Source organism: Colius striatus, chromosome 1 (assembly GCF_028858725.1).
Source record: "Colius striatus isolate bColStr4 chromosome 1, bColStr4.1.hap1, whole genome shotgun sequence".
Lineage (NCBI taxonomy): Eukaryota > Metazoa > Chordata > Aves > Coliiformes > Coliidae > Colius > Colius striatus.
In genome coordinates, this window is record NC_084759.1 from 16,459,753 (window position 1) to 16,518,996 (window position 59,244).

General features: G+C 42.4%; 2 protein-coding genes across 2 annotated transcripts; both read right to left on the bottom strand.

Annotated features, from left to right (window-relative positions):
* Positions 1–4,992: 4,992 nt before the first annotated feature.
* Positions 4,993–19,133, bottom strand: POGLUT3 (protein O-glucosyltransferase 3). Its single transcript, XM_062020405.1, has 8 exons — positions 18,923–19,133; positions 13,646–13,843; positions 11,958–12,244; positions 11,329–11,545; positions 9,618–9,814; positions 8,179–8,373; positions 6,590–6,694; positions 4,993–5,756 (listed from the first exon to the last, which is right to left on the bottom strand). Exons 1-8 carry the CDS (start codon positions 19,131–19,133, stop codon positions 5,631–5,633), a joined length of 1,536 nt encoding a protein of 511 aa, XP_061876389.1. The 3' UTR covers positions 4,993–5,630.
* A 3,993-nt stretch (positions 19,134–23,126) lies between these two features.
* Positions 23,127–57,908, bottom strand: EXPH5 (exophilin 5). Its single transcript, XM_061992113.1, has 6 exons — positions 57,619–57,908; positions 41,213–41,370; positions 38,587–38,731; positions 34,377–34,425; positions 32,704–32,827; positions 23,127–30,815 (listed from the first exon to the last, which is right to left on the bottom strand). The coding sequence occupies exons 1-6, from the start codon at positions 57,735–57,737 to the stop codon at positions 25,522–25,524; spliced, it is 5,889 nt and encodes a 1,962-aa protein (XP_061848097.1). The 5' UTR covers positions 57,738–57,908; the 3' UTR covers positions 23,127–25,521.
* Positions 57,909–59,244: the final 1,336 nt, after the last annotated feature.

Sequence of the window (59,244 nt, forward strand, 5' to 3'; positions counted from 1 at the left end):
AGAAAAAATTGATTCTGTGGGTTTTCAGCAGGAAGGTAACCATATGGAGATCTGTCCTGTTTCAGGTATTCTCTCTTGAGTATCTTTATGCTACATTGCACATTTGTGGTACAGATGGATCCTGACTGGTTTTTTTTAGTGTTGGGAGTGGGAAGGGAACACATCATCCTTGCTCACCAGTGATCTCCAGAGTATGGTGGTGTTCAAGTGTATGTATAGCCTAGAAAGTACATTAATATTCTGCTAATTCTATATATGAATACATTAGTACTCTGCTGAAAATTAATTACTTTGACGGTTCATAACTGTACTAAAAATCTTTCATGATTCTCATACATGCAAAGTGTATATTCAGCTTCTGTGAAAGAGTGGGTCTTGAACTTTCAATCAGTCCAGCTGTGTAACACCAAATCACTGTTAGGTTGATTTCTGTTGAACGCTCTGTGTACTGCCTGACTATGGTACATTGTGATAAAATATAGTAGTAATACACAATATATATGATTGTATAGCCTCATAAGCCAACATTAAAGTGCCTGCAAAACGGTATTGTCAAGGGAGACATAAACATGAATAGTGTCAAAAGTGTCAGCACAGAAAGGCTGCATAGCCTCTTGGAGACACTCAAGAGCTGGATGTGTTATCCTCCTGCTATGTGACTAGATAAATGCTTGGTGTATGACTGAAATGTGTTTCACAGAATAATGAACATCTGGAGGTTATGTAGGCCAAACTTCATCTCCTTGGGGATACCAGTGTGAAGATTATTTTTCCCTTATCTAATTCAAATTTCCCATGTTGTGTCTTGTGTCTGCTGTTTGTAGGCCTTCTGCTGTGTGCCTCTGAGAAGTCTGGTTTCATCTTTTCTACACCTTCCCTTTAGAGTTTAGCAAGGTAATCATCCCCTGCCATCCTTTTTTAAGTCTGATCTAACCCTTCTTCTCATAGTTCATGTGCCCCCACCCTTTTACTGCCTCAGTGCTCCTTGACTGGATCTGCACTGCTATGTCAATGTATTCCTTGTGTAGGGCAGTCCAAAATTGAATACAGTGCTCCTGTATTCAGTTGTGTGTATCCTACAGCTGTAGCCTCACAGCAGCCAAACAGAAGCAAAGAAACATCTCCCTTGCCCTACTGGCCACACTCTTGCTAACACACCTCTTGCATATCACCACTCACATGGTGGGACTCAAACAAGATATGTGCTACAGATGTCTCAGATATCTTCAAACAGATATCTTTCTCTTATTCTTACAGTGAAATATGAAACTGGTGCCATTACTCACTACCGTGTAGATTTTCTTACGTTATTAACAACTCAAAACAAAAGCTGAGCATTAGCAAAAGTATTTGTCACGGTTTTGTGTGGAGCCGTTTCTGGTGATGGGGAAGGGGCTGCAAAGATGGATCCTGTAAGAAGTTGCTCAAAACTCTCCCCGGCTCTGTCAGAGCCACTTCTGGGGCTGAGCCAATTGGGCACCTCCACAATCACTTTTTAAGAAGAAGGTGGAAGAGGAGAGTTCTTCCTGTTCCTTCTTGCTTTTTCTTCTTTTCTGGCTGGTGGTGGAGCACGGAGTTGGAGGAGAGAGAGCAGACAGTATTCACAGATGAGAAGATTCTAGTGGTTAAATCCCATGAACACAAAAAATAATGTTTGTATAAAATCTTGCACTTCATGACTGCCCTTGCAGAGAGCTGATAACATCCTAAGTTTATGTAATGCTTCCTTTCCTTACTGTTCTTTGCAAGCTTCTCAAACATGCTCAAACTGGTGATGTATGTTTTCCCTGTCAGCTCTTCTCCCCAGCTAAATAATTTACTTTATAATGTAATAAATGTCAGGCGTGTGCTTCCCAGGATGGCTGTTTGAATCTAACATTCCATCAGGCAAGCTTTGATTATAGAGTTTTTTTTAATTATGAATCTACAAGGTGGCTCCGGCACAATACTGTCATGAAACTAGCATGTTAGTTATCTTGAGGTAAATCTCAAAGAATACAGTCTAAAAATGTACTGAATTTATATCTCCCTTACGTTCAACAGATCAAGATTTACTAGTTCTCATTCCCAGATGAAAGTGAGGTGGGGTGAGTATTTATAAAAGTGTATGCCTAAATATATTAGGACATTTATATGGCACAACAGAAAAGGACTAATTTTCACTAATAATCACTGTATGAAGCTACTGTTAAGGTTAAAGGAACCTGAAAACAAGGAACCTTAAGTAAAGGCTGTGCATGACCAAGTTTTGGAAGTCAGACCATTTCTATGTAGATTCTGATGTTTGAAAACATTGGCCCTGGACTTTAGGACATACTCTTTCAAACAAATAAATCTGTCTGGTCATGAGAGTTCTACATTGTGTTAAAAATTACTTCCATTGTTGGAAACAGAACAGACTTTACATTGAAGTCAATGTTGTGCATTAAAAGCTGAAATTTTTCAGGTTTTACTGAATACTTAGCAATTCCTGTAACACACCAGGCCCATGAGTATCACTAACCCTCTCAGAGAGGGTTCTGACGTGTTTTCTGGCCTGGAGGGGAAACTGTTACAATCATTACAGTTTAAATTGTGTACAGTTTTAATTGTGTCAGGAGACCGGGACATCCCTTTTTTCTATAGCAGCTAGCAACAGGACAAGCGGTAATGGGATGAAGCCGGAACACAAAAAGTTCCACTTAAACATAAGAAAAAAACTATTTCACTGTTCAGGTGAGGGAGCCCTGGCACAGGCTGCCCAGAGGGGTTGTGGAGTCTCCTTCCTTGGAGGTCTTCAAGACCCTTCTGGACATGTTCCTATGTGACCTGATCTAGGTGAACCTGGTTCTGCAGGGGGGTTGGACTAGATGATCTCTAAAGGTCCCTTCCAATCCCTACCACTCTATGATTCTATGAATTTTCACATAGTAACACCAATGGAGAGAGGCCTTACCTTACCTTCTTTAATCATCTCTGGAAGACCTGTAACTATAAATTGAACCAGATTTTCTCAAACGACTGTGCACTTTTAATGAAAGTTTTACCATGTCTCTACTGTTTAATTTGGCATGAAGGTGGATGTATTCATCTTTTTTTAGAGTATTCCTTGTCTCTAAGCTATTAAAGTATCTGCAAGGCATTCTGTGATAAACTAGTCTTTGCTTTGAAAGGATGTTTAGTGCAAAAACAAGGATGTCTTTTTGGCAAAGAGATTTAGGATAGTTTTTTTTCCCTTTCTGAGGGAAGAAAGGAGGGATGCAATATTCACTTTTATTTATATTCATGACCATTTAAATTTTACCTGATTCTTCTTCCAGTTTGAAAGAGTTATGTTTCAAGCCAGGCAAGTTTTCCTACACAGACAGCCCTAAGGTACACACCATAACTCCTCCTGTTCCCTATTTTTTAAACTGTAAATAGATTGGGTTTTGCCTTTTGAAGTATGTGTGAGAGAGGAGGAAAAATTTGTTGTTTCAACCATCTGGTATGTTTAATTGCCTTTGCTGAGCATACCACTTCCATATACTGGTGAATATAAAATACATGTGGTATAATTACTAATATCACAAAATTAGATCTTATCCTAGAGTAAAATGACTGTACACAGAGAAGGGAAGAGGAGCTCAGACTCAGTTTTAAGTGCCAGCCTCAGCAATGGAAACCTGTTCCTGAATGTTCATGTAAAAAGTTTTATGTCACATGACCTGAACATAAATTTATAGTCTGAAGTTGTTGAACTGATTGTCTTGCTGAAGAAAAATACCACATCTCCTAACAGAGATTAGTGTTAAGAGCAGAGAAAAAAAGAGGATGACAGGTAGAGCAACGTGTTCCAGGGTTTTTTTTCTAACTGGCATTATGTAATAAATGACTGATGGTTGCTTTAACCTCTTTAGAAACCGGAAGTTCTTCTCATGTTTAGCATACTGAAAAATCTAGTATTTCTTCCTGTCCCAGTGCAGAAATTTTGTCTTATGTATTTTATGAGAGTAACTTGCAGTGTAGAACCATGAATGAAGCCTGCATGAGATGCAGAGCACTAAGCTTTGGGCACCCAAGCAATTAGTTGAGTCCATGGCCTTGAGATGTTTCCATTCCTTTTTGCACTGGGAGAATTTGCTATCTGTGAAAGACATGAGCTGAATAAGAAGCTGCTCAGGTAGGCTACATTAGCCAAGAGGAAAATGCAGAGGACAGAAAAGGGTGCTTGTGGGCACTGGTCTTGGTATTGGCATTGGTGTCTCTTTCCAGGACTATTTATGCATTTAGAAGTGGACAAACTTGGGTAAAAATCAAGAGAGGTACTGGGAGCCAAATCCAGGACCAGGATTTTTCATCGACCACATCCAAGAGGCACACTTTACTGCAATGGTATGACCAGCTCCTTCTGGCCCTCTCAATTTTGTATTGTTAGCTTCATGGCTGCACAACTTGGAAGTGGAAGACCTGAAGACTTCTTCTCCACTCTGGAGCTAAGGCACTCTCTGGAAAAATGGCTTTGAATGAAACCAAGGAAGACAAGTGGCTTCCCAGTTTCTTAGTGTGGTCTCTAACCTCTAGACTATTACATAAAAAGCACAGCATAAGTCTTTCTGTCATATGTTTGAATTGAAACAATGAAGTCTACTCTGCTGTCCAATCTCAGTCTATGGTTAGGCACAATCTAAACACAGAAAATGGCCAAGGTCCTTCTGGGAACCTAGGCACAGGAAAAAGTAGTTCATGAATCCAAGCGAAAAAGAAGGCAGCACCCTTTGGTCTACACAGAAGTTAAACATAGGAGGTCTGACACTCCACTAACAAGTTTCACGTGTAAAAATAATCAAGCAGCCTAGAATACTGTAGAGTCTATTGCTGGACTAAGACAGCAGTATTTCACCTGGTCTCACTTGAACTTCCCAAGTGTTTTTGTGGATCTGTGCCTGTATTCACAGTGGTGGCCACTGACAGGGAACAGGTCTTCAAAGTGGTGTCTTGGCACTCAAAGCACTGATTATGATAGCCACACAGTCTGCTGTAAAGCAACATTTAATTTTGGTGATTCACAGCCACGGTGCTTATAAAAATACTATTCTGATCTCTCCCCCTCCTCTCCATTTTCCTCTGAAACTGATAAACATCATATCACATTCCCTATCCTGTTCTCTATATAGACCACAAAATAATCTCAGACACACCAAACTTGGTATCTGTAAATCTCAAATATTCATTTTGTCTAGTTAGAAAATTGTTTTGTATACAAGAAACAATCTAACACTGAGGTAAACTTTATGAAGAAGTCATAACACTGTTTCACTATGTTGCAAATGCTCCTTTAAAATAATTTGCACTGACTCATAGATCTTTTGTGGATGATTGGTTCCTCATAAAATATCGGTAACTAGGTCCCAGCTGGAGCAGAAGCGGCACTGTGCAGTTCAGCAAACAAATCCCCTACATGCTCCCCGTGACAGGCTTGGCATCCGTCATGGAGACAGAACTGTGGGAACCAACGCTGTAATCAGAGTCAGTGTGGAAAGGGATATGTAAATACAAGAAGAATACATAACTAAGAACGTTTGGTAGTGCATAAGTGTCCTAGATTTCACAGCTTAATTCCCATTTGAATTCCTGCACTGTAAGTGGGTGACTTTGTCCATCCGGTACAGTTATAGATCTTCCCTCAAAGGCTTTTTCCGGTGGCAGCTGCAGACAGAGTCTCTGTCATCAGGCTGAGGTACGAGTTCCATTCCATCCCGTATTTCAGGTTTGCTGGCTTGGCGTTTGGCATATTGCTGAAATATGTAAATAACATTTAAGAGTGCTGTAAGCACCAATGTATAATCCATGAAACAGAATTTTCCTCCTCCCTTCCACTCACAAGCTCCTTTATCCAGGCTCCTCATGTAATTGTTTACCACCTGTTTACAAGGTGTCTTTATAACACACCTACTAATAGGCTACATTGCCTCTGAAAACCTCCTTTAATGTATTCTCCTGTCCTATTATTAATGGTAATATGAATATTGTCAATATTTGCGACCACTTCATGTAGATAATGCTGTCATTTTTAGACACTGAATAGTTCCAAACTTTGTGTCAACCTGTGCCTGCTGAAGCTGAGATCTAACTGCGCACAGCAAAACAGGAAAAATAAATCAGCACTTTCTGAGAGCGGGAACTTTCTCTAGAGATGTGCGTGTCTCAGGGAAGCAATGACTGTTTGGCCTGCTTCACTCTACTAGCTATACTTCTGGAATTTCTCTTCCATGTATGCATTGTTTTGTAATACAGTGGAGCAGCTCATGAGAGGATAAGTATGAAGGGAAAAAGGAAGAAAGTCATGTACTGATTATCTCCTACGCCTATTAGAAACCACATACCAAGTGACACTGTGAACAGGTCTGACTGTGGGGATGGGGGCAAAAACATTCAACCATCTGATTCCATAAAACAGCTATTATGACACGTTGCCTGCCACTTTAAAGACAAAGCATGTTTTAGCACAGCCCTCACACTGATCTCCTGTGAATAATGTGAACCATGTTTGCTGTTGATATAAGTAAGGACTGAACACGAAATACGTAGCGATAGCAGCTGGGGGAAAGTAATAAAGTATTGCACTAACCTGGAGCACTTTATAATAGTAGCAGTAAAGCCTGCGAGGCTCAAGTAATTCTCTTGCCATTGATTGTCCTTCTTTAGCAATTTTTCTTGCTTCTTCATCATTTTCCTGAGAAATGGAGATGAATCAAATTAATAATAGAGCAATCAGTGTTACTCAACACCTGGCTGGCATTAGAAGTGTTATTAAAGGGACTATGTAAACCTGCAACTTTAAGTGTCATTGCTGATACACTGCAAAGGCACACTTTAAACTGCAGATTTAAAAAAAGTACTGGATTGCTTTTGTGGTCACAGCTGGTACCTTAGGGCTACCAATAACAGCTTTCATGGCTAAGTGTACAATTTTGAAAACCCAGTTGATTACTGCTCTTTGGTTTTGTCCAAGCTACAAGCCTCTTCAAAGTCAGGTCTGACATCTCCCAGACGTACTTAGTTTCACAAAGACAAAGCCACAGCTGTTGTCTTCTCCTATGGATGTCTTCCTTTGAAAAATAAGGCTGCTCGAATTCACATACTTACTTTTAAGTGGTTCAGGTTTGTATTTCAAAGCTTTTGGTGTTCTCAACTGATTCTTTATGAACAGGACTCTCAGAATGGAAACTTTTCCTATGTTTATTAATCTAATGGCTAAACTTTAAGGACAAATGGTGTTTTCAATCAAACACAACCCCTCTGGGCAGCCTGTGCCAGGGCTTCCTCACCCTCACAGTGAAATAGTATTTTCTTATATTTAAGCGGACCTTTTGTATTCCCTTGTCCTGTTGCTAGCTACTATAGAAAAAAGGGATGTCCCAACCTCCTGACACCCACCATTTAGATACTTATAAATATTAATGAGATCCCCCCCTCAGTCTCCTCCACACTAAACAGCCCCAGTTCCCACAGCCTCTCCTCCTTAAGAGAGATGTTGCAGTTCCCTGATCATCCTGGTAACCCTGCGCTGGACTCTCCAGAACTTCTATATCTCTCTTAGGCTGGGGAGCCCAGATCTGGACACAGTACTCCAGGTAAGGCCTCACCAGGGCAGAGTAGAAGGGGAGAAACTCTCTCTCGACCTGTTGCTCACACTCCGCACTACACCTCAGGATGCCATTGGCCTTCTTGGCCATGAGGGCACATTGCTGGCTCATGGTTAGTTTATTATCAGCCAGCACTCCCAGGTCTCTCTCTGCAGAGCTGCTCTTCATCAGTTTGACCCCCAGCCTGTACTGGTGCAGGGGGTTGTTCCTTCCCAGATGCAGGACTCTGCACTTGTCCTTGTTGAACCTCATGAGGTTCCTCTCTGCCCAACTCTCCAGCCGGTTGAGATCCTGCTGAATGGCAGCACAGCCTTCTGGGGAATCAGCCAGTCCTCCCAGTTTGGTGTCATCAGCCAACTTGCTGAGGGTACACTCTGTCCCCTCATCCAGGTCATTGATGAAGATGTGGAACAAGACTGGCCCCAGAACTGACCCCTGTGGAACCCCAGTGGCCACAGGCCACAGCAGACGTCATGCAAAACATGTATGTGGAAATGCAAAAAGAAGACAGCATGAAGATAAATTCTTTATATGTTTACAATTTTGAATATGAATTAGTAATGGAACTTACCTTAGCCCATTTTATTTTCTCTAGCAAGTCCTCTAAGTTTCTCTTAACTGGAACGTAATGTTTCCAAGGTTTTAATCTATTATAAAAGTGTTCATAGTACTGGGAATCTTGCTTCAATACTAGGCTGTCACCCAGCAAGAGGTATGGAAACCTGTAAGCTGCCACAGTCCCATCTACATTCACTTGGTACTTGTTCTACAATATAAAGATATAAGAAAAAAAGGTGAGACATTCTGAAGCAGAATGCTAGAACCATAGAATAGTAGCAGTTGGAAGGGACCTTTAGAGATCATCTAGTCCAACACCCCTGCTAAAGCAGGTCAACCTAGATCAGATCACAAAGGAACATGTCCAGGCAGGTTTTGAAGACCTCCAGAGAAGGAGACTCCAACACCCTCCCTGGGCCGCCTGTGCCAGAGATCCCTCACCCTCACAGTAAAAGAGTTTCTCCTTAAGTGGAACTTCCTGTATTCCAGCTTTTGTCCATTACCCCTTGTCCTATCACTACAGGAAAGTGTTGCCCCATCCTCTTGACAAACACCTTTCAAATACTTGTATTAATGAGGTCCCCCATCAGTCTCCTCCAGGCTGAACAGCCCCAACGCTGACTGTAGAAAGGATTATTTTCACATGCAAGGCATTAACTGTATGTCAATTCTCATCTTCAAACCTGTTTTAGTGTTAGGTAAGTGTATTTTCATGGTGTTCTGGATAACACAATGGCAAAAGGATTTGTTTTCAATCTGGGACTGACAGTCAAAAACGTTTGTATCACATGAGCTGCCTGATGTTATTCTGTTGATGTGTTCTGGTAGAGAACAAGGGGTAATTAAATAAAACTAACCTATACTTAAATTCAAAAAGAGTAAATTTAGTCTGACTTAAAATTGTATTATTATGGAGAATAATTTGAAACATATTAGGTAAAATAACCTGAAACATTATACTAAAAGTAATCATGAATGTCCTGCTTTGGGAGATGCTCTTGGCTATTCTAATATATAAATTCCTGGAACAGAACTTCAGTTGCCATGTGTTATAATTGCTTTTTACAGGACTTTGTCCCCTTTACTTTTTACAAAGGCTCTTTCTGACATCCGTATTTCCAATGAACATTGTTTTCATGTTTACCCCAAATAACAGAAACTCTGATGGTGAGAAATCAAATTTATCCATCTATTTAAAAAAAAACAGACAAAAAAAGTCTTCCAAGAACTCCCTCTAAGGCACTCCATGAAAAAGGTATAGTGGCTTTCTTTAGAAGTGTTTCACACTATGACTTTGACTACAGGTGGTCTGTCTACCCTAAATGGACAAATGTTCCCAGCGTGGCATCAGTGCTTTGTTTACTGAATGGCATTAGCAAAAAGTAAGCTCATCTTTTCAGTTATTAAGAACTCGACAGCAAAATTAATCCAAGATTGTAATTTGCTTGCTACCTTAAAGAAGTCAAAGAAGCCCATTAGCTGAACTTTTCCCAGCTCTTTTTCTTTCTCTCTGAAGAAGAAATATCCTGTTATTCCAGCATCTAGTAGCTCTGGATTTTCCTTGGATAACTTGACAAGATGGAGACGTTCTTCTCGGCTGTCTCGACCTCTAAATAAAGCTCGCTCAGTTTTGTTTTCCCAGAATGGGCCTATGAGCATTAAGTGATAAGGTAAAAGCAAACAGTAATGAAATGTTCGTGATATGTTTAGTGCAAATAAGGAACTTGCTGTGAGGGTGGTGTTACCCATGGAGACACGGTAAAACAGGCATGATTTCTCCTACTGACTCTGTAACTGCTTATTAATCACAGGGTTTACACTTCCAGTTCTGGCTTGGATTTTGGGATTAGAAACTGAGACACTTAGGAAAGGAAAAGCAAAGAATTGCTCTTCCACTCAACAATTTTATATTTAAATCATTTGAAATATCTTGAAAGCCACATAAGGGATTATCACAGTATCTATTCAACTTATGCAAGTAAAATGCTAATAAAGTAACGCTCCACCCATAAAGCCTGCCACAGGAACTAGAATTTCTTTAGTAAAATCCACTTCTGTTACCCAGCAATTTAGTTAGGTCTTTGAGGAATCACTTAATGATGACTTAAAAAGGAAACAAAATGGCTATACTGTGCCCTCAAGATACTTAGTAAGAGCCTGAAAGACTTCACCTCTGTATACTGACTGCTTTTAAAAACACTGACTATGTCCTTCCTTATGTTTCTGGAAATTTCCTTGAAGGTCCTACTAAAGTGGAGCCGGCTTTTATTGATGCCTAATTGGAAAAGCAGCTGTATCATAGAATCACAGAATGGTAAGGGGTTGGAAGGGACCTTAGTCCAACCCCCCTGCAGAAGCAGGTTCACCTAGATCAGGTCGCATAGGAACATGTCCAGGCGGGTCTTGAAGACCTCCAAGGAAGGAGCCTCCACCAGTAATCACAGAGTGCTTCAGCATAATTTATTTGAAATATTTACTTTTAAAACTAAAAAAGAAAAGAGGAACTGTGAACTAACCAAATAAAAAGAAATGCCTCCTCACTCAAAAGCTTTACTCCTTAGGCACTGTTCACGCTATTTGTCTGATTCCTAAGGACTCATGAACTTCCTCAGGGGGAAGACACCTGGCCAGTAAAACTGACTCTTCCTTCAAAGCTAGAGAAACACTGCAGGAGATCCCATTCTGAGGTATTTTTTATAAAGACAATACATTCTTATTTGAAAGAAGCTGCAGCATAGTATTAGTTTACTTCTTTCAGGATTCAAACACATTCCTATGTAAACAGAACACCGGGCTGCACCACTGTAAGGAAAAGGATTACTATTTGATTAGAAGGAACATGTTCAAGTCCTTCATTAAGGGGAAATGCCTTTTAATTACATTTACTTTTCTTTTGACACGTCACAGCAACTACCTTCTGGATACCTTTAAATTAAAATTCACCATAATTGTAAACTCTTCAATTCTTAATTTTGGCTCTAAATCCATATTTTGTTGCAGTGTTGACAGTGTCTACAATCTGTAAAGACTGACCTGCTTGTATGAAGAGAGACCTCCTAAGGTACTCGTGAACTGAAGACTTACACAAATTATTTGTATGCAGCCTGCTTCACTGATGGAATTTACACGTGCTTTTTAAAAAAATCCATCATCTCCAGCTTACCTGTATTTCCTTGAATAGAAAGGAGATCATTTGTGACTCCACGTAGGGTTTCAAGAGTCGAGTGGGTTACATCATACGTTGGAAGGACTACGTCTCTTGAATCCACAGAGCCACACCATGAAATGACAGGTATAGGACCGGGCGTATCATTAGCTTTCCGATACTCAACTGGCCAATCTCCAACATTTAGATAAAACTCCACATCAGGAAGACGAACCTTTTTACCCAAGAAAAAAATAATAACACAAAGACAGAAGCTGTTTGTCACTCTGACATATGTCCCTCAGCTCTCTTCTGTTATGTAGAATCAACAAACCTACTAGATGGTTAACAGATTTAGCTGAGCTTAAGGTATGAATGCCAAGTTTCTGCCTGTGAGCAAGCATGAGAGGAGAACTCACAGAGGGCAGGAAAAGGCTCATGGAGTCAGGCCTTAGCCCCTACAGCTTGTCTAGAAAGTTCCACTACTGCCAAGCTCAGCCCCCTCCCTTGATCCCTAAAATCCACTGTCATCTTGTTGAAAAGGTCAATCTCACGCCTGCAATCAGAAATCCGAAGATACAACAGCAAATGCAGTACTGCTATATTAGAATGTGGCTTGATGAACCTTAAATGATGGAAAGCAATACCTTTCTTGCCAGGGACAGCAGCATTTCATCGGAGAACATTTTGAAGTCTGTATACTTCCCTAAGGAGCGACGGTAGATGTGGTTATTGACAACAGTGTAATGAACAATAGCACCTCTTGTTTGACTGAACTTGGCTGGGATTTCCTTAAGCATTCGCTGAAGGTCAATGGTGGGAAAAGAAACAAAGTCCTTTGTAATCTGAGGTTCTTGGGATGGACAAGACATAACATTCTGCCAGATTTCAGAGTCTTCTTCAGGACAGTCACAATATTCATGGTAAACAGGTCCTGCAGAAAATAAAGCATGGAGTTTTTATTTGTGGTTCTACATCAATCATAATTCCCCAAACACATGGGAATATAAATGTAGACATGCTTTATTCCACATTTTCTAAAGCTTTCCTGGGAAATCATCATCCCTGCAACATTTCTGGGGTTTAGTAGTTTAACTGAGAAAACAGCAACACTTTTCAGAAATCAACACATTCAAATTTTTGTTACTGGGGTAAAATTCATCTGCAAAATGAAGCTCCAGCATTGTGCTTCCTACCAACCACACAGGGCATTTCAGGAGTGTTCTAACTGTCTACGACTACCAAAGATCAAGTATTACAGCTTCAGTTTTAGTCTAATTCAGATACAATAGTCATTACCTCTGGCCTAAGGTGTTTTCTTTTACACATAATCAAACATTCTTTCTGTCCTTTTGATGCAGAGAGCTTAGGTATAAGCAGGAGTGTTGCAGAACATGAAAAAAGCCCTTATTTCATGGACTTCTAACCAGAACAGGTTCTGACCTGTGTCATAGTTTCATAGCTGCGGGCAAATATGTACCAGCAAAAACAAGGCATACCACTGCCTTGAGGGCTCAAGACATTTTTACTTCAGTTTGAAGACATTTCTAAGTTTGTATGACAAAAAATGACCAAATTCTGTTTACAAGAAGTACTGGTGAACTGAAACAAGACTCTCCAGGGAAATAACTTTGTAAAGTGCTGTCCATTTGAGAGGGAGAAATGGAAGTTAAAGTAGTAGCTCCGGAATGAGACAATCATTTGCTCTGTTTTCCCCGCTTTTAAATACTTATTCCATAGTGTAGACCTGCATAGAATTAAACTGGGGTAATGGAAAGTTGAATTTGTCTGGTTAAGGACATTTTGTCATTGTTACAAAGAATCCCACTTTTTTGAAATCACAGACATTTAAATTATAGGGTTGGGAACAACACAAAATATTTTCTACTTTAGATAAAAATAACACAATACCTAAGTGAATATTTGCTTGAAAACAGTAAAAACACAAGCATTGCTCTTTCCTTCCCTACCAAGTCTGAAGAGATCCATTTCCATCTGTAAGAGATGTCCAGACACATCACCTTAATGTCAGTGGACATAATCTACCTCCTGCGCATCTAAGTCCTGTACCTTGGCACACACGGAGATTGTCACTGCTCTGTATAGGGAATACGTTTGTGAGGCAGCTATGTGGACAAGGGCAAACAAACCTCCTGGGAATCTAAGTCCTGTACCTTGGCACACACAGAGATTGTCACTGCTCTGTATAGGGAATACGTTTGTGAGGCAGCTATGTGGACAAGGGCAAACAAACCTCCCATTTCCCACCTCTTCCTCTAGCTTTTCTGTAGCTACCATCACTCATTACATTAAATAAACGAAAAAATACCCTTACCTTTCAAAATATAAGGAGACTGAGCTACATGCTGATCACCGTAAAGTATCTCAATTTTTAACCCTTTCCTGACACTCCCATACATGCGATAGCGCATAAGGAACGTGCCATCATTTCTATCCAAAGGGCGAGGGGTATAAATTCTGGTGACTTCTTTTGGAGAAAGTGCTTTAATTACCACTTTAAACTGCGTTCTTCCTGAAAAGTGGAAAACAGGAACAGATAAAAGTACTTTAAGCTGTTAGAAACACAGGCATGAAATTAAAATGAGAGCAAACTCTACTGGATTAAGTCCATGGAAATGAATTTAACTTTGCACTCGAAATTACACTCTTATACCAAGTCAACAAAATTAATTTCTAGTGATGGAAGACCATCCTACCAAATTCCTTGATCATCACATACCTAATAAACGGAAAACCTGCAGATGGAGATAAAAAGTTAAATAACAATTGCAAGAGAGAAAGAAAGGCTAATGGTATTCTGAAGGACAGATTAGGTTTAATACTTAGGTTTTCAAGTTAGTGCTCTGAGGAACAATTATTTCCTCTAGAGTAAGAAAGACAGGAAACCAAGTTAAAATAACAGGAGAAAAGAATACTTGCCAGCTTGTGGAAAGGCAGTTGCAGCATGCAGGAGTCAGATACAAATTGTTCACCTTTGGGCTGCAGGTGACTGTCTTGCAAATTTAAAGTCCCAGCTACTGAAAAGCAGGGATAAAACAGTGATAGTAGAGATGTTTCCTGGACATCTGTGTGACCTGTGCTTAAAGATCACCAGCATTTCATCATTAATGTACTGTGAGTCTTTAAATGGGCATGGAATATTTCATGGACAACACAAGCATCCATTAATGTAAGTCCGTAATATTCCCTTATTTCTGCCACAAATGGTCACCCTCAGCTTTATTCTTCAAAAAAGAGGGGGACAGATTATTCACGAAAGGCTATATCTAAGCATTGGAAACCAAACAAATTTCATGAACATTACCACAAAGTAATATACACAAAGAATTGAAACCGAAAAAATACAGCTAAAATCAAGATGTTACTAAAATCTGATTTAGTCCCAACAGCACTAAATGATGGAGATGTTACAGTTAATTCTGCATGATTTGTATGATCTGTATTTTAACATACTTTGCATCCACAAACAAATGCACTGATGTGGTAAGTACAACAGTCATTTAACAATCAATCATGGCTTCCTTAGAGCACTGGTCTTGAAACTGGATGGATATAAGCCAATTGCTGTGCAAGAGCCTCCAGATCAAATTAGGCAGAACCTTGATGGCTTCAGATGTGGATTTCCTGACATGTGGTGCCTCTTCACTGAAGAGAACAGCTACCCTGAGTAACTCAGATTCTTCAGATATTGCTGTCAGATTTGCTCCCTCAATCAATAAGCAGAGTGTCAGTGTCTGTGAGTAGAAGAATCTCCCATGGCTGAACAAACCCACTCATTCCCCTGCTCTCTGTTCCAGTGTGTGAACATAAAATGTGGATTATTTGTAATCATCCCTCAGTTTTCTTACTATTCAAAGTCCCTGTCAGCTAAAGATGCCAAGCAGCAAGTCAGAATAGCCTAATTTGACAACACATCGAAGAAAGAAAATGAAGGAAGCATTTGTGCCTTCATGAAACAGCAATGTGACATGTAGCTCTACCACTAAAGAATGCAGAATATTGCCTTCAGTAGTGAGCAGACCTGTCCTGAGAGACCCTTGTTTGATTGTCAGTCCAGAATGACTTCCAGAAGTACACTGCTGACTTCTGAGAAGTAGGTGAATGTTCAGGCGTTCCACGTCCATGGTGCTTCCTTTTCAGAGGAACGATGTGAGGACACTTCCCTGCTTCAGGTGGCAGGCTGAGGGCACGTTAGCAGGGCAGTTACACATTTCCTGGGGAAAGTGTAAGTATAGCTCAAGCAATGCTAACAGACTCAAACACCAGAAGAAGTTCTATGAAGGATATTTTGGTATAGATCCAAGGCTGTCATAGCTTGGGATCTCTACAGGCTTGGATCTCTGTGAGCAGGATTGATTAAGATTGGCTCTCAATTTAGGAGCTCCTCGGCTTATTTCCTTATATCTGCAAGCAGAGTCATTAGGGGAGACACAGAAAAGTATAGTTTTGCCCCCTTCATACATTTTTGACATCTAGCTACTGATGACCTTTCAATATGGTGTAAAGCAGAAATAAAATGATAACAGAAGAATGGCTGTGTGACCAATAGGCCATAAATCAACATTTAAACCAAAGGTTCAGTCAGTATCCTGCACATATCCTAGCAGAGACATGCAAGATAGTAAGAATGAAAAAATTACAGAGGAATGCTTTTGAAATGGCTGTCTTCCCTTCTAGAAATCTGCAACAAGAGGACTTGAGAAATCACAGCCTCCTTACACATAATTTCCAGAGCCTTCAGTGAAGGTTTTCCATGACTGCTTAACTCCCATTTGAACATTCTGGTATTTGTCGCACCTAAAGCATCCTGAGGCAGTTCTTTCTCACAAATGTGATTGCATGTTGTGAAGATGTTTGTTTTAAAACTTCTGTCTGATAACACAAGATTTATAGGCATCAGAGGAAGTTTGGGGAAACAACAAATTTCTTTTCCCCATTTGTTTTATCCTTCTTGAGTTAGCCTGGATCCTGTAGTCAGTTTCAAAAGTATCCATGAGTCAGGTATCCAGAACTATCCAGAGACTAGTCAGCTTCTTTCTAAACATTTCCTTCAGCTCTTCTTTGCTCCATCCAAGATTCTACCATGCAACACTTGGGTAAGAGAAACATAATGGAGAAACAGAGAATGATGAGAATCACAGAACTGCTGCATTTGGAAGTGACCTCAGGATAAATCTGCAGAGCTGCATATAAAGGTGAGCATCACCAAGATGTGAACACTCTGTTTAGCTATGCCTGAAGAAGTGTGACATCTTTCAAAGTGTTTGGCGAAACCTGCAAGAGTATCTGGGAAGCCTTGAAAATATCCATTATCAAAGCATGTAGATACAATCATGGAATGGTTTGGGTTGGAAGGGACTTTAAAGATCATCTCGTTCCAAACCCCCTGCCATGGGCAGAGACATCTTCCATTGCTCCAAGCCCCATCCAACCTGGTCTTGAACACTTCCAGGGATGGGGCAGCCATAGCCTCTCTGGGCAAACTGTTTCAGTGCCTCACCTCCCTCACAGGGAAGAACTTCTTCCTAATAGCTAATCTAAATCTTGCTGCTTTCAGTTTAAAGATCATCTTGAAACTGATTTTCAGATCATCTGAAGAACAGTGAACAGCTGACTTTGTCACTGTCAGTCATACACGAAGACACACTGGGCAGCTGTTAAATCTAGGGGAAAACCTAGCAGCAAAGAAGGATAAGGTGATCCAAGTACGAGAAAAATCCATGTAGTTTACATTAAAACAAAGTTCTATATTTTCAGCAATGATTTTTTTAATCTTTGGAAATTTTTTTCCAGAGAAAGAGTGAATTCCACATAATTTGACATCTTCCTGAAATGATGACTCAACAGAGTTATAGTCTGTGGGTTGAAATTACTGTGTGGTATACAACAGTGCACATCAATTCTGGTGATTTAGACTTGGCACTCAGAAAATTCATCTAGACTGAAAATCTACGGAGCATCCTATATAAAAGTTTCACACTGGATACCAATAAGAACTGACCTACTTGACTGACAGGTTAATCCATGCAAAAAATGCAATTGATTTGGACAAATTTTACCTTAACTGCAGCTCTCCTGCTCTTACCACAGTATTCTTGTTTGTGCAGTGAAGGTGGTAGTGTGGATTTATTTAGTTATCCCAGCAGATATGTTTTGAGATGTATTTAGTTTATATTGGAAAGCAGTGCCTTAATAAATGTTATTAATTGCAATTCTTACTGTCATCTTACAAATAGAATTTGAACACTTAAATCATTTGTGAGCTGAAATGTGTAGCCCATGTCTATATGAGTGCACTAAACAGTACTCATGCACTGGAGTATGATCAACTGTACTGCTGAATTGTTTAAGGATCCTTGGCACTCTACTAAATAGCTCTTGGCATTAGGACCTGGAAACATTCCAAAGACATTATCAATATAAATACTAACGTACACGAACACACTGAGGTCAAAACGAGGTTCTCAATACTCATGTCCTATCAGTTTATCTTGGAGGATTTCAACCAGCATGAGAATCCAATTGAGCTTCACACCCTTTTACCTTTAGCAACCTGTTGTTTCATCCCAAGGTCTTGCCTGTCAGTGAGCGTGCTGCTGTATTCTTCGGTGCAATTACAAAGCTGCAATGCAATCTAGCACCAAGTTGCAACAGCAGCTGGAGAAAGGCCAGACCTGAACTATCTGGGGTTCTGTCAGACTGAGGACATAACCTGTGTAATATATCTATTCTTTAGTTTCACAAGCAACAAGCCTTCTAAGTACAAGACAAGGAAGAGGCTTTGCATACTTGGTAGCTGCTCCCTCAGTACCATCTAGAAGAACAATAAATATACAGAGCAAAATAGTTAGCCATACCCTATCTGAATTGGCAGCACTGGATTTCCACTCTCTTGGCATCCCAGGGTTACCTCTGTGAGGCAAGTTATTTGTATTCTAAAGTAAAACTGTATAGAGTGTGTGGTACTAACGCAGCAAACAGCTGACTGGCAGCGTACTGCTGGCCTGCGAGAGCAAAACCCAACTCCCACCCTCAGAAGAAGGGTTACAGGACACCTTGGGCTTGTGTTGAGTAAACAAAAGAGAAAATTACTCCTCTTTAACGGAGCAGCAGCAGGATAACGGAGCCCAGAGTGCCGTCCTTACTGAGGCAGAAATCCTAAGCAACTGGTGTGTGTGCAGCACTACAGGTAAGTACATTAGCACTTCTGAGCGGGGGGGGGGCTGGGATTTCTTTACATTCACCGCCTCCGGGAGCACCGGTTTGTTTTGAGCGTGCTGGTTTGTTGCTGTAAATCACGTACTGTTTATAGGAGGCTCCGGGTGAGCTGCGGAGCCTGGCAGCACAGGAGCGCGGCGGCGGCGGCCCTATGCGCCGCTCTGCCCGGAGGAACGCCCAAAACGGTGGCAGGGGAGCGCTGCCACGGCCGGGCACGGCACGGCACGGCAGGCCTTCGGGAGGGGAAAGGAAGAAGGAAGGGGGAAGGAGGAAGAGAGGAAGGGGGTGGGCAGCTCTGAGCATCTCCTCCGAGGAAATCGTTGCCCCGGGCAGGGTTTCCCTCCCGCGACCCTGCCCACACATGCACGGTTACCTGGCGGGGAGCGGGAGAAGTTGCGTCCGGCCGCACTGACCGCCTGGATGTAGAAGTACCGCACGGGCAGGGCGAGCCCCGCGTCCAGCCCGGGGCCCCACACCAAGCTCCGCTCGGCGCTAACGGGCTCCGCCGACTCGCCCGGCCGCAGCAGCGGCAACGCGGCGCCCAGCAGCAGCGGCAGCAGCGGCCGCAGCCCGCCGCCGCCCATCGCCCCGCCGCTGCCCATCGCCCCGCCGCCGCCCATCGCCCCGCCGCTGCCCATCGCCCGCCGCAGCCGCCCAGCAGCACCACGCCGCGCTGACCGCGCCCGCCCGGAGCGGGACTCTGGGGCCTCCTCCGGGCCTGCGCGGGCCCGTGCCCGCTCCCCGCAGGCGGCCGCCGCCTCCTCCCCGCCCCGCAGCGTGTGGGACGGTGTGTGGGGGGGAGGCGCGGCGGCGCCGAGCCGGCCCCGGGCCGATGAACCCGGCGCTGCCGCCTCTCGGGCTCCCTTCGCCAGCGGCTGTCCCGGGCCGTGCCGCGGGGAAGCCCCGCGAGGTGGCGGACCGAGAGCCGTCCCCTGCGATCGCAAGTGCGCGCAGGCGGCGGGGGCCGTGCGCGCAGGCGGCGCTCGGGCAGCCGCCCCGTGAGCGGCGCGTCGGGACGCCGCAGGGACCGCTGCGGGCCGGGCCCGGCCTCCCCGCCAGGCCGGGGTGAGGAGGAGCGGGGCGGCGGTGTCTGAACGCCGACCGCAGCACCGCGGCCCAGTCTCGGCGCTTTCCAGAGTCGGGGAAACGGCAGTGAGGCCGTTGTGAGAACGAGGAACGAACCCGGGAGCCACCAGTCTGCGGGCAGGCTCTGCCAAACCCAGCGCTTTGCTGTCCCAAGAGCTTGTTCGTCCCTTCTCTATGGGCAGCAGAGCAGATGACTTCAGAGTTTCTCCCCCCAGAAATACGTTCGCTATGTTTTAGGGTACAATTCAGACGGCAGCTGAGCACGTGGTCTGGAATTTAAAGAGGAATCAAATAATAGTTCTCTAAAGCTTTTTAGTTGTGAACTGCCGTTATCAGTTTATGTACAGACAGAGTGTGCTGTAAAAGAAAAGAAATCTTAATTTAAAATGCCTCTTGCTGTTCCTGGGATTTCCCGCAGTGACTATTTAAGGCTCAGGACTGTGCAGGGGCGCTACTGGGACGGACTGGCACGTTGTTCTGCCGCTGAGCTCAGCTTCCCTTCCTGTCCCAGCACGGCCCAGGCACGCTCCAGAGCTGGACGGAGCTCTAGGGGGTGGCGTGCTGCAGGCGGCCCTGGTCACTGCAGGACAGCTTGGTGATGGGGAGGAGGGATCATGATGTTATTCTCTACAAAATGCAACAACAAAGTAATTCCATGGATTTAAAATGATGGAATACAAGTAAACGGGGAAAACCTCCAATGATTTGTCTCCTAAGGGAGTTGTGTCAGTTTTTATGAGAAGCATTTGCTGCTAGTAGGAAATAGTTCAGGGTTTTGGTAGATGGGGGTTTACTTGGCTGTAGGAGAATGACATTGCTTCTGCAAGCCTGGGTTTTTCACATGCAAAACAATGAGAGCACAAATGGCTGCATGTTTTTTGAATAACATGAACTTCAAGTCTCTGTGCATATAGACCATGAAAAACAGGTTCCTTGACAGTGGAATTATCAAGTCTGGTTTCCCCATTGCTTTTGTCTTTAGTCTCCTAAACTCCCTCCCTATAGATAATCACAGATCTCCACCAGCACACTATGTGTGATACTCCCAACAGGCAAGAGAAAACATGCATAATGTTAATCTGGAGTTACGTATGTGCTTCTTGGCCGGGTAGTACATCCCTACCTGCTGCTGTCTGTGGTGAGTGCGTTGAGAGAGCACTGGAACGGGCTGCCCAGATGGGTTGTTGAGTCTCCTTCTCTGGGGACATTAAAAACCCACCTGGACAAGTTCCCGTGTGACCTACTCTAGGTGGACCTGCTTCTGCAGGGGGCTTGGACTAGATGGTCTCTTGAGGTCCCTTCCAATCCTTAAGATTCTGTGATTCCATGATCCTGTGATCAGTGAGGGCAACTTTCTTCTCCATCTGCACCAGCTGGAGAAGGTGGTTGACTGGGAGTGGTCAGAATATACTGACCAAGGCTCAACCATACCTAGCTAACCTTTGTCAATAAGCTGGGTCTGCATGAGTGGGCAGCAGGGAATGTAATTTACCTTGAATTTAGCAAAGATGTCACTGTCTCCCACAATGCTCCTGTATCCACGGTAGGATGTTATGGTCTAGATGGGGAACAACCAGATGGGTAAAAACCTGGCCTGTGATGAGGCAATGCAGAACTCGGTCACTGGTGCTTCAGATGATGGACTAGTCAATATGCTTGAGGGCCAGGCTACAGGAATGGGCCATGAAATTCCAGAAGTCCTGCACTTGGATGCCAGGGAACAGCAAGGGTGGGCTGCTCCTGGGGGAGCATCATGGCTGATCTTCACTTGGGCCCACCCCACACATGGCAAACAGCATCTTGGGCAGCCAAGAGGTCACATCATCCAGCAGACTTGTGGGTACAGGGCAGGCTGAGGTCAGGCATCAGTCCATGGACTGGGATCAGGCCTTGTGAGGGGAACCAGGGTCAGACACAGTGCCTGGGGGGCTGCAGGGCCCTGGTAACATGCTCAGCGGGGCTAGTGGCTGGCCAGGCACGGCTGTGAGGGAATGGAACCTACAGTTTTGCTGGGACAGGGACTGGTGGCTCCAGGATGGGCTGAAACAGTGTCCTGGGACATGGGCAGGGTGGGGGGTGCCTTGGGGAGGGGGTGGTCTAGGGCATGTCGGTGCTTTTGGGGCCCTGTCCCAGGAAAGGAGCTGCCCCTGCACTGGTATGGGCTGGGAGCAGCTTCTGTAAACACCTCTGAGGAGGTTCCCCTGGGGGTCCCAGTGGGCCATGAGGGGGATGTGGGCCATCATGAGTCCTGGCAGCAACAACAGCCAGTGGCAGCCTGGGCTGCACGAACAGGACAGAACCAGAGATAAATGGGAGTTGTTATCCCCCTCCTTTCACAACATGTTAGACCACATGTAGGTATTGCACCTACTCATCTTTGTGCTCCCCAATGTAAGACTTCAAAAAACTGGATCAAATTCAGGGGAGGCCACTGAGATGGTGGAGCTGGAGCACTGGCCCTGTGAGGAGAGGCTGGGAGTCTGGGCTTGTTCTGGAGCATTTCTGGAGCAGAAATGGCTTTGGGGAGGGGACAGACCTTACAGAAGCCCCCCATGCCCCTGGGGAGATCTTTGACAGGATGGTGCAGAGTGGAGAAACAAATGGTATAAGCTGAGAGAAGAGAGGCTTGGCTTGTAAAGTTCCCCATGAAGACAGGAAGACAGAGGGACTGATTGCCCAGAGAGCTGTCCAGAGTTTTCAAGCCCCAACTAGATGAAGCCATAAGCAGTCAGTCTTGACCTTGGAGCCAACCTGCTGAGAGCAGGAGGTTGGAGCAGAGACCTCCCTGAGGGCCGTCCCAGCATAGGCTGCCTTGTGATGAAACCACGAGATTTCTGTCCCTTTTTCAAATGTCGTTGAGCTCATAGGAAGGTCAAAGGTCATCTGGGGACAAGTGACCTAATGTGTGGACGGAGATGTAGACAAGACCACCGTGTCAGCTTATAAACCATGCTTCCTTCTGAAACCAGGCCGAGAGACTGCGTCACTCATCTTGGGTACCACGTATCCTGGCTGTAGTAATTAAGGTTGAAAGCTGTGAGTCTGACGCCGTCACACTGCACGTGGCAGCCAGGCTCCGCTCAGGCCTAATTCCACCTGAAGTGATTGTCACGTGGAGCTCATCACCTTGTAAAAACCACTCATCAAATACTACCCTTAGCCCCTACATGGAGTATTAGCTCCTCAAGGCAAGTTGTAGGCATATGGCTCACTAAGGGATCAACCTGTCTACTGTAAAGATCCTATTGCTAATGGAAAACCTTTTGAATACTGGAGACTCAGGGGCTGGCAGGAGAGGAGACAGCAGTGCTCACACCTCTCTGGGGCAGCACATCCTCCCCCTCACCAGGCAGGCCCCAGCAGCCCGGCAACAACACTAAGGTGCTGGATTTATGATGTTTTTTAAAAGAACTGTCTATTCAGAGTAAGTGAAAAAAACCCACCGTACAAATACATTTTTTTTTTCATGTGGGTGCAGGATTTATTTCAAACAAATAAATTTAAATATGAAACTCTTATAAATTATGAACATTTCTAGATTATACTTTTGCCAAAGTAAAAGCCTGGAAGAGCTCTGCTAAACTGAATGGAGCTGATCACTATTCAAAGGACACTTCTCCCTATGTTTTCAAGCAACTGACTGTTCTACAGAATACCATTACCCAGCATAATTATTAGTTTACAGATTCTCTGTAGGCTGCAGTCTTCCACAACTGATTTATGACCAAAAGCAGTTTTTCCTTGCTTACATTAAATCAAGCCACACAATTTCCTGTATATACACAGCAGAGCAAGTGAAAAAAAAATTATGCCAACAAAGTGAGAACTTAATCCAACTTCTGTTGAATAGGTAGGAAATCCTTATAAATAAAAATGTTCTAAACCATCCCCTTCTAGTGAAGAAAAACATGACCATTTACTTCCCTTGTAAACACTTTTATTTTCTTGGTCTTTACCTTACGTAGGCTGGTATTCCCAATTTTTGGATCAACTTATTTTGCATTAATGTACAGCAGCAGCAATTCCTCACTAATACTCAGCTGGTTTTACTGTCTTACTCTACAGAAACCTGTTCATGTAGAATAGAGCCATTTACAGCAAAACATGGTTTCTCCTAAGAATATGTCAGCATACATTTACGTCCTTCCAAAACAGCCATGTCGTGGAGATCAATTCTGGCTATAAATATATAGTTTATATTAGTTTTTCTATGTACAACAAAAGTCATTACCCCAGTATAAAGTAACAATACTTATATATCGGTACAGATTTGAACTACAGACCCACTTCTTTAACGAAGTTTACAGTATAAAAAAAATACCAGTTACCTCCTATAATATTTTAATCTTCTCGTTTCTTGTGGAGTAGTCAGTGATACAAGCTTTGCTTGTTTTGTGTAAAATATATTATTTTAAAATATCAGTACACTGTCCTTCCAGTTACAAAAATATACTTATGTCCTACTGAAATTTTATTGAATTACAAACTGTATCAAAAATATGGATCAACATTTTAGACCACAAGAGAGATTAGAAATAAAGTAGAAGTGTGTAATTATTTAAAAATACTACCTTCTGGCTCAGTGAGCCATTTCTGATTTTGCTAAAAACGAGGTTAAAGCTTAGTGAGAAAAGTTAACGGCCAGGGATGAGTTCTGGCTACTCAGTAATAATACTACATCGTTAGCGTGGTCAAAGAAGAGCCACTGCAAAATGGTTTACAGCCGTTCAGTTCGAAGGATAAGAAGATACCGTGGTGACAGAAGGAATGGTTGAAAAATACCCCAAAGGGACAGTAGTTTAGGAAAAAGCAGAGCATTTTTGCTTTACTTTGTATGTAAAAACCTGCCAGTCTGTCTGGCACAGTGGTGGCCCAGCCAACAGCCATCTTGGGCTGCTGCAAGTGATGCTGCCTCGATGGAGCCCAGCAGCTGCAGGGGCCACAACTTCTATTGGTTATGGTTCTCTTCCTACTATTTGGACACCTTAGGAAATAGCCTGTGTATATATCCTTTACATAGGAAATAAAGTAAATCCTTTTACAGTTTCCATGGCTTAAAGTGTCAGGTTATTATTCCAAATTAACTTGTTCCTAAATCAAGGGCAGAAATCTATCCATTCATCTCAACTGTACCCAATGCTGTGCTGGTTATGAATCCCCCATGACTGAAAAGCAGATTGCTGTGCTTAGCTGTGCTTCTTTGCATCCCTAGGAATTCCAGCCAATTTTCCAGTGCTGTGCCCTTTGCTGAGCAGTTTCCCATGCACCAGCAGCATTTCTGCAACTCACATTGCTCGCTGCTCTTGCAACACTGAGGAGAAAAACACCGGTGTGGAATCTGCCTCAACTGCACGGCAGAACAAAGGCCACAGGGGACATTGCTGCTCTGCTTCCCAGGAAGGCAGAAAAAGAACATCCATACAGAATATGTTGTAAAAATTGAACGGGTTTCATTTTGCGGGGTGTTTGTTGGGTGGAACAGTTTGGCATTATCATGCTTGTTCTGGTAAATGAGGAAACTTGCAGAAGTAGCAATTTATCAGCAAAGTAACCTCTTGGTTTTCTGTTTTGTAAGAAAAAGTAGATCAAGCTAGAATTTATCCATTCCAGCACAGCATAGCTGGCAGAAGACTAAGCCACTGCTTGCTGACTCAGAGGAAAGCCATCTCTGGAGTTACACTGCCCAAAGCTCCACAGCTGTTTACCTCCTATTATTGTGGGAAGGGATTTTTTAACATTCTTTTTCCCTGCTAGGAGAAACAACAATGATGAAGCCACATATTTAACACAAAAGTCAATTTGAAGCAGCACAAGAATTGGCTCAAAGATGGTTTTGTCTGCCCAGAAACCACCAAGCTATCACATCATCTTAGTACCACGGGCCCTTCATAGCTCCGATTCTTTATCTATCTCATCCAGGTAGTATTCGTCATCAGTGGTGGTATCGCTGTCTGAGTCTGAGTACGCTGCTGGGTCTTCTGGATAGATCTCAGTCGGCTCTCGGGGCGATGAAGCAGCTGATGACATTCTGCTGCCAGCAGAACTTGAGCTGAAAAGCTCAGCCCTGTTTATAGAAGGGGTCTCTCCATCTCTCAGAGCACCAGGGTTATTAAGAAGACAAGGCCTCCATAATCGCCCTTCTGTGAGTGACCTCTTGATGTTTTCCAGGAAAGCCAGCTGTTGTTCTTTGCCAAATATACCAAACTCAACAGAAGGGTACATCAAATTTCTAGTGCTGTAACATTTTTCATCATTCGATGACCAGTTTTCATTTTCATCACAAGACAAGAGCTCTGAGTAGGATTTAAATCTCTTCCCACGTGTACCATCTTTCAGTAGAGTATTGCTTCCCGAGGCAAAGGTCTCGTGGGGATCTCGAGCACAAACACTCTCAGAAAGGTGCCGCTCACGCTGACTTTTGGCATGACCTTTGCGCAACTGACAGCCATGCAAGTTGGCATTTTTTAAGCTAGTGGACTGAGAGGCATTTTGACACTGAGCAAGCACTGTCTGGGAAGTCAAGCTTTGCTCTGGATAGATGTCTGTTTCCAAGCAGCTATTTACATATGTGTTTGAGTTTTTGTCAGTGAAAAGTGGCAAGGGAGGACTGCAGGCACGACTGCTAGCTCGTCCGCTGTCATCATCCACGGGGTCTGACGTGGTGGTACTGGGAGAGATGGGCTGGCTTTTGCTTTCTAACCTGAGATCAAGCATTTGGGAATTCTTATTTCTTGTGGTTACTGCTTTATCTGGAAATAGGGTTGTAAGACTTGGCCTGTTTTCCACTTTCACTGTAGGTTTTTTGGGACTGATGGCATCCTTCTTGGTGTATGAACCTGTAAAAGACCTCCAGTTGGCGTTATTAACAAGCAAAGATGGATCATTCTGATTTTCAGTCTTCTTATTCTCAGCTGTTCTTGGTGTATTTTTATCAGGGTCCAGACTGTGATTCTGATTTTCCATGTCTGGCTGCAGGAATGGCTGATGGGGATCTGCTGAAATCAATGAGTCAAGGGACATGTCAACCTCTACAGAAGCGGCACTTGCATCATTCTGTGAAAAAATGCTACTTAGCCGTGGTTTGGGGGGTAGGTTTTTACTTGAAAATTTTCTACTTGTTTTGTAAACTGCTGCTAGTTTATTTTTAATCGAAGGTCTGTTTTTTCTTTTCTCTATCTCTTTGACTTTTTCTCTTGTGCAGTCACAGAGAAGCTTGTTCTCGTCTTCTGCACTCTGAGTTATCTTCTGACCTTCAGTAACCCTAAGGACTTTATCTTTAATGTTGAGTCTGCTTTCACTGTGCCTCTCTGATTCCTGCAAATCACTATCATCTTTTCCCATCTGAGTACTCTGTGAGTTTTGCTCTTTTTTAATTTTTGAATCCTTTAATTCATCTGCATCTGTGCTAACTGCTTTATCTAGCTGTGCTATTGGATCAGCACTGGAAGCTGTGCTTACCTCAGAGGCTTTGTTCTGAGACTCTGAAAGCACTTTGCCACAAGAGTTTAAATAATTTGCACCTTTTCTTGAACTGTCAGCCTTTAATTGTAGTCCACTACGCTTGTTATTATACAGAGGGGTGGTTTGGCGTAAGAAATTTACTCTCTGTTTGACTTTGCCACTATCCCTGTAGGTGTTTTCCACAGGAGGAAGCGACAGATCAGCAAGCTCCGTGTTCCTTCCATGGGAACTATTCTCTCCTGGGTGGAGGAGTAAACTGTTCAGGTTTTTATTGGTGTTCACTTTAGGGGGCTGACAGCAGTTTTCAGAGTTTCCCTTCTGTACAATGTTTTTATTTGTTGAAGTAGAATGCAAAGGACTCTCTAAATGTCTGCCTGGCTTGCCAGGGGTTGATAAAGTGGACACGAGTGAGCTGTCTGTTTGTAAAATTTCCTTCTTTTCTTTTAGACATATTTCTGTATTCTGGATGCTTGAAGCATCAGAAATGGCCTCACCTGACCTAGCTGCTATTGCAGGGGGTTGTGGACCACCAAAGGAAATTTCTTTTGGCACCGTGTCAGAAAGCACATTTTTTGCTAATGAAAGACCTGCTGAACTGTCTTTTCTGTCCTGTACCATACTCACTGACTTTGAAGTACATATCCTCTCAGAGCTAGAAGCTAAGCGGGAATTCTCTTCTTCACTATCAACAGCAGTCCCTAAGTTCTGAGGTGAGACCGGAGCTGAAGATACTTGGTCAGAGGAACATGAAGGCACCTCTTTTTCTAAAGCACTGGGGAAAAAAACGTTTGCTAAACTCACATGACCTTCGTTTTTCTTGTTTTGTATTCTTGGTGACTGAGCCTTTTCTGAGGGACAAGGTAAATCTGAATCTTCTGGATTATCTCTAAAGAGGTTACAAAATGTTCTTGAATGCCTCCGTGGTAACGTGTAATAAATTGAAACTAGTTCATGATACTTGACATGATCTTCATCAACGCAAACTGTAAATGTGCTTGTAGTTTTGTATTTCTGCAAAAAATTTCCCCTCTCTTTACAATCTGAAAACACAGAGGATTCTCTTCTGCTTAGATGTTTACATCTGTCTGTCAGCTCAACTAAATCATTAGGACTGGAGTCATCTTTTCCTTTGTTACTTATAGCAGCATTTAATGATGCTGATGTTAAAAAGGAATGTTTTGGGTCTAAACAAGACACATCTTTCTGATGAGAACAAAAGACACCAGTTCTATGTGGAGTTTCAGACATTAAACAACGGTACGTTGTTCTGCTGTCTCTAGGTAAAGAGATGGGTGTCTCTGACATCATACTACCAGCAATGCTAGCTGATTTTCTAGGTAAAGTATAATAAATAACAAGCGGGTCAGGAGATTGGGGGCTGTTTCTGCTAGGGGAGCCAGTAACGCTGCAGCTACTGGTGTGTCTCCGCAGACTGTCTTGCCTGTGAAGCCTTTCAATACAAGGTGAATTACTCCCTATTTTTCCTGTTTCTTTTCCAAGGCAAAAAAACCTTAAACTATGTTCAGAGGTCTCGGGGCCTCCACCAAAGCCACGCATATAAGGATGTCCAGAATTTCCATTTTGTGGAGGACTAGTAGAGATTTGTCCGTTACAGTCCTTAGTAACTAAAGTGCTTGCATTTTGCTGTGCTTTCTGTGAAATCTTCTTGCTAAGACCTGTTCTGCTCTCTTGAGCTATTTTCCCACTTTCTGCTTGAGATTCGGTAACTGTGCAATCTGCTGAAGAGCTAGTTAGTGTTCCTAAACATTTAGAGTTGTCTTTATGAAAAAGTGCTTTTGGAGAGCTTTGTGAGGAGCTAGATGAACATTCAGGAGGGCAGGACGACGTGCCTTGACAGTCTGCTGATCTTCCGGCGGATGGAGCATGAGCAATGTTCAGCAGTGGAGACTGTCTCTGTGGAGCAGCTTGGTTAATGGCTTCTGCCCTCCCATTACCCTGCTTGATGTGCTCTCTTTTTGCTGCATAATGCAGATTATGTTCCCATTCTTTCTGACTTGGAAGAAAAGGTGCCTTCCTGCTCTTGTCAGCTGGTAAGATACAGGGAGGCTGACAGAGCGCACTGTCGGGTGGGCAATCGTTTTCCTTCATTTGTACATTCCTGTTATCACTGTTTGACGTATACATTTGTGCAATATCTCCTCTGGCAGCCACTTGGGTTTGTCTCTTTGATCTCATTGTGTTAAAGAGAGACACATTGCTTTGCAACATGGCAGAAGAGGGGAAACTCTGGGTGTTGATGTAGCTTGTATCTGCTCTTTGAGAAACTGACCGTAACGGCATGCCTTCATCTGGCAGTTTCATACCTTCAGCTTTTTCTCGTTGTGTAAAGTCTGCCTTAGTACTTCTTTGGGTAACAGTGACTGAATTCTTCTTCAGTCCTGAAAGTTTTGTTTGGTCCTTTGAGTTAGGAAAGACTGACTCATCAGTTCTGATACTAGATGAAGAAACTAAAGAGTTACAACTTAGCCGAGGCTGACAGCCCTCATTGAATTCTGAAAAAGTTCTATTTGCACTTCTTGTTATCCTTTTGATATTTGCATTTTCTGGAGAATACGCCTGAAAGTCGTTCTGCAGGCGCTGTGAACCAAACTTGACATTCTTTGTATGTGCCCAGTGCTGGTCATTTAGATTAGCCATAATCACATCAAAGGCAGCATCAGGGGAAAGAAATTCTTCATCACTGTAGTACTGAGGAATATCAGCCCAAGAAGGATAGCTGTCTTGTTTTCCATAAGGAGATTTTTTTTGGTTTGCATACAACTTGCCATGAGAATGAGTATCTCTACAGTAGGATCTAGAGAGATTATTTTCTGATTTGTATAATGGATAATTTTCCCAGTTATCAAAGGGCAATGGAGAAGTAGCTTTGTCAGGGCAACTAACTCTACTAAAGCAATTACTGCTTGAAATAGATCTTCTGTAGTGGTGTTTTGTGTGGTAACATGGATAGTTCTTGGTTTCTTGCAAAGAGCTAGGATATCTACCATGGTCTGTAGCATGAAATTCCATTAGTGACTGGGTTCTAAACATTTTTTCTTGAGTAGATGTTTGTCCAGGAGAGTCTGGTGTGTTGTTCCACACGATAGAAGACAGAGGAATTCTCTTTGGGTTCTGTCGACCAAACCTTGGAACAAAACCACTGTTTCTCTCCGGTGACAATGGATGTTGTAAACCAGATGCTGACAGCTGGTCAGAAGACACTGATGATGGACATCTCCGAAGGGAACATACAGAATAACTTCTGCCAGCTGTATCCCTGTTCATATAACTCTTGTGCCTAAATCCACTGTTGTGTGTTATGGAAGGAGGGTATAAGCTCCCTTCTGAAGAGCGTCCGAAGGAAATGGAGGACAGCCTGCTGCTGGGCCGATGGGGAATTCCATCAACTGCATCACCATATTTGTAGTCTTCTTGAAGGGCTGTCTGTTGCCAGTTTATATATGCACTGTGTAATTTCCTTGGTCTGATGAAAATCTTGTGTTCATCCTTGGCCCTTATTGTTCTCAGTCCATCTGGGAAAAATGTGCTAGGTATGTCACTCCAGTCATTTCTATATTGTCCCCTACTAGCAGTCTGCCTCTTGGAAGCAGGGATTGCATTACTGTTTTGGACATTTGATGCACTGCTAGTAGAAGCTGTCCTGTCCAATGGGTCTTGGGCTTGTTCCTGGGCCAGCTGGTCATCCAGATCATTTAGAACTGCACAGGAAAGAAAAAATATACTTGTTTTTGTTTTCCTTAGCAACCTTCTGACTATTTATGTTTAAAATTTTAATGTGCTACATTAATATTCAGGTTTTGAAAGGAGTCAGCTTCTCAGCATTCAAAACCTTTCCCAAACCACGTATTATTTCTCTACAAGACATTTCAGTGGCTACTCATTATGAATACAAGGAAAAAAATGCACTGCTCCATGACTGATCTGAAAACTGCTCTTTAAGTAAATGTTAGTCTTTATGCTACTTAAAACAAAACCAAAACAATCTGACATCTGAATTCTTACTCATGTGCTAAATGTATGTGTGTATGTACGCATGCACAAACTTTCCAAATGTAGCTTCCAAGCAAAAAATCCCTGAAAAGAATTCACTAGGCAAACACAGACCTTTCTGTATGTTCACAAAGGAGTTATGTAACTGTAAGAAAATACAGAATCCTGAAAGCAACCAAACAATGTTGTTCAGTAGTCTGGCATGTCCACTGTTTGTTTCATTCAGAAAAGAAGTTCTCCACTAAACTGTGGCTTATTACTTTGAAATGAGCACTGAAAATGGCATTTTCTGGATAGAAATCTGTAATTAGTTATGAACCTGTGATTCATTCTACCAACACAGCTGTATTTATATACAGTCTCATGAACTGGAATGAAACACTGTACAGGTACTTAACCAAGTTATTCAGTCATAAGTCACTAAGTGACAGCAATGTATTTAAAGTATTTTTATTGGCAACACCAATTATGCCTTCAGTAATTGTATTCTTCTTGTATTTTGAAAACAGCAAACATAAGATGTAAACACAAATGGATATGGCTGTTATGTTACAGCATTTCCTAATCCATTCAAATAAAAAAGCCTGACTGATCAGTCCTTACAGATCTGTGCTAACAGTAGAGAATCATGAAGGAAGCATTGCTACCTATGTATAATTGAAATAAAAGGTGATACAAAGGTAGTGAAATTTTTCATTTTTCTAAGTTTCTCTTCAGCACAGAAGAGACAAGACTCCTAAGAGAGTCACTTTAGAGCAGGAAAAAAAGATGAGTGGTTTCCGAGCCTTCTGTTTGGAGGACATCAGCCAAGCTAAGTATAGTTTTCTCTGCCAGTGGACGAGTGTGCACAGTTATGACAGACACACAAAAGTGGTGACAGGCAGGTGACTTTCAAAACCACTGTCCACCATGCAGTGCTCTCCTCTCCCAGCACTTCTGACTCACCCACTGCTTCCTGATCGTGCTTTCAAACTGTGATCTCTTGTCATCTTGAGTGGTAGAAAGTTACACCCATGGACACTTTTCTGCATAAATCTGAGACAGTTTGTGGAAGAACACCTATGTACTAGGCTGAGACTGATCTTGCCTCGCTTCCTAGCAGTCAGAGAAAAAAATGCAAACAAATTTGACTGGTACTACAAGGGCTCCCAGAAACCTAATTGAATGCCATAATGCCTCTTGCTTCTGTGGTTTGAGGGTTTACACTTCATAAACTCAGGCCCAGTAATTCATCATTATCAAAATTATGCATGCAGGAAACTGGAAAGAAATACTTCTCACATAACAGCATATCTGCATCTAAAGATCCTGTCCTAATCAGCACAGAGAAATGTATGCTTTTAAGGTGTGATTCTTCTGAACTGGATCAGTATGAGATGAAAGGCACTCTAAGAATGACCAGTGATACATCTTGAAGTCAGTGTTAGAGTTGACATTCTGCTGTCAGATAAAGCCAGCAAAAAGTAGCCACTATGCTAGAAAGTAATGAGCCATATCTTTATAGTCTATGCTTTTGCAGAAAATTCTTTGAAATCAAATCACCTCAGCCCCTTCTGGTAACAATAATACCAGAACAAAGTAAGGACACGCACTTACCACTGAAAAACTCTTTCTCCAGCTGTTCATTCCATTCCTGTGTACTTTCCATCCTTTCATTTTGGTTTGCATCAAAAGAATGACCATTTGTTTCAGTTGACATTGGGGAATTACACATTTCAGCCTGTTAAAAGATTGTAAGACAACATGATTTTAGTTCAACATGTGGGTTCAAATCGTTTCACATCTCACATCACAGATGATGTCACAAGTCACAGAGGTCTGAAAACTCTTTGTGGGTCTATTAAATACTGTATTATTGAAATGCGCAACTGAGGATTGTAAAGCTGTATGTATTTTAGAGACTTTTACATATATAACAAGGATATTTGCTCAGCTCATCCTCATACTGAATACATTAGTGATAATGACCTTATAAGACGGAGCACAGTAATTTCTCCAAATGCACCCTTATTGCATTGTATGTCTTAATTTAGTTGTTCCTACTCACTCCTGCCTTGACCAGCACATTTCAAAATTCACACACTCACCTCCCAACAGAGATTTAATTATTTAATACCACGGTCAATTTTCATATTTCAAGACAGGACTTTAGGAGGCTGTGATAAAGTACTTTATCAGTGAGGAAAGTGTCATCCTATTCCCCATCTGAGTTTAGTTTCCATGTTGAGCTGGAGAGGTTCCTATCCCATATTCTCTCAGCTCTTGGTCTCAAATGGTAGAAGTGCAGACAACTGCTGAACTGCTGATTTATTTTAGCTGAGACTTTTATTCCTTTTCTTTTTTTTTAAGTAAAAACCCTTACTGCTTTTTAGTTCTCAACATTTGTAATATTTTACTTGTCTAGCTGTAATAGCTTATTTATATAGTAGGCAGGATTCTCTGTTAAGATTTCTATTCAGTCATATATTAATATAGCTTACCCCTTTGGTTTTGAAATATGAGAGAAGGGAAGTGGCCAATTTACCTCCTCTGTACCTTTGATTATATACTGTATACCTCCTTAGTAGTCCCCTCTGTGGTTATACCACACAATTGAAGAGGAGGAAAGACATGTTAGTGATACAAGGCAATAAAGTAATTAAAATAGCAAATATAATCCTTGGAGGAAATCGAATTTCAACAGTATGCACTTGAATTACATCAGAAATGCATCTGTTTTTTCATCCTGAAACTGAGCTTGCTTTTATAAAATGGAATATTCAGCTAAGAAGAAAGTAATCTACTGTCAAAGTTTACATTTATGCTGTATTTATGTTCTGCACATGAAAATGTTGCAGGAGAGGCTTTAGCTTACTGCCTGCCCAAGTCAACTACTTTTATTTACCCTTGTACAAAGGAAAAAAAGAAAAGTCAATACACTAGATTATTTATTCAGTGTGAGTTTTGACCTATTTGCAGGTTGTCTACAACTGCCAAAACATGAGAGGATTTTGGCCTAGGAAATAATCCATGCAATTATTGTGTCATTAAGAGAACTGACACCTGATCAGAGCTCCATTTAGGGCTTACCTAGGATTGCTTTGGTGTTGTATAGTTAACAGGGCAAGCTGCTTTCAACAAGTTCACAACACAAACATTTTATGCAGTGTTTAAAAGAAGAACTGCAGGAATACTATTTAAAGAGGCGTTGTTTCAACAGCCTAAACAAAGGGTTTTGGAAAAATCTATGGTTTAAACATTGCTGGTAATAAAGTTGACAAGGTACTTACCGCTGCCATTGCTTCCACTTCTGAAGACGGTCTAGGAGAACTGTCATATCTGTAGGCAGAAGGATTTGAACGTGGGCTTTGACAAGGAACGTGATGTTATTTTACCAGGTAGTAAATATTTAGCCCTTTAACAACTGATCAGAAGCACGTGAAAAATAGACTGCTCTATGAAGAATACATTCTCCCCGCCCCCTCTCCTCCAAAAAATCACTGCTACTCATCTGAAACAAGCTTTATTTGCCAATTTTTAACACACGGGAAAAGGCTCATCTGCTTTCCTAAGCTATATAGGACTGCAAGGGCTTGGCAGAGAACTGGTTGGAGTGTCTGTGAGTAATGCAGTGGTTAGAACAAGCCAAGAAGCCCCAAATACAAAAGGTATTCTGTTCTACAGGGTGACTTCCAGACATACAAATACAAAATAAACTACAGAAATAAGAATGACACTTGGCTTCTATTCAAGTCTGCAGATCCTTATTTTACAACTAAGTAAACCCCAGGCCTTCAAAGCCCTGAAGGAAATGTCGCTCAGCTTGTGTTTATTGTCAGTTCTTCCTTGTCTCAGACACGGTTTTTTCCCAGGAAGTTAATTCTTGAGGGAAAGTGAAGTAGGGTAAGACACTTCTGCTCAGTCCTGTTTGTCTCAGTCTTTCTGAATGACCTTGTTCTTAAGCTCTTAAAACCTTCCTGTGCTCAGGTAGACTACCTTATTGTGATTCAACAGCAAGTATAAACCGGCTTGTTGGCAGGTTCTTTGTGGCCCAGCCTTTCCTCCTGAAGTGCTTTGTCATTTGTTTGCAATGTGCTTGCAGGCAGGGAAGAACAGTTGAAAGGTGCAATTTGTTTTTGCTTCTCTAATTGTGAACTGTAAAACCAGGATTCCTCTCTGACATGGGGTCCAATTGAAACCAAAGGAAACAAGCCTGTTGCCTTCAGTGGGCTTAGGATCCGGCCAGACAATTAGAATCCAAAATTCCCAATTTTTCCTTGTAGCACTGATTATGAACAGCCATTAATTCAGTGGGCTACCACTCTGCATGAATGAAGTTTACAGAACCAAGGCTCAGAGATGTGTGTAGCTCTTCCTTAAGCTAAGATGCTGAGTATATTTTAATGCTTCTACAATAAATTAAGCATTCAACTTCTGTTTCATAGTTTTCACAATCATTTCCTGCAACCAAGTTCAATGAAATCCTGTGGCTTGGTGAGTTACTTTAATTTCAATTATATGAATAACAAAAATGTGAAAGCTTTGTTAGAAGCTCTACAGCTTTCCTGTGCAAAGCCTCTCTCTCTTCTCCCAACTTGGTGCTGTGCTTGGTGTTGCACTAATTGCTCCTTGCAATGAAGCTATGTGAAGTAGACATGTTAGTTAGAAATGTCTTCTGATAGTCTGAGCAAAAATTAAATTTTCATTTGCACCTCTGGCACTATTCTAAATTCCTCCATGTCTTTGTTGTCACTGTTCTTTCAGAAACAACTGATCATTGCAACCTGCTTTATTTTCCTCCCTGCCAACTTACACAGACAAGGTTATTTTAATCTTTTCCCTGTGCCAATCCCTCCACTTCTGAAACTGCCTCATTATTTTGTCTGAACTCTTTTAAGTTTTTCAGCTTTTCAAAATAAAAGTTTTGCTTAATTCCCGAGAAACATTGCTTAATTTTAGCAAAAAGTAATTCAGTTTCTTTTTTGGTTAAGGATATTGAGCAATGTTTACATTATTCTGTACACACATGCAGACGCACAGACACACATTCCTGTAAACACCTATCTAAAATAGAAAAGAACTTAAAATTACTGTTCAAGTTCAGAAATACTTGCTGTCAGAAAAATACAATTCACTATGGGAAACAAGAAGTAACATTTTATACATTTCACTTATACACATATGTATCCTTTTTATACCAAGGGAATGTAAGACTAAAAGATGACTCTACTTGCTACTGTGACCGCTGGTAAAAACAATACAAATCCATCAATACAATTCTGCTGTGAATTAGTGTTTTCACTAAGACACCTGTCTTCCCCAGGCCATCTCGGAGTTGTCTAATGTCAGAGTATAATCTGTTCTCTTCTATACTATTGTTATTAGTACTATATAAGAAGCCAGAAAAGTAACAAACATATAACTCAAATATGCTGAAAACACAAATAAACAGCATTTCTTTTCCAGTATGAATGACACTTAAGTGTTAGAAAAGAATAAGAATGAATTCAAGAACACCGCACACCTTTGAATCAAAAGTGAACGAATATTTCACTAACTTCAGACTACAGTTACAAACCTCTTATTAGCATCTTCTGTTTCTCCACATGAGCATGCTCTTTTTTGCAGTATCCATAATTTGTTCTCACTGCAAAACACCACCACCACCGATGATACTGTCCCTCTAGTACAGAAAGGACCCTCTAAACAGCCATTAGTATTTAGCTATTTAAAAGCTTCTGCCAGTTAGGCTTACTTACAGGATTTACAGTGCTGCCTCCTATTGTATTTCACTAGCTCTCCAAAATAACTCTACCTGGTGAGAGGCGGATTATTTCAGTGCTTTGTCTATGCATAAAGCAAACCACATGCCACGGCAACACCTAGAAGAGGGTGGGGGAAGTTTTCGACAGAGGCGTGACTAGAAAATGTAGCAATCAGCTCGGTTACACGTCAGGATTGACTTGTTTATTTTTCAAGCTGTGCTCAGTAAGAAATCAAAGGCATCCGACCCTGAGATGTGATAGATTTTCTGTGGAAATGCCAGATAAACACATATTGGAAAAGCTGATGCAATGAGCTGGCATGCCTTTTTTTTTCTTTCCTAAATTGAGAAATCATTTCAACGCTGAGATTCTCCAGCAAAGCCTAGACCTTCTCTTGTGAGTTGGCTACCTGATTGTGCACCAGGATAGAGCACCCTTGGCATCTGATTCTCAGTTACACAAGTGCCTCTTTATTCTGCAGGGAGGGCTGTGATCTGATGTCGGTGTGTCCCAGCATAAGGGGCATTACCATGTCACGGGAAAGAGAAGGAAATAGATGACACATATAGAGCAGTGTTAAAACTTTAGTTTTTTTTTCTATGCTGGGTTGCTATGTTAGCAGTAAATATCCACAAAAATAACCTCATAGCCTCTATTTCAAACCTCTCCTTAAATTTCCTGTTTTGATACAAAAACTCAACAATGGCAAGCTGCTGTGCTATAAAGCCTATGTATCAGACTAATCATCTTTTCTTTAGAGGCTGGTATTCCTTGTCATTGTTTATTACAGCTGTTCCTTGCCCTGGCGTCATGCCACCTAGGAGCCCCAGGTGTGGGCCAGAATACTAGCCTGAGACTTACAGAGTGAAAAGCAGCTCTTTGTGACAAAGACCTTGCAGCTTCATATGTAGGTTTCACAGCACTGCACAATGCACTTTTAGCCCTGATTGCTGGGCACAAGCATTATCCTGAGATGCACAGAAAAATAATGATCTTTCACTCAGATGTTGCTGACATCCAGGACCATCCAGAACAAAAGTTAGAAGAACACAGTCAGCCTAAGTAGCCCAAATGTAGCCCTGATCTCTCTGAAGAGCAGTTTTAACCAGAGGATGGCAAGGGAGTAGGATGCTCTTCCAACAGCAGCCTCAGCACTGCCTACGAGACCATGTTTGGCTCAGCTCTAGCTGAAACCAAAGCCCTGGCAAAGCATGGACAACAAACGCATTGGAGAGTCACCCTGTTTGCCAAGCTACACTAAAGCTGCAGGCCTGCCTCTAACCTGCCTCTGGGCTAGAAATGGTGGGAACTGATGCAGCAGAGTTGCCTGGGGCTGGTACTCTCTGCCATGGCCTGGGAAAGCTACGTTTTCCTGTTAGATCACAGCCACCGGGCACCAGATCCCCATGTGCTTTATGTCTAATCTTGAGAGGGAATTAAAGAGGATGAAGCTTCTGCTAAGTCTAGGGGCTTCCATACACTTAAAGCCCTTATGCAAAACCCGAGATTTAGGTGAGACTTTACCTATTACTTGTCACCTAGTCCTCACTCTTCTGACACAGAACAGAACAGATTAATATCTCGTTACATGACCAAGTAAAACCCCAGTCTTCTCAGTGAGGTGAAAGGCAAGAGACTGGAAAAATAATTCTAAAAATATTTTCTAAGCAAAATACAGAACAACTGATAGAGTTTTTTAAAGCTGTAAATAATGTATGTTCTGATTATAGCTTACCGTAGTTGCTTCTGAGTCTGGTTTTTCCTTGATTTTCTAAAGGAGAAAAGCCAAGCAAAAGGTGATCTGAACCCCAGAAAGGAAGCTGAAGTGTTCTTTTGTGCTTGAGAGTTTGCAAGGGATGCCATTTTTAATGTTTTATGATCTAAAAATACAAAAAATTATTTGTTTCAAGTTCTTACTAAATACAGAACTAAAATATACATTAAAAGTTATGTCTTCATAAGCAATTTTCTTTTGCTTCCCTTTTCTGTTGAGAAAATCCAGTTTCATTGACATTTTTGTACAGACTGTGAGATGCTGGTTTATAAACAGAGAATCAGAGAATCATTTCAGTTGGAAAAGATATTCAAGATCATCAAGTCCTAACACTGCCAAGCTCACCGGTAAAACCATGTCCATCAGCACCTCACCATCATCTCATAATGACTAACTAGAAGACTAAAAGAAAGATAAGCAGGTCTAAAGTTTCGAAAACTTAGGGTTTGGGTGATGCACATGAGGTAAATGGGCTGATCTTCAGAAAGCAATCAGCATTCAACCATTTGAAAAGCAGAACCATTTTAAAATACAGGCATGTTAGACATTTGAAAATTGAGGCACTTAACCATCAGTCACTTTCTTTTCACCTGTGCAAGAAATATTTGTATGACAACCCTTAAAATACAATGTTTTAATAGACTGTAATGTAACTATGCAACAGTAATTCAGACTGTCTTCAGTATCATAACATTCTTTACGATAGGATTCCCATGGCTGCTGGAGTGCATTTTTTCTGTTACAAAGTGCCTATCAGAACTGCCTTTTGAAGGCAAGATATCATGAGTGACTTCTTTGGGAAGGTTATTATTTGATTTCTTCAAATGGAACATAAACCTAATCTGCCTGTAAAAGCATCTGGCAATTGGTGTGAAGAAGAGGATATGTATTGCTCACAGATTAGGGAAAGAAACTGCAGGGTCTGCTACAGGAAATCAGAGGACATAAGGAAGCAGGACTTCACTCAGAAATAAGGTGCTGCATTTTTTTTTTCCCTTTAAAACATCTCAAGCCTGAAACAATACCACAGCCTGAGAATGGCTTATCCAGTGACTGTACAAAGCAAAACCAGAAATGACAGCAAAGTGCCACTGATAACAACAGCAAGGGGCAACATTTTGGACCTAGTCCAAAATAAATAATTCATGTCATGTGATTTAAATCCTGTGTGTAATACCTGACTTTCACTTCAGTGACAATCACTGTGTATTACTAACTGTTGCATCCTTTACCCCTTTCAGAGCATAACCTCTTGGTGGCATTGTGTGACCTGACAATGAAGGTGTCATCGGGAGAGTCCTAATAGCACTTAGCTGTAGCCAGGATAGTCTATGGATGTGGACAGAGCAAGGCTTGTAAGTAGGACCAGCACCCTTTATTTAATCAAATTACACAAATGGATATATCAGACAAGCCTTTGAGGCACACAACCCCTTCTTCAGATCTGAGATAGAAACAGCACCTTTCAAAGTTAAATACCAGAGAACAATTAAATGGAGTTTAGTTAGTTAACACATCAATTAGACCATCTCTGAAAGAGAAAAATGGTAGATAGGTGTGGACTAGAGGGGATGTTGGGGAAAAACAGTCAGGAAAGACAGAGATTTGTTCTGTTCTGATGTGTAGTTTCAGGTTTTAAGGTTTCACTTTTCTTTTGAAATATATAACTCTGCTTCCAGTTACCATGAAGCACAAATAGGAAGAAAAGAAAGACACGCAGAAATGTGAATGGAATAAAATGCAAGAAAACTATCTGGATGGGTAACAAAAGACAGTACAGAATGCCATGCTTGGTACAGAAACACCATGTTTCTTACGCATGTTCATTTTGGATGGGCATAGAACCTGTGAAATGGTATCTCCAGAAGTTGCTTCCTGGTCAGCCCAACTTTGCAGGCTTTGTCACTTGCCTCGATAAGCAGTGTGGAGTGCCTGTAGCCCAGTGTTACCAGGAAATGTTTTCCACTCCTACAGTCAAACCTCTCTCATCCAAATCCAAATTACCTCCTTATTCCAAATGTCATTTAAGTGCTTCTGTTTTCTTTAAGAAAGCTAGGTAAAACTCAAACAGCTTTTGTACAAAGCAAACATTACTGCTTTGATTGGGAAATCACCACAGTACTTACTATAATTACAGCTACTTCACCTTGGTTAAGAAAGAAATGTTTTACAGTGAGGACAATCAATCACTAGAACAACCTCCCCAGGGAGTTGGTGGAGTCCCAATTGCTGGAGGTTTACAAGATGCAACTGGACAGGATGCTAGATAGCCTCATCCAGGCTCTCATTCCCACAAAAGGGTGGACCAGACAATCTTCTGATGTCTTTCCAGCCTGGGCTGTTCTATGACTCTAACTATGGGATAAGAATATCAGAGATTTTCTGTGTGACTTCCAGCTGTGCTTTAACAGAAGCTGTGTAAAGAAATATACCCTTTTTAAAAAGACATCTTTGGCGAAGCTTTCAGAATGAGATGAGAAGAAACCCAATGGAATTTCAGAAACTCCTTGGCTATTCTGAAATGCTCTAAGACATTGGTTCAGTGGCTATTATCATATAGGTAAGGAAATGGAAAAATGCAACTCACTGGTGTTTTTGCTCTTCTTTAGCTGATGTTCTAGTGGTGGTTTTAGCATTCTATTGACATCAATATAATTCTGAAATTTTTTTCTTTGTATTTCTTCAAACCATTCTCCAGTTATTCCCTGCAGCCCTGTTTCAGCCTTCTTTCTCTTCAGAAGTTTGCTAGAAAGAAAAACCAAAACCATTTTAATTTAAAGACATTGTAGATATTACAAGCAAGAACTCTCCCCCTTGTTTGTGTAAGTATTTACAGTATATTTTGAGATATAATGACATTTTAAAGCATACATTGGAACATGATGCATTTGCAGCAATCACATAGAAGTTCCAGTGACAGCAGAATTCTCCGGCCTCGCAATGAGGTTATGTGTCTAGGTTACAAGGACCACTCATACACTCGTATTATTCTCTGATTCGAAGAAGAGCATCCTTCTTCCTTGCAAAAATGAGGTAATAATTCACAAGCATTATAAAACTAATTGAAAGTAAGATTAAGCTCAGCTAATAATCAAATTAGAAGAAATAATACTCTAACAAAGCAATTCTTGAAATATTTGTTCACTCGTTTAAGCAGAAGCAATAACAAGATTATTCTGATTTTCAAGAGGAAGCCTGCTGAGGCCCTGACAGTGAGGTGCCCACCACACATCTTCTATGTGAAGGAGAATAATAAATTGTGCATTCAGCTAATAGGTATTCATGCAACATGTTCAACGAGTTTATCACATTTTCCCGTTTCCTTGCTGCATACCGATTCTGCCTGTGTTTACTATGTATGGAAGCAACTAATAGGAATATGAATATTCTGCCACACAGAGGCGAAGCCTGAACAAGCTACACACATGTGGCTGCAATCGAAAAAGCTGTTTAGTAGCAAAGTTCAGGTTTTAGACCAAGAGGTCACAGAAATTAATTGTTTATCTGGATATAAAAGAAGAAGGTACAGTTGCAAAGGAGTCAGAATAGTGCAACGGACATGCAAAGTTACTTGTTTTCCAATTACATTACACAAGTGCCTAAAGTACAGACGCAAACGCAGCAGATCCACGCCCCAGCTGATTCTGATGACTACAGAACAAGACTTAGTGCACAGCCTGGAGATGTAATACCAATGTTTTATCAAGGCTTTCATGTAAATTTCCCACCTTAATCAGTGGTAAAATGCATGTCTAGGAATACAGATGTTCTCAGAAAGCATAAATTATTCCAGTTATCACTTTAAATTTCAGTTTCCACATGGAATTGATACAGGGTATATTGTCCACTCAAGCACCTACTGTTCATCTGGTGGCATCTGAAGAACAGAAGGGCAGCAGAGAGACATTTTTGGTGAATGAGTATTTCCCCTTGAAGAAGATTACACAGACACATGCACAAGTACTAGCTATTTACAATAAACTTATTACACAGACAAAAATGTAATTATCACAGATATTGCCACGCCACAGGAGTGACCAGACAACATCAACGCCATCTGCAGCATGGAAAGCAGCCTGGCAGTACCGTGAAACAGGAAGAGGTGATGAACAAAGCACTCTCAAGTGCCAACTTCATGATCTCACTCCTGTGGCCTTAACAAAGGGGATCCAAGATACCAAGAGGAGTAAGAGCACACAGAGCCAGGCATGAGGTATGCAGGGAGTGACTGCAGTCACAGCCATTGCTGGGAAAACAAGCCCACAGTAGTTTTGCTGAAGTGCCAAAAGTGGAGACCATCTCTTATACTCCATCCCTGTGGTCTTTTAAAACCCAGGCAGCATGAATGAGTTTCTGCTCTTGCAGTGAAGTGCACTTGGAGCCCCAGGCAGGCTCTGCTGCCCATTCGGGGGGTGGCTGTCAGGGTGAGCCCCAGGCAGCACTGTGACCTGCCACACAGCAGCTGCCCCTGTGCTGGTCCCACAGGAGGTCTTCAACCACTCACCCACCAAGGGGATGCTCACATTGCTTAGGAATAAATATCTATTTGCTTTACATCTGTGCATTCCAGAGAGAAAGAAAAATACAAAAATCCACACTTACTCTAGTGTTGACCACATCAGGCATGGCACAAACATGCCTTTCACTGAAAAATGTACAAAAAAACTTGCACAAATGCTGACACTAATATTTAAACACTGTAAAATCTTTACAGGTACATGCTTGGCTTTACCTGCAGTCATTATCTGTGATTGTGCTGCCTCCGAATTCTGCTGTCAGCCCCAGTTCATGAAATAAACCCTTTAAACTGCTTCTGTGCATTTATATTTAAACAATTGTTCAGGTCCATCCATTGAACTCTATATATATATCAAATAATGTGAGTACTGAATAATATTAATGTAATATGTAATTGCAGTATTGCAGGACTGTGAAATATTTCCCATTTGTGATGACTCCCAGCCAAACCACATCATTTCCCTACATACCTGCCCTGTCAAGTCTAACATGCCCCCTCATGATACTAATAAACGACAGTTGTAAACCAGAAGCAAGGCCCGTCTCAAGAAACAATTACAGCAGAAGATGGTATCTGCAGTCAGTATTGCAATGAACTTGCCTTTGAGGCAGCACTATTGTTGCTTGGATTGCAAACTATATATTGAGGCAGTGTTCCATTGGAGTGTCAAAACATCTGATGTCCTCTAAACCAAATGCCCTAATCACGCTTCCCTATCTGCTCCATCCATCCATCCCTCCTCATTTCTCTACAGTCACTTTGGACACTTGCAGCCACTTCTTTTGACAACATCATTGTGACTGGGAAAAGTTTCTGTAAGTTATTGCAGGATTAAAGGCAACTCCATTCCCAGGGTAACTTGGAGAAGACTGCTCTAGAAACTGGAGCAGGCAGCAATCCTAAATGACCTCACAAGCTACACCTTCTTGCCTTTTCCCATCTATTATCCTACAAGGCATCTAAACTAATGAATCACTCAGGAGCAATTCCTTCACACTGTTTTTTAAAACATCTCTTCCTTATTGGCACAAGGGTGTCCCAGTACTTCTTACACAGACATCTCCAGGGAAAAGTTAACCTAAATGTTTGTATGCGCTAGACTTTCATGTGGGCTACCATAAATATTGTGAAAAGAGCTGTAGCCTCCCTCTGCCACTTCCTGTTGGGATAATGAGGAGCTTTAATTGCTACTGTAAGAGGAAAGGTATTTTCTCCACCATCTTCATCCTGAATATAAAGCAGGTGTGTGAGGCAGTAGAAACTGGGTTGCCAAATAGGACATTTGGAGACGTCTCTGCTGTTTGCAGGGGACAGAGGGCTCAGTCCCACTTTTGCCAAAGAAATTATAATTCCTATTGATTTCAGCAAAAGCAATATTTGGCCCTGAAACACCCTTACCTCACATCTCACAATAGAACAGATACACTGAGAAACGGGAATTGCACCAGGTGAAGGATAAGCAGACCAGTATTTGCTCACTGGATCAAAGTGCTCAGTGTCTGACAGACGAAAGCACTAGATAAAAACTAGTAATTTGCAAAACCAGTTACCTAAAACAAGCTTATGTCTTTACTCTGTTTATACTCCTTACGTTGTCAGTGAGAAAAGGCTAGAGATCATAAGAAATAGTGTCTGAAAAACGAGTTCTTTCGTAATTTTTTTGTTTCCACTTAACCACCTTCCGACTGCTTTATACATTAAGCTGCACTAGTGAACTACACATCTCTAGCATTTCTGTAGCCAGTTAATTTTTTAGAAAACACTGGCTGTCATCAGTGCTGCAGGTAGCTCTAAAATGCATATGAGAGAATATTTTCTTACTTATAGCTCCTTTTCATTTTATAAAAATAATTTAAAGACACACTTTCAAGTCATCATCTTATTTGGAAATAAAAAAGGAAAAAGAAGTATTGCTGACAACAGCAAAGACTAGCACAGCTGAAGGCGTTTGAAAAAAATATTATCTGCCAATTCATATAAACATATAATAGCAATAGCAACAACAATCTGGTTTCCAAGGTGCCAGAGAAGCTCCTGTGGCAGATTAATCCTACCAGGAAGAAAAAGAATGACATGCAGAGCCAAGGTACACCTTCCTAGCACATCAGACACAAAATATTTTCTAAGGCAGTCTTTATTCTTAGTAGCTAGTATATTTTTACTCACATTAAAGCAATCTTTTGTTTATTTTTCTTCCTCATGGTTTTTTGTTTGGCTAATGTCAATACACCAAGTCAGCTTCATTATTACATGTAAAACATTATGCAGAAGTAGGTAAATCAAAGAGGCAGAACTAACTCCCGTGTTTTAGTACCAGACAATGTAAAAGGATCTAACTGAAAAATATACTTTTTTTCCTTTGCTTTTATATTTGTAAAATTGAGCATTTCTGCAGTAAATCCCTGAAAAAACAAGGCCTCTATTTCAACAAGCAAAATGTTGTGTTGGCAATAATGTTTGAATGTAACCTGACAGGTCATTGCTAATCTTAATTTTATCTTCCTCCAAAACAGCAGTTTTCTATCTAAGTCTTCATCCTTTTCATTATCATTGCTGTTGCTGACATTTTTGTTATTATGTACTGATTTTATAAGGCTCATTAACCCACTAAATTGCCTTCAGAAGATGTATTTGTGTGAGTACATGACTGACCAACTAAAGATGTGTATCACAGAATGACAAAATCTTAAGGGTTGGAAGGGACCTTGAGACATCATCCAGTGCAACCTCCCTGCCAGAGCAGGACCACTTTGAGGTCACACAGGAACCCGTCCGGGTGAGTTCTGAATGACTCCAGAGAAGGAGACTCCACAACCCATCTGGGCAGCCTGTTACAGTGCCACGTGTATGGGCAAAGAGGATGTGCCACAACAAGGAAGACCAAAGAGCATGTTGGTTCTGTGATTCTTTCCAGCTGTGACCAAAATACCAACAAATGTAATGGAAGGACTTTCACTGTCCCAAAGAGGCACAAGGTCAGGCTGCTGGAGAGTCACCTAGTGGAGACACCCCGGGATGGAAAGGAGAAACTGGAAGTGCCTTTAACTGTACGGGTTGTGTTTTCAATCCAACTTTGACAAGCAATTCAAGTTGCCAGCTCACAATTATTCCTAAATATTTAGATTCTGGAAATGTGCAAAACCAGGAGATTGAAGCAGAGAGAAAGGGAAAAGAGAATCCATTTTCTCTGTTTTTTTTTCCCTTGCAGACTATACATTTAATAGGCAGAAGTAGATTAAACACAAACATACCACTTCTGCACATGATTTTGATACCCACCCTGTAGTATCCTTTCAAGCAACAAGTAGGGATATTTAAGCAGATAGTTGCAAACAGTAAATGTCACCTTGTCCCCTGAACACTTTCCTGGAAGCAGATATCAGAATCACACATTAAGTTCTGTGGTAGGTGTTAGGGATATGGGCAGGGAACATGCAAGTTAACGGCAGAACATCCTTTCTGCCCTTACTGAAGTTCCACTTTGTCTAGTCATGAAGAAAATCCATCCATTTTCACCTCTCTTATTTTCAACTAAAACACAGAAAAATCACAAAATCTGACATTATTACACTACCTCTACTCAGCATTCTTATTCTTTCAAATGAAAACTGATCACCTGCTTTGAGATAGCCTAATAGGGTGGCAATGTGTACATTCTCATTACACACAATCCACAAAGATAGCAGAACTATCAGCATATACAAAACATTCTCATCAGACTCCCACTAAGAGCTGAGTAATTCTTTCCACTATAATTCACAATGTCTTTTGTGTCTACATTTTTTTAACTTAAACACTCTCTTCACAGTGGCTAAAAGTTTCTTCTGTTTTTTTTCCCAAAGCATTAACTTCTTATATTAAACTACATGAAATTAATATACTGCAGACAACTCACTCTAGCTGCTGTTTTCCTCCATCAGGTCCAACACTCCATTTCCCCTTGAAGCTTTTGTCTGTTTCCCTGGGTGAGAGCACAGACTGACTGACACCTTCCTTCGCAACAGAAAACTAGGAAATGTCGTAAGGGCAAGGACGAGGTTCATTCCCATGCTGACCACGTAACTCCTCTTGGCTCTGGCAGCTCAGGAATCAGAAGTTCTCAGTTAACAAAACAAATCCATTATGCAATGGAAAGGAAGACTACCTATCATTTTTAAAGTGTGTCACATAGCTTCAAAGTGGTTGTAATTAATATCTCTAATGAGATTACTTCATTAACAGGAATGCATTAATACATGCTAATAGGCGCAATGGATGTAATTCTCCATGCAAAGATTCTCACTTGTTTGCAGTGATAGATGCAGTCTCAATCCAAAAGCATTGCATGACAGCAGTGAGTTTTGGGCTCCTGAATTTCTGTCCCAGATATCTTACAGGGACATACAGATGTATGTCATGTGTGCCACACAATGGGTTGGAAGGCTGGGGATCAGGTCCTCTTAGGTTTACCAGTAAATCTGAAGGTAATGATTAACAGCAGACATATTTACTCTTCCATGGTAGAGTTGCTAGTTGACTGAGACCTTTTATGAACACTAATAGCATGCAAAGAGATAGCCACCTATGCAATTACAAATTTAACTGCCTTACAAAGACACACAAGGCAGATCCTATTCCTTATCTTATTGTATGACTTGCTTTATGCAAAACCTTTCCCAGGTAACAATATAAGGGTAAAAACAAGTAAACAGACACAAGCTGAGTGAGAACTCTGAATGAAGGAAATTGTTTTCAAATGAAGACCAAGGTCTCATCTCTGCAAGCAGGTTAGTGTATATTACCCCATGGGTCTGAACAAAGCTCCAAAATTGAGAGGCTCCTGATAGGCTTAGACATATGTTTGTCCAAAGCTAAGCTTGAAGCCTAGGTCTCTCAAAATAAATCTCTGTGATTTCAGATAATTGTGCAGAGTCGCACACAGAGCTGAAGCAAGATTCTGGTCAACAGAAGTAAGACAGAAGATCAGAGTGTACCTGCACGTAGTTTCTGTGTTACCGCAACACTACAAAAGCCTTGTTTACATTGTTTTAAATTAAGGAAAGCAGCCATAAGAGTCAACATAAGCTCTGAAAGTTGACACAGTGGATGTTTTTCATCTGAAAATATAATGCCTATATACATTAACATAATACATACTTCCACAGGTCCTCGGCTATAGTATCTGCTATAGTAGCTTAGAATCTCCTAATTTATCACAACTCTTCAGTGAAAATAGAAATATTATAGAATAATAATATTTAGAAATATATTTGTGTTTGTATAATTACATCTATTAAAATATATATTTAAGAACATGCAAGTCTGCAGTGAAAGAAGAAAGAGACCACAGAGCACCCCAGCCACACCACTGAAGCTTTACTTGGCTGAAGCTCTCTGCACTCAGATTCCTATGTCTAGAACTCCAAAGATATGGCAAGCAGAAGTACTGCAGTTCCTTGATTATTCCAACCACAAACTAAACTGGGTGTAATTTATGTGCATTGAAGTGTAAACAGATTGCCTTTTTCATTATTTACTCTTAGTTTTTATTTGGCAGTTTTGACACGTTTGGCCAGTTAGTATGGTACCAGTACCTATGCCTATTTATTTCTGAGCTAAGGCTGATAAAGACTGTAGCTTTCAGTAGTTTAAAATGAAGGCATTGAAATACATCTTATTACATTTAACAGTGTTAACATAATAATCTAGCTGCAAAGATGGATTAGAAATACATTTAATGTGAACATTTAGATGCACAAATCCTCACTAAGTCACAATTTTTCTCTACTTGCTTTAACGCATTTTTCACATGAAATTCATAAGTTGCAAAACTTTTCAGGCTGTCAGCTCCAGGGAATTAAGTAATTTTTCAATTTAAAACAAGCACAGGAAAGGCTTAACTGAGGACAGTCCTCAGTCTGTATAGTCCTGTGCTAAAGTTATGGAACACAGAAGAAAATGGGGTCTCTGTGCCCGAAGCTCAAAACTCCATTGGGCCAAACTCCACTCAATTTGAAAACTAGATTCAGAGAGTGAAAAGATTTTAAAAGATGATTGCATTGAATATGCATAAAACACTGGCAAAACCTAAATTTTAAAGAGGAAAAGATGGACACATGCACCATTTTTCAAATGCTGTCAGAAGAGTATCTGATACAAACCAATGAACATCAGCTGAAGTCTTGACATGGCAGCCCAACAAGCTTTCCTCTCAGCCAAGTCTCTCCAAGAGCTGTGTCTAGAGGAGGTGCAAGTGCTGCATGTCTAGATGGACCCAGGAAACTGAGGTACCTCACAGACCAAATCCAGCACAATTCCAGTGCCTTGGGCCTCATCATGGAAAGTGTGTGCTGCAGTCTTTGACACGATTACAAGACACATGTAACCTGAACATACCACTGGAACGTGGCTGTGCCAATTCAGGGGCGATATTCAGCTACTCTGAACATGAATCAGACATGTTGCAGTGCAACACTTTCTTGACTTCCTGGCATAACTAATTTAATATTTCTGAAATGTGTGAGGACATGAAGGTGTTGAGACACAGACAGTGTGTTGAAGCTGTCAACACCTGAAAACATTTCTGTGGTCCTTCAAAGGCTGCTCATTGCAGACTGATATTAGTGCCATTCCTTCCACAATGATGGGCAGCATGTGTTAAACTTCACTGGCATTACCTTCCAGTGACTACCACACATGCCACTGGCATTACAAACAACTTTTAATAGACACATAAAAGAAAGCTGAGCTCAAGTGAGAGTGGCCATACTTTGCAGATGTTTTCAACATTTAAGAGTTTTCTTCTCCATCCACCTCTATGACTTTTTGCTGGCTTAGCATAGGAAGTTGTCTTCTTCCACCTCATGGCTGTTTCCAGTTCTCACTAATGTCAATTATTATTTTGACTTCTGCACCTGAATTGTGGATGAGGCAGAAGGTGTTGAGAACATAGAGCCATTACTATTGGAAAGGTCAAACCTGGGAAGTCCATGGACTTCCTACAAAGTGCACAAATCCCTAACTGGGTCACAACTACATAAAAAAACTAACAAAGTCAAACTGGCATCAGCTAGCCACAGTAACTCCCCATTGACTCTACTCAGTAGTTAATGCTAGTTTCTACTGCTGTGCCTGACCTATTTATTCTTGAAGGCTGGTCAATTTATTCCTATAGAAAAAGCCCGATTAATTCTTTTGCCATTACCTTTGATTTAGAAGATGTCTACCCATGGGCTTAGCAGTAAACCTTGGCTTAAAGCTCACCTGTTCAACAAGTAAGAAATAAGTTCTTTTTGGCAGCTCCGGTGACATCAGGAAGTGAGGTTGACAATAATAACAATAATAATTATCATTTTCATTTTTACATTGTCACTTGAAAATGCAAACATCAATTTGGACCCTAGCACAAGGCCTGTGTTTGATCGTGGGTGAAAGTGGCCAGACTGTGTCCTTCCTGCTCCTGCGTGTTTGGCTGCTCAGGCCCAGGGCCAGCTTGGAAAGAGTAGAGCTGGTAGCCTTTGAGAAAGCTATTGTGAAGACAGCCAGGGGCCTCAGCAATGGCCATCCTTCCTTCCCCTGGGAACTGCTTTTAAACAGAGGCTGTCCCACTGGTCTTTCCCTCAGTGACAACCCCAGATGCATCCCAGCTGTGTCTGTTCACAGCCATTGCTGTGCTGATCCAGGCCTTGACCCCAGGGTTGACATTCCAACCTGGCCTCAGCCCGGCCACCCCATCTCTCACCTGCCCAGCCATCACAGGACTGCGGCTCAACCCAGACACTGCAACCAGGCCTGACCCTGATGTGACTTCACAGCTTGATCTTGGCCTTGCATCATCACCACAGTGCTGCCCTGTGATCATGGGGCTTTAGCAGACCTGGTTACTCTCACCGGGCCTAATCCTGACCCTGCTGCAACTCCATGAGAAGCACTGGTGGCCCCAACACATTAAGAAAGGAGATATACACTCAGCACAGAACCAGACAATCTCTTCTAAACATAACACATCTCAAGGGGTGCTTCTGGGTCTCTCTCTGCCACCACATGCACTGTAGAATCCCCCTTGGTCTCAGACACAAGGAAGTGCAAAGCTTTGGAGCGAAGGGTTGTGCACTATCTAAAGACAAGACCAACAACCTGGCAGCAATGCTGTTCTGGAGTTAGACCACAGACTTCGATTTAGTCAGCCCAGATGCATAGGGCTAAAAATCAAACCAGAAAATGGCTGTGCCCACTGCCCGCACTGTTACCACTTGCTATTCCTCAACTCATATGAAGCCCCAGACCTTGACTTACATGCCCCACCACAACAGAGGATTAAAAAGCAGCAATGAGGAAAAAAAATAGTATGCAACTTAACTAACTGCCTTTGGTTACAGTGCTTGTGCTTGAACAAGGGGAGTCCCAAAGTGGGATTCTTTATGAGAGTAATTGTTTACCAAACTGAGTAAAGGTTTTCAAACCACAGTCTTCCCTGCCATTTTTGCTTCTATTTACACTTCGTGTATCAGTGCTTCAGGGCTTCAAGGACATGTTTTCATAAGTGTTTACAAACCACAGTGACTGTGGCACAACATCAGTAGTAAATAATAATAGTAACTCCTCCACAAACAAGACACAATAGAGCACTTGTGCCCTGAAACATCCTGGGTGGAGAATCTCTTATGAAATAATTTCTTTATTAATGCTTTGTTCAGGGAGGGAGCTCTACTGGGACAACAATACACCAAAATGGTGCTGTCCTGGTACCCAGTCTGCTCTGCTCAGCCATGTAGCTTATGGGTACTTTGGGGTTGATTCTAAAAATCCTTTGTAATTATAAGGAGTTGAGCTGCTAATCTAGATCTCTAATATCCAGGAAGTTACTCTCTGAGAGGCTGTGAGAGGATCAACATGGTTACTTCTGCAAATAAGCCAAAACAAAGGCTGTAATGTCAGATCTATCAAGCTGTACATCAGATTAAATAATTGAAGCACCAGGAGGGCACTGAGTATGATTCCAACAAATGCCTTCCAATGTTACAAGTATGGAAAAAGGTGAAAAAAACCTCATTCCCCACAGAGCACTTTCTTCTCACCTTCCATTGCTGGACCCATGAGAAAAATGTCAGTCAGAATACAGTACGAAATCACTTGCAACAAATGATGAACTTGGTAAATTTATCTGCCACAAGGCAGTAAGAACAGCTGTGTTTCTGTAACAAATAACTACATCCAAATGATTTGTTATAGAGACTGTCTAGACCAAAGTAAGGAGGGGCATTCCTTGTTCTCACAAGAATCATGTTGTTAAAGGGTCACTAAGAGAGAAGCAGTGAGTGGTACTGACTGTACTTCTCAATTAATTTATTTTGCTTTTCATCTTTAAATTTGAGGATAAATTAAAACAAATCTCTGCTTTGCTGCCACTTTTCTCAGTCATAGATCTGTAAGAATAAATCTACTAATTAAAAGAAGCAAAAGCATAACCCAACCTGGAAATAAGCAAAACAAAATAAAGAAAAGGGAATGAATGCCCTAAACACTCCATTTCCCTTACTGTTTGTTTTCAGTACCTATTCATAGATGGTGGCATGTTCTAGAGCTGGTATTTTTTTTTCCATTCTTCCTACTGAAAAAAAGAAAAAAAATCCTTACACAATACAGGCACAGTTACTTCTTGAAATATGACCTAGCAGGTGAACTGCTGTTCAGGCAGGCAGGTTCATTTCCCTGTTCAATGGCTCTGTTTTTTCAGTGTCTCGTTTGAAAGTGAAGATAACCGTATTTCCATTTTTCTTAAAGACTAAGAAACTAAAGCAGCACAAAACTATTATTTGTAGTCATAATAGGAGCATTATATAAAACAGATAAATCTCTGAAATGAAAGTTAACAACTGAAGAATTCAGAGATGTTCTGCCAATTTTACTACATTCTCTATTTATCCTTAGCTCTTCTTGTTTATCTCCCATCTGTTCATTTTTTGGACAACCTGCAAATATACCCGTCCCCATGCCACAGCCCCCTACCTGATGTGCCTTTTAAATAGCTGGCTCCATGTCTTCTGGTTCCTCTCATTTCAACTGCTTTCTCTGGGCCCTGCTGCTGTTTCAGCAGTGGAGATGCATCTCTACACCCAGTGTTCAGAGTCTGGGGCATCAGAGAACCAAAGCTGACTGGAAAGACACCTGCTCGGGCACTGTCCGCCTCTCTGCACTCTGCAGAGGAAGGAAGGGAGGCGCTGCTTCGGAGATAAAAGACGGTGGCTCCTCCTCTGCGTCCCACAGCTTCAAGCCCTGTTGCTGCTAAGCCCTCCTATAGGGACTGCAAGTCCCACTGCTATCTGCCAGGCTCTGAAATGGTGCCCTGGAGAGGCGGAAAGCTGCCAGTCTCCCTTGTCACCCTGCCTATGGGCTTCTTGGAGAAAGGACAGAAGGGAGACGCACCTACAGGTCTGATACTCCTTTGAGACCCGGAGCTCTGCATGCAAATATCAGCTGTCAATTACTTTTTAATTTCTGACCCGAGGATCTGCAGAACAAAGCTTGAGAAGACAAGCTGTGTGCACCCTGAAGCTTTGAAATCAGAAGTCAAATAAGACTTAGAGTGTTTTTATATCATGATTTGCAGGCATATTTCATCACATATGAAAAGTTGACCTGTGATATTAATAACTGTGCCTGCTGCAAGATTACTTGTGTCCTGATGGAAACTGGATCGTTAGGGAGCTGTCTGAACATGATGCTGCCTTCTAAATATGCTGGATTCCTCCTTATCTCTTCCTGGACGTCTAACTGTGATGGAAGTTTTTGGAAGAAGGAAAGCAAGCATCCACAAAACCATCACTTTCATCAACCAGGCTTACTCAAATAGAATTCTGTGACTTGAGTTGTACTTCTGTCTTAACATTGCTGTTATTATTATGAAACAATGCCTCTATATTGATATACAGAGCCTACATTCCATTTTTTTCTTCCACACTAATGCTCATGATAAATGAAGTTTTCTCCAAGTTGATATTACGAATGGGACTGGATTTGAATGACAAAGAATATTGAAGCTGTGTGTTATCCAAATCTAAAACTAATATATATTTTTTCTTTTAAAATATTAAATACTTGATTATCAAATTTCTAAATTATTTTCAGTGCCGCAGTAAGCAGTTACTTGAGTTAGACCAAAACCGACTTGCTGTTTCTCTGTACCTGCTTCGTGGCAGGAGTTGTGTACGGCTAGTTTGCTGTAGCTATTCAAAGGTACTGCTGAGTGGAGCCACGAGAGGGCACTGGAAAGGAGAAAACAGACAAAAAACCCCGCAGTCCTAGGAACCAGCAACCCAGGGCACATCGGGAGCTCAGCTCCCTTGCACTAGCAAGAATAAATAAAGGTCTAACAGCTCACACAGTTAATTTCCGCATAAAAGGGAAGGCAACATGGAGAGGTGGTCCAAACCTGGAAGAGAGGCCTGAAGCCTGCCCAGAGAGCTCAGAAAGGGCTGGCGGTATCAAGATGATGTGCTGGGGAATCAGAAGGAACAGGGAGGGGAGAGCATAGTGGGGCCCACAAGTACAAAAGCCTGCACAATTGACCACACAAGCCACACCTTCCTGCTCCACACAAAGGCTACAGAGTGAAAGAGAAAGGAAAATGGACAGAGGTTGCAACTAACCTTTCCCTTGAGAATGCTCCCACTATGTGTTTGATTTTGCCAAGGAATGGGCTGTCTGTGTGAAGAGACATCCAATGGTTCCATCGTTTCCAGTGTAAGTAAGCAGTAAGAAAAGAAGAATAATTCTCTAGAAACAATTACTGAGAGCTCAATGCACCTGGAGAGGAATTTGTGGAGGTCAGTTTCATGCACTGCAATACATTTGTGCTTATGTGAGTATCAGTTCCCATGAACCATGATTATCATTTGTTGGACATGATAAGCCATGTAGGATGTCAGGATTCATCTTTTGATCTTATTTCTGATTTTGTCATTCAAAATTAACTGCCATCTGTTAAATTTTTTATCTAACAAATGCAGCTAGTAAAAAGAAAAAAGCCTGTTCCTGCTTTTTTGATTCCAGAGTTGTATCTAGGAAGGGATTTCATTTTTTCCTTGATCTCTTAAGAGATCTGCAGACAGCTATGTACTTGTTTGTATGACATCAAACAGCACACCCAAGATCAGTGTAGTCATTCGAACCTGACTGGTCTGCCAGTAAATGTTTCATTCCTTCTGTCACTCCAGTCTAGTATGGTTTATGTGGGACATGCTATATTGCAAATAAAAATGGTCACTGAGCAAACTTGACCAGTGAGCCCACTGGTTATTGCTGACTTGCTCCCCGGCCCTGCGCATCTCCAGCTACCTCTCTCCAAAATCATGCTCAAGGGCAGTTTAGAAGACAACTCATTTCAGTGACTTCTTGTAAAAAGGTAGTATTGATAAAACTGCTCCTTCCATTCTGCAGTATCTCAGACAGGTCTCCTTTGATTGACAGCAAAAAATCAAACAGCTTCAAAATCACACTTTGAAATGATCTCAGCAGTGGGCTGTCACAGTGCTCAGGCATTATTTTACAACTTTTGAAGTGAAAAAAAGGGATATAAAAGTTAATCATCAAAATAATATTAACAACATAGAGCCAAAGGGCCCAGCATATGGGACCAAGAGGAACAAACGCAATTTTGCTTAGAGCCTCTGAAGCTCACTGTGGTCATATAGAAAGTGCAGGATTTAGCCCTCTAGGGTGATCACTGTTATTACTTAGATGATAGTAGCACAGAGCAACACCACACAGACTGGAACCTGTCTGCTCCTGATGGGAGTCCTCTGGCCTGAAGAGCTTACAGTCTAAATAAGACCAGGTAGACAAGTGGAGTGAGAAAGAAAGTACTTCTATTAGGCCCAAAAGAGATTAAGAAACCTGCCCAAGGACACGTACAAAGCCTTTGACAGATCCAGGGTTTAACCTAGATTTCAGTATGGCACCTTGATCATAAACACTTCACCAATCTTCTGCCCAGCTTCTGAATGCCTCTTCAACTAAGACTTAAAGTAGGCACCAACTCAAGTAAAGCATCACCTGAAATATCCTCACAATATGTTTATTTTGACAGCTCTTAAAAAAAGAGAGATCACTTTCAGTTGACAAAGTCCTATGTACACAGACAGAGAAACAAGAAAAAAATTGGGGGCAATGAAAGCCTTGAGTGAAAGCCAAGCACAGGCTACTGCTTCCCAAGCTTCTCTACAGCATTGAAAGCCTCACTGCCTTTGCTCCAGCTTTAGTCTCACTGAGAGTTTTAAACTCACAACCCTCCAGCCATATAATTCTCCATACCCAGTAAAATATTCCTCCTTTTTTGGGGGTCATAACGGGATCAAAGAAAGACAATGTCAAATTATGGAAGTAAGAAATTGCTGAACTTAACTCAGCCTGGATTCACATGCTGCAGAAAACTAAGGCAAGTTTTGGATGCAAGTCAATGTTGACACATAATGTTTAACCATGCCCCTCATAAAATCCACTTGATTGAAATAAAAAATACACAGTACAAAAATCCACTTGACTCATTAACATTCCTGCTACAACTTAGGCAAAAGCATTCCTTGTGAATGTGTGCCCACTTGTGAATCTGAAAGGACACCGCCTCTCACTTGCAAACTGACCATGGGGTAGCTCAAGTTCATCATCTGGACGAAAAAATCATAACCTTTAACAACAAACGATTCACTTTCCAGCATAATTTTTATTAAATCATTGACCTTTGCTTTCACTATCAACACAAATAGCTTTGGTGATTGCACACGGGACCTAAGAGCCAGAAACAAGACTGTGGCCATTTCTTCACCTCGGTCGTATACGATGTTGTGACTTGTGTATCTGAATGTGGAGGGAATTCAGTGAAGTCACTTGGAACGATCTTGCAAACAGCCTTTCAGTCAGGTGAGTACCTGGCTTGGTTTCCAAGGCTGCCAGGATCGGCCCCGGGACCTGCCCGAGAGCCACTGGGCGGCCACGTTCCCCTACAAAGTCCCGCAACACTTCCCCGTCACCCGGGACTGTCCGCCTGAGTGTTCAGCCTACACCCCGCGCCAGCGACACGGTGAGACAGACGTGACCTCCTCCTCCTCGGGGAAGGAGAGGAACCACGGGGAGCAGCAGCCGTGACTCAGAGCTGTCTCTGTCCCGACACGCGCTTCCAAAACGTCCCGATGCCGCAGATGCCCAGGTCGGGCGGGTCGCCTGCGGCGGCCCCGCCGCGGTGGGTGCCCGGCAGGCCTGTAGCCCCCGCGCCACGATCCCGGCCGGCCCGCCGCGCAGCCCCTTCCCCGCGGGCCGGCCGAGGGCTGCCGCCTGCCCGACGGCCCTTCTCCTGCGGTTCGCAGCGGGACCGAGCAGCCGCGGGTCCGCCGCCGCCCGCAAGCCCCGCTGCCGCCCGCAAGCCCCGCTGCCCGGCTCCGCGCCTTCCGCCCCCGCGCAGGGTGTGTGTGTGGCGGGTGTAAGGGCGTTAAGCCTGGTACCTGACTCTGTCCTTCTCGGCCCGCCGGAGCTCCGCGTCCCTCTGCAGCACCCGAAAAATCGCCCTGGCTTCCTCCTCGTTCAAAAAACTGAGATCTGGCCCCCGAGGCGCTGCGGTCATGGCTTTGCCTATTTGCGGGCGGGCGGGCGGAGGCGGGCGGGCAGCGCTGACCCCCTCGGAGCCTGGAGCCACACCAGCATGGCCGAGCCCCGACAGGACCGCGCACGCCGGCACCGCGGGACGCGCTTCCAGAGGGACGGCGGGGCCGCAGCCACGGCCGCACCGCACCTCCCCGCACCGCCGCGCGTTGGGCAACACCCTCACAAGCGAGCGCGGCCCGGCAGCGAGGGGCGGGACGGGGCGGGGAGGCCGCGGCCGGGGACGGCGCTCGCCCTCTGCCTGTGCTCGCCCTGTGCCTGCCCGTCGCCGCGGGCGGGACGGCGCCTGTGTCAGGTGTTTGCGCGGAGCGTTCGGCGCGGTGTTTGCCTTGGTGCGGCGCGGCCTGGCGGAGCACACGCCCGCCTGCGGGGAACAGCTGCGGGACGGTGCGGGTCCCCCCGCCGCACCTCTGCCCGCCTGGCGCCGCGGGCTCGGTTGCCGCTGCCGCCGCCGCTCTCTCTCTCTCTCTCTCTCGCCGCCGCAGCCGCACCACTCGGCCCCTCCGCCGGGCCCGCAGAACAGCATCCCGGTGGTCTTGCGGAGAGGACGCAAAGCGGTAACTTTTCTACGGGGGAAGAACAGGGCAGTGGTTCGTATTTACTGTCCTTTAACATCTTCCCGAAGCAACAGTGGAGAACAGAAGCTCTCGACCACATCTCAGAAGGCATTTCATGCTCATTTCATTCTGACGGCTTCATGCAGCTCAGCTCTGTGCTGGTGGGAGCAGCACAAACAGGTGTGTGTATCTCTAAAGTATGTGCCCATCTGGTACACTGTACTGGTCAAATACTTAGTGAAATGTCCCTTGAAAGTGTCCCTTTGAAGAAGGTCTTCATTCCACACCAAGCTGCAGATGTGAGCACAGCATACAGCTTTCTCCATATAGGAGACAGGAGATGAGACACAGTATTTGTTCAAGAATAGCGAGACAGTGGAAATTTCGGCACTGTGGTGTGCAGCAGGAATAGGGCTGAGCTGCCTTCCCAGCCCGCAGCAGGCTGACGTGGGGCTACTGAAGAGTGCTTCCCCACCAGAAAGTGATGTGGTGCAAGCAGAAATAAGGATCTTAGAACACAGTGGGAATAACGGGTTGCAGGAGGCTCCTTGTTTTGGTATTGCTTCTGACACCACTACTGTGGCCCAAAGAACTTACCTGATTCCTGGTGACCAAACAACAACAAGGCAATGAGACAAGTGATGAAAAAATAGTGAAAGCTATGAATGACAATCTTTAGAAGATGTCAAGAGGAGGTGTCTCCCACAGAGAGAAGATACAGTGAATTTTTAATAGTATATAGACATGATTCTGGATAAATCCCTAGAGTGTTGTTTCTAAAGTTGCAGGAGCTATAACCAGCACTAGTACACTTGCCCATGGCAGTGGTTTGAAGTAGATGATTTGTAAGGTCCTTTCCACCATTCCATGATTAGGAGCTTACAGGGAGCTTACCCTCTGTAAGGGTAAACA

Bases quoted from the DNA above. Each gene is read 5' to 3' on its own strand.
- POGLUT3 (XM_062020405.1), bottom strand. From the start codon at position 19,133: ATGGGCGGCGGCGGGCTGCGGCCGCTGCTGCCGCTGCTGCTGGGCGCC. The intron at 11,546-11,957 runs GTATTGCTTTCC...TTGGGTAAAAAG, and splicing joins TGCTGTCCCTGGCAAGAAAG to GTTCGTCTTCCTGATGTGGA. The intron at 6,695-8,178 runs GTAAGTTCCATT...TCCATTTCTCAG, and splicing joins AGAAAATAAAATGGGCTAAG to GAAAATGATGAAGAAGCAAG.
- EXPH5 (XM_061992113.1), bottom strand. From the start codon at position 57,737: ATGACCGCAGCGCCTCGGGGGCCAGATCTCAGTTTTTTGAACGAGGAG. The intron at 41,371-57,618 runs GTACCAGGCTTA...TTTTCTTTCTAG, and splicing joins GCCGAGAAGGACAGAGTCAG to CAAACTTCTGAAGAGAAAGA. The intron at 38,732-41,212 runs GTGAGTTGCATT...TTGTATTTTTAG, and splicing joins AAAGAAGAGCAAAAACACCA to ATCATAAAACATTAAAAATG.